The sequence below is a fragment of the Vipera berus genome (assembly GCF_964194415.1).
Source record: "Vipera berus genome assembly, chromosome: 6".
NCBI lineage: Eukaryota > Metazoa > Chordata > Lepidosauria > Squamata > Viperidae > Vipera > Vipera berus.
In genome coordinates, this window is record NC_138208.1 from 63,339,506 (window position 1) to 63,411,594 (window position 72,089).

Below are 72,089 nucleotides of genomic sequence, written 5' to 3' on the forward strand. Positions count from 1 at the left end.
TAGGGAAGTGGGAATTATGACTCTGTTCCCCCATAAAATGCACCCTTTATGTGCAAACAACTCATGCCTCCTGACAAAATAGCTTTGAAGTTCAGAGCCTGGACTTTTTTCTAACCAGCCCGTGTATACCCATGACAACACTCTACTAAGTATTTTATCTGTGGCAGTTTCAGCAGCAATGTCCCCAGCATGGAGGGGAAACTCAGGTATGTCCTGTATGGACAGTATTCTAGCAGCAGGAGTCGGATCTGGATCCATTAGTGGCAGTGGTAGTCTGCTGAGGCCATCAGCATGGCCCATTTCCTTTTCCGGTTTGTGAATTAGTTTAAAATTGTATGCAGACAGGAAAATAGACCATCTCAACATTCTTGGAGATAGTATGTGGGGGGTTTATTTGTCTGTTGTGAACAGTCCCAACAGAGGTTTGTGGTCAGTGTAGACAGTGAAATCCCTGCCATATAAATAATCATGAAATTTTTTATTCCAGCAACTATGGCCAGAGCCTCTTTGTCAATCTGGGCATAGTTGCACTCAGCAGAGGACAATGTCCTTGAGTAAAATGCTATAGGAACCTGTTTCCCATTTTTATCTATGTGGCTTAAGACTGCCCCCACCCCATAGGGAGATGCATCACATGCAAGACATACAGGTTTAGACTCTATGTAATGAGTTACAGTGGACTTTTCTGACAGTATTGCTTTCAAGTCCTGGAAACTTTTTTCGTGTAAGTTAGTCCATTTCCAAGGAACTTTTTTGTCTAGTAGCCTGTGGAGGGGCTCTGCTATTGCTGCCTTATGAGGTAGGAATGTGTGATAAAAATTTAGGAGACCCAATAATGCTTGAAGCTCTCCTTTTGATTTGGGCCTAGGAGCCATTTTAATGGCCTTCACTTTAGAATCAGCGGGGTGAATGCCGTTAGCATCAATGTGGAAACCCAAGAATTCTGTTGATGAAACCCCAATACTACACTTGTTCTTTTTTAATTTGAGGCCTGCTTCGCGAAGCCTCTGCAAAATAGCCCTGAGCCTACTGGCCAACACTTCAGGGGATTCCCCAGCAATAAGAACATCATCAAAATAAGGGCAGACGCCCTGAATACCCTTAAGTTTACGTTCCATAATCCCTTGGAAAATACCTGGTGCAACATTGAATCCAAACTGTAAGCATTTAACCTTGAATGCCCCTCTGTGAGTCACAATCATTTGAGCCGCGGCTGTGGCCTCGTCAACCGGCAATTGCTGATAGGCGTTTGATTACTAAACTGGACAGGTTGCATCCAGACAGAGTGGCAACAGAAGCCTCTCGACCAAAACCCCCGAGGGGGCTGCACATGGGCAATTGGGTTTGGGCCAGGAACTATGGTCAGGGGAATTTGTGGGTTCCTGGTCAAATCACCAAGGCATCCGGACCCCTATCTTATGAAGTGGGGTTGGAGGGAGGGTGAGTTGTCAGAAGACACATTGATCAGCTCAGGAAAAGGTTTCCAGAATGGCCATTAAGCGAGGACTGCATCATAAGTCCCTCCCAAGGTCCTCAAACTTGCGGCCAAGCCACCCCTCACATGGACTGTCAAGACTAAATGTTATTGTCATAGTTTGATCTAAGAGGGAAGGGGTGTTATGTACTGGGCTCTTGTGTTACACCACGTGGGTTGCTGGAGCAGCTAATGGCTCTCCAGCAACCCAAACTAACTGTCTCCTGTCCTGCAATTGGCTAGCCGCAGGCGGCAATGGTTGGTTCAAACCTATTGGCTGCCGCCTAGGGGCTAGACTATATATTGCGGCTGGTTGCAGCCCTTGCTTCAGTACAGTTCCAGCAAGAAATAAAAGTATGAGTTATCCTGTACTCAGCCTCGCGTCGTCATTCCTGCACCCAAGAACCCACTATTTAACAATTATAATTGGCTGCCACCTATTAGGCTGAACTTACCAATATCCACTAGTTTCTGTGGTTTGAATTCTTTCTTGTACTGAAGACGTTTCCTTCTACCTAGCCCAGGGGTCAGCAACCTGAAACAGTGAAAGAGCCACTCGGAACCGGTTCCCTCACAAAAGGAAAAACTGGGAGCCGCAAAAAATGTGTGCGCATGTGCGTACATGCGCGCATGCGCAGAACAGGGTTTGACTGAAGAGTGGAGCCAAGGCGAGATATGCACCTACCCTGCATATTTGAATTGATTGGTTGAACTTTTTTAGTCCCACTTTTTTTTGGGGGGGACTGCACATGGCAGAGGACTGGGAGCCGCAGGAGACGGTTGAAAGAGCCGCATGTGGCTCCGGAGCCGCGGGTTGCAGACCTGTGACCTAGCCCAATCAAAAAGAAAGAAAAATATCTTGGTTATTCCAGCTCAAAATCCAGAAATGCAGAACTAGACAAACTTGGTGTCAATTCTGAAACACAAGTACACCTGTATTGTATGTGGAAAAGACTTTAATGAGAAGCCCCTTTCTTAATGTAGTTAAATCAGTAGGTTAAATACACCTGATGTATTTGGAAAAGGGAATGACCGGAACAAATTAAAAAGTAACAACCATTCTTTTATTTCAAGAATTTGAAATAAGAGCAGTAGAATTGCTACACTATTGTTCAGTTACTTGCTGAAATAAGATCTGAGGTTTCAACACATTTTTTCACACTACAGATGAAAAAAGTGGTTGAAGAGAGATCAACTGTGTCTCTTGCTCAGATGTTGTTAGGCAGGCCTTCCTGCTACTGCTGCTTCCTCTTTGGCTAGTCTCAGTTTATACAAAATGAAATAAACTCATCACCTGTCACATCCGTAATATTGAATGTTATTGGTCCATTGATATTCCATCTCTGATGTTATGGGCTATTAAATCAGAAAATTATCTAGTGGCTGCATCTCCCTTTCTAGTGACCATTATTGGAATGATAAAGGCACCAACTACTCTTCACTGTTTCAACCCTATATTAAAAAGGCATCAGGTCCACATATGAAGGCTCAATTTAACTAATTCATTGCTAAAAACCTAAGCATAGGATTCTTCTCAACTAACAGTCTGATCTTGGTTAGAGTTAGGTAAAGGTCAATGGCAGTCAAAGTGCGAGGTGGACAGTTCTGTCTATTCAGGCCTCTCAGAATGGGGGTTAATTTACAAGATATTTTTAAGAGGCACTGTAGTGCTAAACCAAAAACATGAGGATTGTCATATTATTTAGCCTAATGTGGGAACCCATTTAAGAATACTTACCTTCTACTCCAGGCAAGGATGCCTGTGCCTAAACTCTGCAGCTACTTGGTTTACCAACAGTCTCACTGAAGCTCTTTATTTCTTGCCACTAAATCCTGCACACGACTGAACATTGTTGCCACCACTGACCTTGGGTAAGCAATCATCTCCTCTCCCCTCCCCTCCCCTCCCCTCCCCTCTCTTCTCTTCTCCTCTCCTCTCTCTTCTAGACCCCTTGCCTCAACTTTTCTCCATTTTTAGCTCTTTGACACTTCTTTTTGTGGTGCTATGCCACAGCAGCTGAGCCCATGTTGACAACTCATTGTCCACCACTTGTCTCCATAGAGGACTTCTTGAGGTGGCTGCTGATTACCAGGCAACTCTTCTGACCAGACATGGGGTAGAATTTAAATGACTCTGAGGTAGCGAATAGAATGTACTATGTGAATATAAGACGGTTGAAGGCCGTGACACTCCTGTGCGTGTGTGGCCTGGCTACCTTTGACATAACCAAAAACCTGGTCACCCCTGCTCCGCTCGAGTCAGTCACCTATGTGGATCTGAAGAGCCGAAACTATCCGTAATAGTGTGGAGGCATGCATTTGAGCAGCGGGAGCAACAGCCTGGTGAGTCTGCGACAGCCGCCCTTTGACAGGCATCCCAGCTTTGCAACTTTGCAGACTTAGAGGAAAGACTGAGGGAAGAGACCCTCTCACTACAAGATGCCTTGAAGGAGGTGATGGCCACCGAAGCCGCCGGAGGGGCAGTTAAAGTGTTGCGGACCTCCAAGAGCACACCCAACCCAGAAGCCGTCCACCACAAGGACGCTGAGCATACAGAAGACTGCGAATCGGACTTCAAAATCGATCAGCTGCAAAAGCAACCAGAGAGGGGACAGAGACCAGCTGACAAGACAGTTCCTTTCCCTAGATGCATGGGCTGCAGAGGCTGCCATCAGCGCTCGCAATGCCGGTTCTGAACAGCAACATGCCAGGCATGTGGCAAACCAGGCCACATTGCCACTGTCTCCAGAGGTTGTCAGAGGGACGGTCCACCAGAAAACACATTCAGGAGAGGTACCAGGGCCCCGGGGCAACACCAAGTAGGCTTTTGCTCCAGCCAGAGGATCGTGTTCTGCACTGGTCCCCATCGCCCCCTTAAACAGAAGCTTAGACTCCAGGTCAAGCTTCAGGGACTTCCATGCAACATGGAACTGGACACAGGATCAGCCCTGTCTATAATTTCCCAAGGGACATTCGGGCACATTTGCAATCACAGCAGCAGACGGGCCAAACTCCGGCCATCTACACTATTGCTAACAGACTTCCAAAACTCCCATGTAGTGGTCAAAGGTGAAGCCACACTTCTGGTGCAATTCAAGGGGTTTGAGGGGCCACTAGACATCATAGTAGTGGAAGGCCAATGCACAAGCCTCATCGGCTTTGATTGGTTTGATGCCTTGGGCATCCAAGTAAATGGCATTCACAGGACACAAGTGGCAGACCTGTCTGCAGTCCGCCAAGGGTTTGCTGATGTCTTCAACTCAAGTTTAGGGAAGTACAAGGGTCTTCCTATCACCCTTCACCTTGATCCTACAGTAACCCCGATACAGATCAAGCCTCGCCTTTCACCTTCAAACCCAAAATAGATGCAGAGCTGGACAAGCTCATGCAACAAGGGGTGTTACAACCAGTTGATAGTGGGGTGTGGGAGACCCCCATAGTTATGCCACTTAAGGCCAATGGGGAGGTGCACATATGCACGGACTATAAGTGCACGATTAACCGTGCACTTCAACAACACACATACCCAGCGCCTGTGGTCAGCCACATTCTGGCATCCCTACAGGGTGGTCACATCTTCGCCAATTAGATTTGGTGCAAGCCTACCAGCAGCTGCCCGTGGACAACACCATGGCAGACGCTCAGACAATTGTCACCCACAGGGGGGCCTTCAGGGTTAAGCGCCTCCAGTTTGGGGTCAGCATTGCCCCTGGGCTTCTCCAGTGAGTGATGGAGCGTACGCTCAAGGGAATTCCAGAGTGTGTCCCTACTTCGATGATGTCCTTATCGCCAGGGAGTCAAGGGAAATACTAGCAGAACAGCTCAAGGCTGTCCTTCAGCAGTTCCGCAAAGCAGGGCTGAAATTAAAGGATTGGGGTAAGATTGGGGTAGACTCGACTGAGTTCCTCGGTTACTGCATAGATGCCGCAGGCATTCACCTGGCGGATTCAAAGCTAAAGGCAATCCAGCAAGCTCCCAGCCCTAAGGCTAAGGGGGAGCTTCAGGCCTTCTTGGGACTCCTGAACTTTTATCATGCCTCCCTCCCACACAAGGCCGCAGTGGCAGAGCCGTTACACTGGCTCTTGGACAAGAAGGCCCAGTGTCAGTGGATGAGAAAAGCTTTGCAGCAGTCAAATCACTGCTGTCTTTAAACTCAGTACTCACTCACTTTAATGAAAAGCTGCCTGTCTGCATTGCATGTGGTGCATCGCCATATGGGGTAGGGGCAGTATTGAGCCATTTGAGGCCTGATGGGAAACAGACTCCCATTGTGAACTACTCTAGGACTCTGTCATCAGCGGAGCGCAGTTATGCTCAAATCGACAGAGAGGCCCTGGCCATAGTGGCCAGCATAAAAAAGTTCCATGATTACTTGTATGGCCGCCATTTCATGGTCTTCACAGACCACAAACTAGGGTTGTTCACCACGAACAAGAAGACACCTCAGATTCTGTCCCCATGAATGCTGAGGTGGTCTATCTTTCTTTCAGCTTACAGCTACGAGCTGATTCACAAACCAGGCAAGGAAATGGGCCATGCAGATGGCCTTAGCAGGTTGCCCCTGCCTCACGCAGAGCCAGACCCTGCTCCAGCTGCACGCATCCTGGCTATCCAGTATTTGCCAGACTCTCCCCTTCACAGTGGGGATGTGGCTGCTGAGACAGCCGCTGACAAAATGCTTAGCCGCATGTTAAACCTGGTGCACACAGGATGGCTGGACAAATGTCCAGGGCCAGAATTCCAGAGCTTCTTCATGAGGAGAGATGAGCTCTCAGCTCATAAGGGATGCCTTCTATGGGGGAGTTGGGTCATAGTCCTGAGCTCGTTAAGGCCCAGGGTACTAAAGTCACTGCACGAGGGACATCTGGGAATTGTCCGGATGAAGGCACTCATGAAGAGCTACCTCTGGTGGCCTGGGCTAGATAAAGATATTGAGGCCCAAGTACACAGTTGCTTCACATGCCAGGAATCAAGGCCAGAAATGCCTCAGGCCCATGTCCACCAATGGGAAGCTACACACAAGCCATGGTCAAGAATTCACATTGATTTTGCTGGGCCTTTTCAGGGACAGTTGTTCCTTATTGTGGTAAACAGCCACTCCAAATGGTTAGAGGTTGCACCAGTCCCAACCATGACTACTGCCAGGACCATCCAGGAACTGCGCAGGATCTTTGCAACGCACGAGTTACCAGACATGCTGGTCTCAGACAATGGGGCCCAGTTCACTGCCACAGAATTCCAGTCCTTCCTCAGGGCTAATCTAATAAGGCATGCCACTTCGGCTCCCTTTCACCCGACCTTGAATGCCAAGCGGAACGTATGGCCCGAATGACCAAAGAAGCCCTCAAAAGAATCTTAACTGGCAACTGGCACCATAGGCTGACAGATCTCTTACTCTGCCAACGCACAACTCCCTGCACGTCCATGGGCAGGAGCCCGGCTGAACTCAGATGGGGCTGGTGCTTAATTACAAAGCTGGACTGGCTGCACCCTGACCAAGTTGCCTCGGACACAGCACAGCCAAAACCACAGCGAAGTCTGCAAGCTGGTGACCGAGTTTGGCCAAGAATTACAGTCAAGGGGCTTTGTGGGTGGTAGCTGTGGTTGCTAAGGTGTCAGGGCCACTTTAGTACAAAGTGGCCTTGGAAGATGGTCGAGTAATTCAGCTGTACATCGACCAACTGCGGCGAAGGCTAGCGAACCAGTCACTGGTTCAGGGCTCTTAAGAGGGCCAACCACAAGGACAGTGGGGCAGCGGCCTGATGGCAGAGCCTTTGGTAACTCAACACTCCAAAAGCACTCTCAGCCAAGGAGATGGCAGATCGTCCGTAAGTGAAATCTCTCTGGTCACACGGATTGCATCCACTGAGCAGTACCGGCAAGCGGCTCAAGACACCAGGCTGACAGACTCCGTTCCCCAGATGGACTTTGGCTTGGACCTACCAAACAATCCCCAGCCAAGGGGATTCGAGTCGACCCGATTCCACCGGCTCTCAGAGTCCTGGTCTACCCAGCCTGGCAGGCAAACGTGTAGACCGGGAGTCCCCAGCAACCCCTAGATGTTTGGAATGCTCACAACTACTGCCTAAGTATTTGCAGGACTGTGTCAAGCATTTGAGAGTATGAGCTATCTAGGGGGAAGGGGTGTAATGTATTGGCCTTAATTGCTGCAATCAGTTGCACAATGTATTGACCTTAATTGCTGTACTCAATGTGAATGATTGCTTAACGCTTTTGTTGCTGAAGCCCAGACTGCCTGTCTCCAGGCAGTTAACTATGCTTTTGGCAGGAATTGTTACTTTAAATCTATTGGCTGCTGCCTAGAGGCGAACCGTATATAAACCTGTTCAGCAGCCATTAGGACTGCTTCTATTGTTACTTAATAAACATGCTTGCTGTTTCACCGTTCTGCCTCGTCAATGCCTAACTGAACCAAGAACATAACAGGGTGGCTTTTTAAAACAAAGGTAGCCTTTCTTTTATAATACAGCAACATACTTTTATAATAAAAACAATTTTCCAAAGAATTGGCATCTCTGTGCTCTGCCTCAGTTTGTCACTACTGTCATGAATCCATGACAACATGCTTTGGGGGATATGTCTGTCTGTCGTGTGTGTTTGTGTGTGTATTTTAGTCTACTCTTTCAGCTAGTGGCAATGGTGTAAAATATTACTGTAAAAATCAACTTCAGTTGAACAACATAGTATCATAAATTGCTAAACTTTGAGCAAAATAGACCACCACCTCCACAACACTGAGCATTACATGATAAAATGATGCAGGAACTAGAAAGAGATAGAGAACAGCGACTCAGAAATATGCTGCCAGTATTCAAATAAAATTAAAGGTTGACATGATCCCATGCAAAGAAGATTGGAGCAAGAGACTTACATAAAACTGAATGTTTATATAGTGCTACTTCTGTATGACCAAAACATAGCAACCAAATACAGTAATTCTGTCAACAGTTTCAACCAAATAATTAATCATAATAGTAAATTTGGAAGGGACCTTGGAGGTCATCCAGTCCAACCCCCTGCTCAGGCAGGAAACCCTATACCATTTCAGACAAATGGCTGTCCAGACTCTTCTTAAAAACTTCCAGTGTTGGAGCATTCACCACTTCTGGAGGCAGGTTGTTCCACTGGTTAGTTGTTCTAACTGTCAGGAAGTTTCTCCTTAGTTCTAGGTTGCTTCTCTCCTTGACTACTTTCCATCCGTTGCTTCTTGTCCTGCTTTCAGGTGCTTTGGAGAATAGCTTGACTCCCTCTTCTTTGTGGGCAGCCCCTGAGATATTGGAACACTGCTATCATGTCACCCCTCACCCTTCTCTCCGTTAAACTACACATAACCAATTCCAGCAACCTTTCCCTATATGTTTTAGCCTCTAGTCCCCCACTCATCTTTGTTGCTCTTCTCTGTACTCTTTCTAGAGTCTCAACATCTTTTTTACATTGTGGTGACCAAAACTGGATGCAGTATTCCAGGTGTGGCCTTACCAAGGCATTGTAAAGTGGTATTAATACTTCACGTGATCTTGATTCTATCCCTCTGTTAATGCAGCCTAGCACTGTGTTGGCTTTTTTGGCAGCTGCAGCACACTGTTGGCTCATATTTTAAGTGATTGTCCACTATGACTCCGAGATCCCTCTCACAGTTACTACTATTGAGCAAGGTCCAGATCCTCCTGTATCTTAAGCCTATCTTCTGGAGTACTGGCTATTCCTGCCAGCTTGGTGTCGTATGCAAATTTGATGAGTTCCCCATCTATCCTTTCATCCAAATTGTTGATGAAGATGTTGAAGAGCACTGGGCCCAGAACAGAGCCTGGGGCACCCCACTACACACTTCCTTCCATGTAGATGCAGTTCCATTGAGGACCACACACTCAGTACGGCCTGTCAGCCAGCTACGAATCCATTTGGTGGTGATGCTATCTAACCCACATTTTTCTATCTTATCAAGTAGTAGGTTGTGATCTACTTTATCAAATGCCTTACTGAAGTCCAAGTAAATTATATCTACAGCATTCCTCTGGTCCACTAATTTTGTCACTTGGTCAAAGAATGCAATAAGATTTGTCTGGCATGATCTGTTTTTGACAAACCCATGTTGGCTTTTAGTGATGACTTTGTTTGCCTCTAGGTGTTCGCTGATTTGTTGTTTGATTATCTTTTCCAGAATCTTCCCAGGTATTGAGGTCAGGCTGATAGGTCTGTAGTTTCCTGGATCTATCTTTTTCCCTTTTTTGAAGATAGGAACTACATCAGCTCTTTTCCAATCCTCTGGTAGTTCCCCAGTGTTCCAGGATCTTTGAAAAATATAGTTCAGTGGTTCTTAGATCACATCTGCCAGTTCCTTGAGGACCTTGGGGTGTAATCCATCTGGTCCTGGTGATTTGAACTTGTCTAGGCTGGACAGGTGCTCACTTACTATTTTCTTGCCTATCTTAACTTGTGTTTCTATTTTGTTTTTTATGGCACTGTTTTTTGTAGGTTGGACTGTTTTTTCCCTTTGTGTAAAGACAGATGCAAAAAACGAGTTAAATAGTTCTGCTTTCTCCCTGTTGCTTGTCACCTTCTTGCCACTTTCACCCACTAATGGACCAATCATTTCCTTTACTGTTTTTTTTGTTTTTTGAATTGAATTGAATTGAATTTATTGAATTTATATGCCACCCTTCTCCCTAAGGACTCAGGGCGGCTCATAACAAAAAAATTAAGAAACATGGAATACAAAATTTAAAAAAGAATTAAACAATAAATATAATAGATACATGACAATTTAACTCAATAAAAAACCAAATTTAAAAAACATAGTCAGTCCAGACCCGCTTGTTGGAATAACCAAGTCTTCAGGTCACGACGGAAAGACCAAAGGTCAGGGGCTGTCCGCAGCTCCGGAGGGTCGGCGTGCCCACAGAGAAGGCTCTCCCCCTGGGGGTCACCAGACGGCATTGCCTGGCAAGTTTGGAAAGTTAATAACAATTTTACATTAATTTTTTTTTAATGGCAATAAAATGTCCCATTTTTAACTTAAAAAAAAGATTCCAGCTTCATTATTAGAGGGGGTTAATTAAAATTGCAGGAGAGTGGAGAAGCAAATACTATCGCCATCTTCAAGAAGGAGGAGGACCTGGAACTATAGACCTCTCAGCCTGATGTTTATAGTTGGCAAGGTGCTCAACTGCTAAGCTTGTAAGCCGCCCTGAGTCTTCGGAGAAGGGCGGGATATAAATGGAATTTTAAAAAAAACAGATTGTTAAGCAGTGTGATTGGATAGGCATGCTATAATTAACACTTGTCAGCATGGATTTGTCATATGCAAATTATTGCTAGACTAACCTCTTCTTCTTTGATAATTACTAGCTAGTAGATCAAGAAAGAGGGACATGGTGGCTCAGGGGCTAGGACGCTGATCTTGTCGATCAGAAGGTTGGCAGTAACAGAGTGAGCACCTGTTACTCGTCCCAGCTTCTGCCAACCTAGCAGTTCGAAAGCACGTAAAAATGCAAGTAGAAAAATAGGGACCACTACGGTGGGAAGGTAACGGCGTTCTGTGCACCTTTGGCGTCTAGTCATGCCGGCCACATGACCATGGAGACGTCCTCGGACAAGCGCTGGCTCTTTGGCTTTGAAATGGAGATGAGCACCGGCCCCTAGAGTCGGAAACGACTAGCAAGCATGTGCGGGGGAACCTTTACCTTTACCTTTAGATCAAGAAAAAGCATAGGGCATAGAGATAGGGCAACGGCATCAGTGGTGGGATTCAAATATATGAACAACCAGTTTTCTGTGTGGATGCCGCTTCCGGAAGTCCACTCTGGGCCTGGGCAACAAAAAATAGCTACTAGTTCTGCCAAAGTGGTGACCACTGGCTTGTCCCACCACTGAACAGCATCCTAAACAGCTTATCTCCCATGCTACTCCTTTGGTTTCTTAACCCAACTTCAAAAATTCCAGTTCCGATTGCAGGGAGTTGGCAACTGTGCTGGGCTGGTACTCAGTCTGGACTATGGTCAGTTTTGAATCAAAATTGGAAAATATGGGTGCAGGATGAGAACATCATCCATTCCTGCTCTCTTAAAGGAGAAACTTGCATTAGCAATGTGCTAGGCAGAAAGTGCGGCTCTTGTCTTAATGCATCCGGACCTCAGCAAAATCTTGTGATAATGCACTTCATGATAGTTTCTTTAATAAAATGCTAAATCCATGCCCCTCCCGTGTGAGTAAGGCCACAAATGAACTGACATGTAGGTGATTGCTAGCAATGCTTAAATCATCCTTGAGGGAGGGAATGTTCCAGCTCCACTTAGAGAGGCACTGGTTCGCCCTTTCCTCAAGGAGTCGTTGATGGACCCTGCTGTCTTAGAATTTTTTTCACCCAATCTCTCACCTTCTCTCTTTAAGGAAGGTCTGTGAGAAGATAGTGACATAGGAGCGCCAGAGGATCCTGGATGAAACAGATTATCTGGAGCCCTTCAGTTGGATTTCAGTCCCAAATATGGAATAGAAATGCTTTTGGTTGATGTCTGATAGGAGTGACATGGGGGTAGTGCATCCATCTTGCCTCTTCTTGACCTGTCAGCAGCCTTTGATAGATTGACCAGGGTATCCTTTGGGTCATGTGGCACACAGTTTTGTGCTAGTTCACCTCCTTCTTCCAAGGCTGCTCCCAATTGGTGTTCTTAGGGAGCAAAAGGTCTAGCCTATCCCTTGCTTCATGGTCTGATAGGGCTCAGTGCTCTCTCCACTCCGTTTTAGCATCTACATGTGATTATTGATCAGTACCAGATGAGGTATCATCAGTATATGGATAATATCCAATTGTACATCTCTGTGAAGTAATGCTATGGATGTTTGTTCATGGTGTTTGTTTGTTCATGTTCTGTAGCAGTCTGGATGGGGAACAACAGGCTTCAACTGGGCCCTTTTAAGATGGAGTGATTGTGGTGGGGGTCTCTTCTGTACCTGGAGATTTACCATCTTTGATCTTGGATAGGATTACACTGCCCCAGATGGACCTGGTATGCAATCTGGGGATTTTCCTGACTCTCAACTCCTGCTTAAGGAGCAGATGGCAATTGTGGCTAGGAGGACCTTTCCTCAACTTTGCATTGTGCACCAGTTGTGTCCTTTCCTGGATCAGGGAGCCGCCCTCTCTCACTCATGCCCTGGTCTACATCTGGACTACTGCAATGCGCTCTACATGGGGCTACTTCAAAGAGTATCTGGAAGCTACAGCAGGTGTAGAATGTGATGATGTAGCCAGGTCTGGGAACCCCTACAGCTATGCATACACTTCACCTGCATGAACTCCATTAGATGTCAGTTTGCTTCCAGATCCAATTCAAGTTAACGGAGGCCCAGGTTACCTGAGGAACCATATTGTCTCAATTACATCAGCTTGTCCTGCCTGGTGAGGCAGGAAGGAGATGTTATAGGTCCCGTCAGTTAATGAATTCCAACTGGAGGGGACTAGGAGAGTCTTCTCTGCTTTTGTCCCCACTCGGTGGAAAATCTTGCCCCCTGATGTGAGGTTAACCCCCACTCCTCTGGCTTTCCAAAAAAAGCTCTGTTGACTGGTTTGGGGGATCAAGAGTGGTACACAACACTCTGAGGATGATTGGTGGGACAAGGGGTTCTCTCCATATTTTTGCCTATTTTTTAAGGATTTTATGAATTTATAATGTTTTTTTTATTTGTAAACCACTCACAGCCACTTAGACACTGAGATGGGCAGCTTAGAAATTTGATAGATAAATTGAAAAGTAAATTGGCAATGTGTTAATGAGCTTTTCTTTCCCTCTGGATCTCAAAAAACTCCACTGAGCTCTCAAGGAACCTAGGTCTGGAAAAGAAAAAAAAACTAGGCTACAGGGGCTAATAAATAGCTGAACAATTGTACTAAAAAGTGCTTGTTAACACCTCTACTTTAACCTGAAGACAAGTATTGACTGGAATGCCACAGGGACCTGCATTTGTATCAATGACTTGATAAAGCTGAGGGGATATTTATAAATGTGCAGATGAGACAAAGCTGGAAGGGATGGCATATACTTTAACAAAGAGGTAGAAGAATCAAAAAGATCTAGGAAACTCTGAAAAATGGACTGAAAGGAATAGGGTGGAATTTAACAGGGAGAAATTATTGTTCCATATTGGGTAAGAAAAATGAAAGGCATATATATTGGGAGACCCAGTTTGGTAGCAGTATGTGTAAGTGAAAAGGATCTGGTGTCCAAACTATGAGCCAGTGTATTCAACTTTTGATAAGTTGTCTAAGTCATCCTAGCGAGATTTCTTTTCCAGGCATGCAATGGCATCAAGCCAGCCTCTTGGGGGAAACAAATGATTGCTGTAACTGAGGATTTAAATCTAGCTTCTCTATTGAAGTGAAAAGCTAAACCTGAGCACAGCCTTCTTCGGCTTGGCATTTTCTAACTGTGCTGGTCTAAACCCACAATTCACAGCCAGCATTGTTTGCAAGAGAAATAACATTCATTTGAATACATTTTAATCCTCAGTAGACCCCTTCAGGCATTCAGAAATGAATGTTTGAACAGGCTAAGAATGAGTCCCGTTGTTATAAGCCTTGGTGTTAGAATCCAGTCTTTTCCAAGTTCATTTAATTGACAGAAATGGTTGTGTTCACAGATCATTCTACACCCCTGATATCTTTTGTCTGATTTTGGCTCAGCATGTTGTATGGACCCAGCCCATTTTGATCTATCTCACAAATCATGAGCAATGTCTGCACAGCTGTTATAATCACACAGACTATGAAAAGTCACACCAACGTTCTACACTCACTGAAGTTGCTGCCTCACGGTTAAGCCTGGCAGAACAGAAAAACATAACAACTGCTAGCATGGGAAGTGTTAGAAGCAGCAGCAAAAGGAGAGGCAATACTCAGGGTCTGTATGAAAGAGATTCACTAACCATAGCTACATAATTTCTGATAAAGGATTTTGTGGAGCCCTTCTTTAAGAATACAGACTTCTCTAAACAGATGTGAAAAAGGTTTGCATTTAAAAAGCACACAAATATTCTTAACCTGCTAGGCTTGGTGACATATTTCTCAGGAGAAGCAGGATGATGTGAATCAGATCATCCAGCATGGAAGAGGATCTTGTGTGCATGAGACATGCCTGAGCATGTTTGTAATTATTTTTTCAATTTATCTATAAGTAAATTACATAGCTGGTAGAATATTCCTCAAGTGCACTATCAGAAGTATTCTGGCTGTTTTATTAAAATTTTTAGATATAACATACCTACACCACTAATACATTTTTAAATAGTATTATTGAAAGACTGAGTAGCATATGATTTAAAATGATTATGCAAAACCATTTAAAAGCAGGAAAAGCATGTCAAGAAAACTTTTGGAATAATATTATAGACATTTCTATGTTGCACGACTTCTAGTCCTTCTGGATCAGTTTGAAGAGAATCCCGACAATCGTGAGATGCTGAGAACCTAGTAGTGCATCAGTTAATGTTCTGTTCAACCAAGCAACAACCAATTCACCCAGAACTCCACATCTCATAAGCTAGTGGTGGCCCTGAAGAAAATAAAGTTGTATTATTTACCCCACAAAAAAAGATTAAAAATCTGAGCATTTGTTGTAAGATGCAGCTGCCCAGGTATTAAATCAATATTCATATTGTAATAAAAATATTGTAATAAACATGATTAAGGTAGCGTGAAATTTAGTCACCTCCTCTGCAATTAAATGCTTTTCTCAAAGTCTCTGACCATGGTCACCAACAGTGCCTGAAATAGGGGAAAGGGTTCAAAGATGTAAACAAAAATGTAGGAACTGGAAATCACTGTTAAGCACACTTTCTCACATTCTAATATTTCCATTCTATTGGAGTAAGGAATTTTCAACTCCACATAAAAGGGAAAGAAAATGCCTTTTTAAAAACCCAAGCAGCCTGCCTCCTCTATGCCCATTAATCCCCTTCAAAGTGGTGTAAATTGAGGAAACTCTTGTCAGTTTCCATTACTGCAAAAAGATAACTGGAAGGAAACAAAAACATCAGAACACATCCTCTCCAGTAACTGACACCCAGATAAGCAGGGATTAATACCAGACAAGCAATCAAGTGAAAACAATACCCTAATCTAAGAATTACCATGGAGAAAACCACTTCCACGCTAACACTGGCAGAGCAAACTACTGTGTATTAACAGGAAGCATACCCCACACTCACCAACACTGATAATGTTATCTAGTTAGGTACTGAAATGTCTGCAAACATTTCAAGCTCAGAGAGCACCAAGGACTCCATGTGTATAAGATCATACTGTAAGTGAAAGCTTTTCATTTTTGGAAGCTGAGTAGAGGTGATAACTTCTATGAAATATGAAAAATAACCCACCAGTCTGAACAATAGTATTGAAGAATTCTTAAAGAATGAATATGAATGATGAATATGAATGAATTACTGAAGTACTAAATTTTGTAATATCAAAAATACAACACGAAAGCATCCTCTTTGTTGGAGAACCGGGAAGTAGATAACCTTACCTACAACTTTTAAAAATTTATCCTGTGATATCCTAAGTAATTGTAGACCTATTGTCTAATGTCAATACGTAGAAAAATATCTGAAAGCCAAAATGTTAGGTTATAGTGCAGGAAACTCTTGCTCAGAGGTGGAACGTGGCCTGTGGAGTCTTTGATTCCAGCCTGCAGCATCAGCTCTTCATCTGTGTCACACAAAATTAAGCTTGGGTAGAAAAGAAAAGACATTACTCAAATGAATGGAAGTTTATTCTTAAGCCCAAGTATAGAACTGAGACAAAGAAGATGTTCAAGGGACTCCAGCATATGAGGAGGGGAAAAGGTCCATTTAGATGTAGGGAAAGAGAAAAAGAGGACTATGAGAAGGAATATTTATTTGTTTGTTTGTTTATATTTAAATTTGTTATGGCCACCCTACTCCAATTTATATAGTTTCAGAGGAAACCTGGTAGGCCTAGCCTTTGTGAAAGATTGGAGTATTGATAAATGAAATATTTAATGCTGTATTTCAAAAATGCATGTCAAGTTCTTTCCCAACAATCTTACACTGATGAAAAATTTACCCAGTGGAAGTAGGAGTGGAGGTCTTCAGAGATCTGCACTGAGAATAGCACTGCTTAAGAATGTGGTCATCCTGGATAGTTTTCTTAATAGAAAAGCAGAAGAGATTCATTTTCAGACATTTGCACAGAGGTTGTTCCTTATGTATCTTGTCTATTTCTATAAAACTATTCAAAGCAGCTAAATCTGCTTATGTCCAGAGCAAAACTGAATTTTATTCTAAAAGGTATGAAACACCTCCCCCCCACCACACACACACACACATATTCATAGACATTATTTGTGGATTGTAAATGTTTACCAGAAATAGCAGAAGCAATATCATGTTTGTTGGTATTGAATTTGATTATCTACTAGACCTTAACAGCTTTAATGCCATCTATCTGTTATTCTTCAAATCCTATTTATATAATTTATAACTTGCAAGGTGCTCCTCAAAACTTAATTTTGTTTGTCTTCACAGTAACAGTGACTGTTCTTATTTGATAACAGGATACTAACACTGGAAAATATATTTTATAACAGCTGAATTTGAATGTAAATCAGTCTTTTTATAGGTTTCTGTTTTAATAGAGTACACTATTTTTGCAGATATAAGGTTCATAATATAGTAAATGTGGCAATAAACTGATAAATCACATATACTTGTGGGAGGTGCTACATACCAGCAGTTTGTAAATTATAGATTCCCAAATTGGGGCAACTGAGTATCAGGTAGAGCATTCAGGATATGGACCACCTAAATCAGGGGTAGGCAACCTTGGCTCTTTTATGAGTCGTGGACTTCAACTCCCAGAATTCCTGAGCCAGCCAGGAATTCTGGGAGTTGAAGTCCATGAGTTATAAAAGAGCCAAGATTGCCTACCCCTGACCTAAATGGTGCAACCTTAGATACAATTGTGAAGCCCTTGCTGGGGTGGAAGTTTCAGTGCCCAGCTTGTATCTCCCCATGACAAGAATAATAGATTGTATATAAATACCTGAAGTCTATTTTTTAAAAAAAAAATCTTAATCAAAGAGTAGACGCTCACATTACATAACAATGTGGCAGATTGATTTTGTTATCCTTGTTCAAATTAATTTTTAGTATGTTTTCTTTACATTTTGTGATCAGAATATAATTTAACTAAATCATCTAAGTGTGAGTTCTAGCCTTGAAAGCTAGAAAGCCAGCTGGGTGACTTTGGGCCAGCCTCTCTCACTCTCTCAGCCCTAAGAAGGAGGCTGTAGGAAACGACCAGACTGAGCCCAAGGGAGGAGTCAAACACGTCATCAGTCTTGAGTCTCTTCCACACCCACAAGAGACCTAAATTCAACCCACCTTGAATTCCGCTGACTTTTATCTACTACCAATTTGGTAGTAGATTTGGTTATTAATAGCTCAGATTGTTGTAGAGAGCATTAAAGATAAAGGTAGATTTCTCCCATTCTCCCATGCTATGGGGCAGTGAACATCTCCGTTTCTTAGCTGATGGAGCCACATTGTCCAAAGACACTTCCACGGTCAGGTGGCAAGCATGACTATATGCCAAGGCAAATGGAACCCTGTTACCTTCCCACTAAAGTGATACCTATTTATCTACTCGCATTTGCATGCATTCAAACTGTTAGGTTGGCAGAAACTGGAGGAAGTAATGGGAAGCTCACCCCATCACGCGATGCTTGGGTCCTGAACTGGGTTGTTAGCTTTCCAGCTGACAAAACTCAATGTCTTTAACTGTATATTCATTTCAACTGCCTGGACACCTGATTTCCTGTGCTTGATACAGGCAACGGCAAACTACTTCCAAAAATATCAATGGTCCTGTCCAGGTACTTGCCAGAGTTAAGACATAATTTGAAACCACCACCACGACCCCCAAATCACCTGATAATGATATTACTTAATAATGTGCAAATGTCATTTATGTGCAAGAGTTTTATGCTGAGGACAGAATATACTGGATATGGTGGAGGTACTTATCCTTATATTCAGAGCACTTAAAACTTAATTTCAGTCAGTTGGCAATTGATTCAAAAACTAACTACTGTATATGCAGAAACTGGTCTGTTAATAAGCAGAAGGTCCAATGAAATTGTAAGACTAAGAGCTAATTAAATAGGAGAACTCCAAGGTTGTGACAGCAATCAAAGAAGAGCTGGTTTAGAGGGAAATCTGAATAAAATAGAGTCAAAAGGGAAAGATTTTTTTAAAATGGTGTTTGGATTTTTTAAGGGAAATGTGTGCATTAAGATTACACTAAAGACTACTAGAGCCAGTTTGATTTAGTGTTTAAGGCACCGGGCTAGAAAGTAGGAGACTGTGAGTTCAAGTCCCACCTTAGCCATGAAAGCTGGCCAGGTGACTTTGGGCCAGTCACTCTCTCACAGCCCAGCCAGTGGTGGGATTCAGCTGGTGCACACCACTTTGGCAGAACCAATAGCTAATTTTTTGTTGCCCAGGCCCAGAATGGACTTCCAGAAGTGGCATCCACACAGAGAACCGGTGGTTCGCATATTTGAATCCCACCACTGTCCCTAGAGAAATAATATGCTATATCCAGAACTGAAAATTATCTACCTACACCACTCAGTAACAGCACACACATACTATAATAAGGGAAGGATGGAACTGAGATCCCCATGAGAAGTTATTAAGGACATGACAAAAGATTTGACAGAAAGAGGAAGACGAGAAAGAAAAGGAGCTAAAGTCCCAATTCATATTTGTTAGCCAGTGGAAAAACCAGTGGTTTGGGAAAGGTGCAGCAGTATAAAGCAGGCAACAGTTCTTTTGAGACTAGATTTCTCGGGGGGAAAAAAATCTGCTCTACCAGCAATCCTGCATAAATACAACCTTCACTTACTGCGTGAAATATAAATGGAGTTAGAATCAGTTTAAAAAGATATAACTTGGCTTTAGGGTTGGAATTCAGTAGGAAGTTTCCCAGAAGCTGGGGGACTCCGTTACTGGGGAGGTGCTGGCAAGGCTTTATGATATCACCAATTCCTTCCTCGCTGGTTGGAGAGGAAGCCCACGTCTGTACAGGAACACAGAAACAAAAGGAGAGAAGGGAAGCAAAAAACAAGAACAAAAAAAAAGGACCAGCACTGCTTCAAGCAGAAACACAAAGATTTACACACATACTACACAATTTCCTCTGTGACTTTGATTATCTTCCCTTCTAATAATTACTCAAACTCTGCCATTTAAATCTCTGATCCTTTCCCAGAAGCACCCTCTCCTTGAGCACCCTGAGTGTAAGGCAACTATCCATACAAATGGAGAACTCCAACACTCCTTGAAAGGGAACAAAGATTTTAAACAGGATCAAAGGATCACAAACCACAAGCTTCATAAGTCCTGGAGCAACTGATGCGGGGTGGGGTGGGGGGAGAAGTAAAAACAGAAACATACATCAATGATTCTGACAGAGACAGAATTGGGAAACCTCATAAAACAGGTCAATAGACCTACAACCCTACTCCTAGATAACATGTGAGTGGTCCTCCTAAATGGACTGAATAGAGCACCTTGTGCCTTCTGACAGATGGCGCTATTAGCCTAAGAAAGGTTAAGGTGGGACTTGCTTTGGGATGGCATCTGCCATAGCACCTTCAGAAGGCAGAACAGAAGCATTAGCGACCAACACATGCCATGAAAGTCAATGTGGTGTTAGCAATCCAGGTATTGGGCTGGTACTCCAATCTCAGCCGTGGAAGCTTCAGGAGAGACCTTAGTTACTCTTTCAGTCCAACCTGTCTCACACAAGTTATTGTAGGGAAAGAGGATTGGAATAATATAGATGTTGCTTTGAGCTAGTAAATGAAAAAGCAGGATGTAATTCTAAGAAATAAATCCCCATGGATCTTAACAGTTATTCTGAAGAATGTAAGATGCAGGAATCACATCTGAAGCTAAATTCAGATTTGCTTCAAGGATGTTGTATACATATTATCTTGCCATCACATAATCAGAAGTTAGTTCTGCTATGATGGGTGCTCAGCTGTGGTTGAAAAATTGCTGCTGTGGGATAGACGACATAGTCTGGATGTCATTCTTTCAGGATGCCGCATGATCCAGAGAAGATAGCAAGGCTATTGTCACAGAAATGGATGACCTATTTGAAATTAGAAGTTAGTTAACCCCCCCCCCCACCCTTGATATCAAAATTGGGCTTAAAGTTGTACTTCCATGTTTTGTAGTTTCCTCCCAAGTTTTCCCCCTTTCTTCATCAGATTATGGATAGAAGAATCTCCTCTTGGTAGAGATGATCTATACTTGTAAAAGACTGAGGGGAATAGATGAAGACACTTCTGAAGAACTGAAGATTCCAGCCAATGTCTTTATCATCCAGGTCTCACATGCTCACTTTGACACCAGTTGATGTTACTTTATTAATCAATCAATCAATCAATCAATCAGAATAGAGCTGCAGGTCTTCTAGTCCAGCCCCCTGATCAAGTAGGAGACCCTGTACCATTTCAGACAAGTGACTGTTCAGTCTCTTCTTAAAAACCTCCAGTGATGTAGCACCCACAACTTCTGAAGGCAAGCTGTTCCACTGGTTAATTGTCCTCACTGTTAGGAAATTTCTCCTTAATTCCAGGTTGCTTCTCTCCTTGATTAGCTTCCATCCATTATTTCTTGTCCTACCCTCTGGTGCTTTGGAAAATAAATTGGCCCCTTTCTCTTTGTGGCAGCTTCTCAAATACTGGAATACTGCTATCATGTGCCCCCAGTCCTTTTCTTTAGACTAGCCAAACCCAAATCCTGCAATTATTCTTCATATATTTTAGTCTCCAGGCTTGTTTTAATCATTTTAGCTGCTCTTCTTTGCACTTTTTCCAAAGTCTCAACATCTTTTTTGTAATGTGGTGACCAAAACTGGATGCAGTATTCCAGATGTGGACTTACTAAGGATTTACTTTACTAAAGCTTATTAATACTTCACATGATTTTGATTCCTTGACAAATAGGTAGAGGTTTTCATTGTCTCAAGGGGAAGGGCTAGGGAGGTATGTCTGCACGGCTACTTTTTCCTTCTTTTCTCTTATGGATGAACACTTCTTCTGGGCTCCATTGTTTTCTTTTGTTCAGCGTTGCATGAATGTGTGTTGGAGGGCCATTCTTTGGATACATATGCCTTATTCCCAAGTCCCTTGGTTGGGATTTGGCCTCAAGGGAACCATCTCTTTGGATGAAGACTCTCCTCTCACTTATCTCTTGACATTAGCTTTGTGGTTCAACAGCCTCAAGGTATAAAGATATGCTATAGTGTTTAATGCTCATATTGAGTGGAAGCTTGTATTTCCATCTATCTATCTATCTATCTATCTATCTATCTATCTATCTATCTATCTATCTATCATCTACCTATCTCTGTTTTCAAATATATAAAGTTGGTCCACCATACCTGGATTTCAAAATCTCTGGACAAACATTTGCAGCAGAGATCAGTTTTGAGAAGAGCAAAGGCTTTACATAAATATAGCAAAAGGGTATTGCAATGTGTATCCACGTATTTATGTTTGTGTTTATGCATGACTCTGTGAGACAGAGGGAAAGAAAGAGACAAGGTACCATCCCAATGGGTTCCATATTAACATTTTTTTCCACAAATCCTTTCCTCAGATATTTCTTTGTCTCTGGCTTCAAGAGCATCCCCTAGTGTCGTCTTGCAACAAGATCACCAAGAAATATTTTTCTCATATTATCAAGCAAAAATAGGAATAGTGAATTGTGTGAAAAACTGTAATTTTGTATTCGTTAAACAAAGTTTTTTTTTTCTTCCTTTCCAGTTTGCACTTTTCAATTTGGTTTACTGAGTTTAACCAAGACTCCCTAGATTAGGGATTCCCAAAGAGTTTCATTGTATAGTAATGCTTTCATTATTCATTTTTGTTGATTTTGATGTTTGGATTTTTAAGGAAGGTGTGTACATTAAGATTACACTAAAGGAAAGTGTGAAAACAAAGCGTTTTGGAACCCCTATTCTAGATGAATAATATCCCTAGATTTTTGTCTTTACATACTATATCCAGAACCAAAAATAATCTAACTACACGACTCACCCCTTTATGGAAAGCACAGATATGTAACTTCATTGGCCAACAAGAAAAGTTCCCCCAAACATAAGATGCCTAAATTCTGGAATTTCTCCAAAATGTTACAAAGTAGACAACACATTTTTAGTCCTCCAGGTTGGGTTTGAAGATTACATGAGGCATAATTGGTGACCATTAAAATCTAAAGAAGTTAGATCTAACTTAAGAACACGCTCTATTATCAGATTGCCTGCACCCCATGATCTAATGAGAAGAACGTCTCTCATATTTTTATACCTGATACTTCAATTTGAAATACAAGCTGAAACGGATGTGAAATAATTGCAACTGTGAGATTTAAAAACCCAAATTTTGATACTCACAACTCAAAGACAAGTCTGGTTAACAAAAACAAAGATTTATTGAAAAGAAATTGAAAATAATAAAGAAAATAATAAAGAAAGAAAGCGTTTGCAAACGCGGCCTCTTAGACCCTTCCCAAGTTGGATTGGGTTCAAAGAGCGCGCTGAGCAAGTTTCAAGGTAGGCATTTTATACTTTTTCACCATACATGCCATTCCTAAGAAGCTTAAGTCATTCTTTGAAGTTGTTTCCTATTTCTAAAGGGGTCCTTCTGACCATTTCCATCTATCCATTATGATCTTATCTAGATCTTATCTCGTTTACTTGTAATTTCCACCTTGGTTGTAATTTCCACCTTGGTCCGATGTTCCTGTCTCTCGGAAGCTTTTTAACATTTCAAAAGAATTTGTTGATTACCATTTGTCAGTTCTCTGTCTGAGCAGGAAATAGATAGCCCCACATCTTAAGTGTTACATTTGATACAATTCATTGGTGTTAGATTTTATACAATTTATAAAAGAACAACCTTTATTTATTTTCCTTTACAACTGTTCTTGGACTTTCGCTCCAAGAACAAACTGTTGAAAGATGGAGAGCGAGGAAAAACACGACGCTACATCTTTAAGCGGCCGCGTCCAGCGCGCTGAGGCCCACTGGAGAGTCTCTCTCTCTCCCTCTCTCAGGCGGGTGAGAAAGGGGGAGAAGACGGTACCATCTCCTTAGAGGCCACTGGTTACGTCACCCGCTTGTGGCTCCTCCCTCTCCCCTCGGGTGGGGGAGGGAAGCCGTGAACGAAGAGAAGGGATGCCAGAGCCTTCGCGCCTGCGCAGCACAATTTCGTGCCTTCTGTGCAATTTCTCGTCCGCTCGCCCTCCCCCCTTTTCTTCTTCCAAGCCCTTTAGGGCCGCGGCGGTGAGTCCCGGTGGAGGATTTACAAGTGGCTCCGCGACGGGACGTAGAGCAGCTGCGAAGACACGGAGCTCTACCGGGGAAGCCTCGGCCCGGCCATGGGGTCCTGAGGGCCTTTCTCCCTGCCCGTTCCCTTGAGCCCCGGAGGGTCGGGTCCCTGGCAGAGAAGGGAAGGGGAGCGGCGGCGGCGGCAGCGGCGGCCACTGGTGTTTGCAGTGCCTCGTGGCGGGTGAGGGCGCAGTGGGAAGGTGGATGGATGGGGAGGAGGGATCGGTGCTGAGATGATGGGCATAGCGGCAAAGCCTGAGAGCGGTGGCCTGACTCCCTAGGTGGGGTGGGGAGTTTGTTGCCTGGCACTTGGCGTGGTGTTGACGAGCGTCTGGCCGCGATAATGCTTAGAGCAGGGGTCTTCAAACTTGGCCCTTTTATGACTTGTGGACTTCAACTCCCAGAATTCCTCAGCCAGCAAAGCTGGCTGAGGAATTCTGGGAGTTGAAGTCCACAAGTCATAAAAGGGCCAAGTTTGAAGACCCCTGGCTTAGAGCGAGTGAGAAAGATGGGAAAAGGTGAATGGCAGCAAACTCCTGCTCGGGGTTGATGGCGCAGGAGGATGGGTGGTCCTGGGATGCACGTTGGCATTGCCCACTTGAGTGGAGCGGCAGTAGAAATAGCCGTGGGTGGTGAGCAGCACAGCCTGGGTCTAAGGAGAGCAACGTGGCACCACTGAAAATGGGTTTGGAGTTACCTCTCAGCAGCTTGGTCTGGAGTCTTGGTTGTGATAATAGAGTGTGACTTCTGTAGGAAGCCTTTTACCTATATAAATTGACAGCCCAGCTTATTTTCAGAGTAGTCAAAGCAGCTTAAATATTTATAGTACAGAATGATAGCCCCATGATTTTTCAGTGGTGCAGCGTGGTTCTTAAGGGCATAGTGTGGGGTTAAATATGGGTACTGTGCGCAGTGGAACAAAACTAAATTCTGATGTGAATGGTTGTAGGAGAAATGGCACATTTAGTGCCACATTACTCAATGGCTTGTGTGGATTACCTAACTATGTACACTTCACATAGGAAATACTTTGTTCTTTCCATCTGAGAACTTGCATGCAAATACCAATATTTGAAGGGTCGTCATTTTTTTAAAAAATGGAGAATATTTAAGCATGCTAATTTAGTTGAATCTCCTACCTTTCTCATCCTCTACAGTTTCAATGCTATTGATTATTTCCTTTTGCTTGACAATGGAATCGTGACATACTTTGACTTCACAACCCCATATTTCAAAATACAGAAATGCCTGCTAATACCCTTAATAAATAGAAAACTATTGTGTATGTAAAGTATTGTGTATACAGTGTATTTCACAGCTCAGCGGCATATCTTCAGTTTTTTCTAATTTTCATTATCAGCTAAATGTAAGCTAGTCTTCTGAAAAGAGTAAATAGACACTACTGTATATTACTGCATATAGTGATCAATTACTTTTTATATCTTACAAATAACTCTAATGGTCAATAGCAACAGCTCTTTGAAATTTCTGCCAGTGGTATCATAGGATGCCAAGGAGAAAGAACAATAACGAACTATTGAGGGAAGATAGGATTTAAGTATGCATTAACTTATTTTTAATAATTACTTACGCTTTCCTGTTTTGTTCTTCCATAGAATTACACTCAGATTTCTGTCAAGACATTTAATCCTGTTTCACCCTATGGGAGTCTTTAAAAACTAATCTAAAACACAATGATTAAAAAAACAAAGCAACTTTTAAGATAGGATGGATCTTGAAAATAACAGTTTTCAATACATGGCAGATTTTTTTCTGAAAGAATAGCACTTTGCATTTATATTGTCAACTTATCAAAGCTGTATTGTATGTTTTAATTAGAATATTAGTGTGTGATGTAATGTGACAAGTTTTTCTGACTTGGAGTTTCATTTTTTTTAAAAGACAAACTAACAACAGCAAAAGTATTCACTGCAGGTTAGTTTTGTTTGTCACTGCAAATGCTGAATGAGAAGGCAACAAATTAGCTTGTGTTCAGGGAGTAAGAACATGACGATTTGAACATGTAATGCAGCATGGTGATCATTTTAATCACCCCTGTGGGATGCAATTTACTGGAAACAAATAGGGGAGGGGTGAATTAAAAACCAAATTCTATCTGCTATATAATATTTTCTTAAAAGATGTATATTAACTTGTTGCTCATGTTATACAGTAATATTTAGCCTTGGTCATATATTGCAGATTAAGAGCATTTATGATAGAAACTATTATATATGAAACTATGTTATGGAAATAGAAGAAGTTGTCCACGTAGTCCTCAGTTGGGACCTGAACATCAGTCACTAAATGATGCAGTTGTCAAACAAGACATCATGTGATTGGACCTGAATTTATGACCATTTTTACTGTAGCAAATCTGGCTTCCTCAGTTGACTTGTTGGAAGCCAACTGGGAAGGTTGTAAATTGTGATCACATGACCACAAGATGCTGCAACTGAGGTAAATACTAGCAGGTAGTGTGACGATCATACAAGTGCACATCAACTACCGGTTGTCACTTTTTCTGAAGCCATCAAAACTTCAAACCGCTATTAAATGAACAGTCATAAGTTGAGACTACCTGAAATACTATAATGCATGTTTCCAGCTATTATGTTCTGCAGCAGTTCATATATTCAGTTTCTTCCATGGAAAGCTCACTTTCTATATAAAGATTTTTAATTAAGTACTGTACATATTGAAAATTTAAAGCATGTAACATTTCTCAACTTATATTTGCTCACATACACACCTGTCTAACTTTCTTTTATTTGGAGTAACCCCTTCCACCCATATTAGGTATTTTTTTTTGTCTAACATTCTTGCAATGTTCCATATGCAAGCAATCAAGTTATTTTACATCTTCCTTCTAATGTTAAGTCAGTTATACAGTGAAAGCCTTTTACCGTGAAATTCATTTTCAAGGTAGTTTTTCTCCTCTATTAACTTATATTTTTCTTTAATGCACATGTGTGGGGGTGGGTTTGTAAAATGAATGTATGTGATAGGACATTCTTTTTTGGAAAGAGACAGGAAATAAGTCAAAAGGGAGTAGTCTAGTTACTTTTCCTTTGAATATATCAGACCAAGGCTACTGTAGGGTGTGCCTGTTTCCTAACATCATTATTTCCTAACCCTAACATCATTATGACAATCAATATTCAGAATATTAAGAAGAAACGAAACAAGAAACTGATCCTGCAAGTAGAGATTCATTTTCATAAATTGATAAATGGGCATAGTTTCCTCCCCCTAATCCTTCAAAATAATACCTGTTATTTTTGGGGTGCATCAAGTAAATAGATTTGAGTCTGAGGTTATTTTGAATAATTAATTAAATTCTCTAGTTTTAGTTACATAGATTATTTATTAACAGTAAAGCATGTTGTAGTAATTAGTTTGTGGGAAATGAATTACAAGCTTAAAACATTTGTTATTATGTACTTAGTTATAGGCAAGCAAGAATTCAAAAATAGAAGTTTTAAACCTCCTACCTGTCCAGATGGAAAAGAAAAGTCAATTCTATTTGCTATTCAGCACTACTACATAGATAGATGCTCCACTCACTCAAGAACAACTACTACATCTATATCAATCCAATGTCTGTAGTCCTCCACTTACAACCATTCTTTAGTGACTCTTTGAAGTTACAATGGCACTGAAAAAAGTGACTTATGGCTATTTTTCACACAACTGTTGCACCATCCCCATGGTCACATGATCAAAATTTGGAAGCTTGGCAACTGTCATATTTATATAGATGCCGTGTCCAAGGGTCATGTGATCCCATTTGGCAACCTTCTGAAAACCAAAGTCAATGGGGAAGCCAGATTCACTTAACCATGTTACTAATTTGACAACTGCAGTGATTCACTCAACAACTGGACAAGGAAGGTCACAAAAATGGGGCAAAACTCAATAATGTCTCACTTAGCAACATAAAATTTGGGCTCAATTGTAGCCATAAGTAGGGGACTACCTGTAATGCTTATTTGAACCAGGTAACAAAGGAAAAATACTCTGGTTTTGCTGATTTCTGTTATTAAACACTGGAGGCTCAAAAAAAAGTAACTGCACTGTTCCATTCAGGTTTATCTTTGACATACTCAGGATCAATTAAGCCCAGATACAACTTTGGGACAAAGTGCAGAACATTATTTAGGAAAATAAGTGGGAAGATTCCCAATTCAGCAAGACTGTTTTTTTTTTGCTTTTACGTGAAAGTAAAATATACTTTGCAAAGAAGATACCCTCCAATATCTGGTTCTAAAATAATTAACATTATTCATACATTTGCCTTTTATTGACTGATTTACAACCATCACAGTGTCCTGCAATTGTGTGATCAAAATTTCAGCACTTGGCAACTGATACGCATTTGCAATAGTTGCAGGATCCCTTTGCAGACTTCCCAGGGGGCTTCCCACAAGCAAACTCAGTGGGGGAAGTCAGATTTGCTTAACTGCTGTTTGATATGACTATGGCAAAAAAAAGGTTGTAAAATGGAGCAAGTTTCACTTAATGATTGCATTACTTAGTTATGAAGTTCTGGTCCCAGTTGTAATCATAAGGAGACAGGTAGTCCCTGACACCATTTGTTTAATGAGAGTTTAAAGATATGACAGTGATGAAAAAAAGTTATTTCCAAGCACTGCTCTCACTGTTGCAGCATCCCTGCGGTCACGGGATTGAGGCACTTGGCACACAGCATGTGTTTACAATGGTTGGAGCATCCTGGGGTCAAATCATTATCATTTGTGACCTTCCCAACTTAGCTTCTGATGCACAAGTAAATGGGAGAAGCAAGATTCTCTTAATGATTTGTTTAATGGCTATGAAAAAAAGGTTGTAAAATTGGGTATGGTTCACTTAACAACCACATAACTTAGTGTCAGAAGTTCCATGCCCAGTTATGATTGTAAGTCAAGAACTATCAGTATTGTAGAGTATAATTTCAGATTTTTAAAACTAAATGGATTTGCTGGATTTTGACGACATTATTTTGTCCAGAATAAAAGTCAACAGGCTAATGTTGTCAAAGAAAATACAATAACTACCTGAAGGATATTTTAATAGCATGTTTGCTGATTACATACATACTTGTCTTGTAAGGCTGATCTCTAGCAAGGTCTGTCAAGTATCAGAACTTTATATCATTTTTAAAAAATGAACTGACTACGTAGATTACTACATACTGTAGGTGTAAAAACATCTAGTTTCTCTTTAGTATCACATCATAATCTCATATGTTCTGTTTTGAATTGCTGCTGTTTCTTTTTTGGAGCAAAGGTTGTATCAATTTTGGAAATGGATTTATGTATTTATTTAATTATTTACTGGGCTTATAGGCCACATAAATTGAAGCCAGTTCTGAGCAGTGCACATCTCAATCTTTTATAGATTGAGTTAAAAACAAACAATGCACATTACATTTCTACAGATTAGTTTCTTCTATCCTTCTGTGTTTTTTTAACTCAAGGATAACCGTGCTGTGTGTATTATAAATACATAAATAAGTTGTATCAATTATTTCCTCCATATGTTTAGCACTGATGGCAATTTTTTTCCAAAATTCATGTAGTTTTGTCTTAGCATTTTTGGATTATGTCTACATTATTTCAAGTCATTCTGCTGATTTTTTTCCCCTCCTCTTTCAATTTTCCTGTAGGTTTGAACAACAAAAAATAATGATGATTGTAGTAACTGGAGCCATGTCAGTGCCTGAGTCAGCTTTCCCAGCCAGCACCCCTGCTACAGCCCCTAATTTATCCAGGATGCCTGAGGATGGCAGCCTCACTGCAGTGGAGCAGCCAATATTCCTAATGACAACTGCTGCCCAGGCCATCTCAGGTTTCTTTGTGTGGACAGCTGTGCTGATCACCTGCCACCAGGTAAAACAAACAATTTAACATTTTAAATTGCTCTCCATTAACTTTATTATCTAGTAAAGAAAGAGCTTGTTTTCCTAAATGTTGTTATCCCATTAACATAACCTAGTCTCCTTTTAACTATAAGCACTGCTGTTTTGCATGTTGTAATGACCTGCAGCATGTATGAGGGCAATTGGGAAATAAACCTCCATTTGGTTATCAATGACAGACACTCACAGTTACAGAACTTTTATTAGACACATTAGAACACGGCTTTTCAACCAGTGGTACGGGTAACACCTGTAATACATTGGCACCTGGCAAGTGGTACGTGACCATCCTAGAAAAGTAGCGGGGGAAGGGAATGAGTTGAACCGGTGGCAGCACAGCACAAGTCTAAGCGAGAGATGGCTGGAGCTAGGCGATTGGTGGTACTCGGATGTTGCCATATCCTAAAAATGGTACAATTGGTGAAAAGGTTGAAAAGCCCTGCGTTAGAAAACTACAACATTACATTACTTTTCAACATAATTGCCATTCAAATCGAGGCACTTGTCATAAAATCTTAGAAGGTTTGAAATTCCTTAGTAGTAGTCACTTGGTGCCAAATCTGTGCTATAGTGATCAAAAACATCCCAACGGAACAGCTTCAAAAGTTCTTGGGTGCGTCTGGCGGTGTGTGGGCGAGCATTATCATGAACCAACATCACACCGGAAGTCAGCATGCCCCGACGCTTGTTATGGATGGGTCGTCTTGAGTTTTCATAACGTTTCACAGTAGACTTCTGAACTGATAGTCAAACCACACTCCATGAACTTCACTAACAGTACTCCTTTGGCATCTTCGCATTTGGCAGGATTTTCTATGGCACCACTTCTGGTGTGGTGTTGGTTCAGTATGGATTTAGGGCAGGCATGTCTACCTAGGGATTAGCACAGTTCTGTGTTAGCAAATTGTTACGTTGGGATGAGGGGATTTTTAAAGGACCATGTCCACCCGTTGGATAATAGGTTCCATTTTAGCAAGCAAGTAGATGAAGCTGATAGATCAGCCTTTTAAGCAGGATTTTACTGCATAGTGACTGGTTCTATTCTACTCACAGATATCTTATCAGAACAAAGGGCTACAAAACATGCTGTTTCTCTTTCCTCCTCTTCCTCCATTGTGGTTTTGTTTTGCATTCTTTCCCAAGCTGTTCTATCTGGATTTTAAAGCAAAAAATTGCTTCATAAATATGTTTTATATGATATGGATTTTGAATTATATTTTGGTTGAACAGTTTTCCTGACGGTATGGAAGGGTTACTGCTTTTATGTTGTTCCAAATCCTCTGCACTTTTAAGAGAAAGTAGGTCATTGTAATTCAGAGTGATATAACTTGACTTTGAGCACAGATAGACTCATGGCAATAATTGTAGGAAATTTTTTTTTAAAAAATAAATAGTTTGCCAATGGAAGTATGATTCTTTAAAGAAGAATTTGAATGTTTTAAAATGAAAATGGTTTATATTTTGATTTTATATCTAGGAGATTTTTTGAGATATATCTTTAATTTTTAGTTCAAGTTTTGTGAGTATTCTGTTGACTGAATGCATAATTTGAATACATAATGCTTTATTATATAGTAACCATTAAATTTATAGTTTAGAGGTGGGGAGGCTGCAAATCTGGCATACATTGAGTCTCCAAATTCTTTTAAACTGGTCCTGTTTCCAGTATTATCTCCCTTAACATACAGGTGTGATAATTCTTTAATACCTTATTTTGGGAGGAACCAAAAAAATTATTTAAAAAAAGCACAGGACTTTTTTTCTTCTAGTTGCAATACAAATGGTTACTGATAATTTCTTAAAAACAAGGTTACTGAAAATTTCAGTATAATATAAAGCAATGGTGTATAAGATAAATAAGGCTCAAAAGGAAGCTATGTGTATTTTTTTTCAACTTGCCCACTTCTTTACAAATTGAATCTAGACAGTAATTTATAGGGGAAAGTGGAGGCGTATGAAATTTACAGAAAATCAAATGTCACTTTTAGCTTTTAAAATGATGAGGCAAATAGTCATTTCAGGCTGGAGACATTTAGATAAGGTAAGGTAAGGTAGGATAGGATAAGATAAGATAAGATAACCTTTATTGTCACTTTTTTCTGCAAACACACTGGCACACAGACGTGTGTGTGTGTGTGTGTGTGTATCCATACATATATGTATATACATATTCTGCCTCATGTCTCTCTCTCTCTCTCTCTCTCTCTCTCTCTCTCTCTCTCTCTCTCTCCCTTGATTCTATTTTAGAATTCTTCATAATTTTTGTATATAAGGAATGCACTTCATTGATAATAATATATTTGGCTAATTTAGGAATATTATACATTTAATTATATAGGGATAGGTGGGAGGATGATGATGAAAAGTTGTGATTCATAATGTTTAGTAACCCTTTGGCATCATCTTCCCGCTTTGTACCTCTGTTTAGTCTTAGTACATGGAATAAATAGCACTGTTTGATTCTTTCTCCCCATTCTAACTGTCATCATTGTTATGACTAGTTTCACTGCAGTGAGAAGAAGAGATATATCCACTTTTCTCCCACCATAGCCTTTTTACCAGAAAGTCTAGCTGCTGACTTTTAACAGATAAATGTAATTTTCTCTTGTGCAACGTTCCTACTATTATACTTACATAGCTAGACCGCCATATATCAGTGACACTTTTTAATTATTAGATAATATCAATTGTAGAACATCACGATATTGAATCAACTGGTAGATTAGGATTCAGAAGTGGATTACTTTCAGACCCAAAACCAAGACTGGCTCATGATAATTCTTCCAAGATGAGTTATTTATTGTTTCACACCTATAGGCAAAATCTTGCTAGACTGACTACTATCTACATTTACAATATACTCTGTGAATTATTAGGGAGGAGCTCTTACGCATGACATCTCAACTGAGTTGCCATTTACTCCTCTGGAATGTACCTCTTCCCTTCTGGGGATTCATCTTCTCGCTAAATTCCATCACATCTATTTATTAATAATAAGAAGCTGTCATTTATCTACCATTTATTGAGGCAGAAGTAATTCATCTTGTTAATTCTACTTCAAAATTTGACCTGGTTTTTGGATTAGGTATACGTGACTCTTAATGGAATTCTAGAGTACAGGAAGGGGGAATTCCTGTTCCATTATCTGTTATAGAATTGCTACAAAAGATTGTCATGGACACTGATTAATAGTTTTTAAAGACATTCATGGATCTATCTATAGATTACAGATGTGATCTTATAGTTAAATAAGTCTATAAAATTATGTACTTTCTGATAGCCAGATGCTAGGAATAAGCAAAAATACCTATTTGCTTCCAGTTTGTAAGTTTTCCAAAGTATTTTGTTGGCTGCCCATGGAAGCAAGATGAAACTTTTAATCAAGCAAAACAACATTTCTGTGCAATTATCTTGCATGGTAGTGTTATATTAATTACATTCTAATTAAAGGGTTGTACCAAAGTTTTGATTTGAACTGTATGAGGCAATAATTGAATATTTCATCTTGAAAATCTATTTTCGATATGAAACACAACATGTTCACAATGACCAATTTCACCATCAAACCTAGTTTTGTACTTTTAATGGAAAGTAACATGAAGTTTCACAGAATGGTTCAGATCAACTTGGTATTTTGCTATCTAGAAAAACATTCAGCCCAGGAAAAGCCTATTTCAGAATTATAATTAATAATCAACATTTTTCAACAAGTCCAAATATTAACTTGCAGTGGAAACATGCTGTTAAGTTTAACACAGAACTTTAGACATAGTTTTTAAATTATTTTAAAAGTTTAATTTTTTTGGCGTTTGAAAGCATGATGTGCATTGAAAGCATGATTGATGTGCCTATTGCAAATTTAGATGTGTGTTATAACATTTCCTGTTTGGTTTTCAAAAAACACAATAGGATATTATTATAGTAATCACATGATACAAAGCATTGCCACAACACAAAGGTGGGAATAATCTGCTGTATGCAATGTGCATTTGTGTGTTGGTACTATATTGAAACTATGCACTGTATAGTGATTGATCAGGTTGTAAGCTGTATCTAAATAGTCTGATAGTGAAGCTGTTTGACTTTAGTATACTTATCTTGTATTAGAAGTCAGAATTTTGTGACTAATCATAGATTGCATCCTATTAGATTAGAATACATCCACAAGAGGGTATACTTTGAAATTAAAATTAACCCCATTGGAAAAGAATCTCATTAAAATTCCCAATTTTTTTTGTAACATTGAATTGGCAAAATTCCTGTTTTGTGGCATCACTGGAATTTCACTGAAAATAAAATTTACATCTTCATGTTATATGAACTGCAAGACTATTGTTTTTTTAAAATTAGGTAAAAGGTGTTATGGAGAATATAATTGAAATAATTTTGAAGTATGTTGTATATTTACTAATTAGTTTTGTAAGTCAATCTCACAGGTTATTTTCTAGAACAACATTAGAAGGATAAAATGATGTATGTCAACTTCAGTTCCTGGAGAAAAAGCAGAATCTAACTATAATCAATGAAGACACAACTTCCAGTGACCACATCTGATTAAATTATTATATTTCAATATAAGAAAGCTAGGGGAAAATACTCTTGTTTGGGGTGTCCTTTGAGTTTGATTTTCTTTACTCCATGATTGAATTCTGATCACAGCCTCCATTTTCTCTTATTTAGATCTACATGCACCTTCGCTGCTACAGTTGCCCCAATGAGCAACGCTATATTGTCAGGATCCTTTTCATTGTTCCCATTTACGCTGTTGACTCATGGCTCAGTCTTCTTTTCTTCACCAATGACCAGTACTATGTTTACTTTGGGACAATACGGGATTGTTATGAAGGTAAGGTGGTTTGTAAGCATGGGAAGTGGGGAAAAGGAAGGGATGGTAACCATATTGAAAATGATATGATGTTGTTTCTCTTACATTTGATTCTGTGAAAGTACATGCAGTTTCTGACCATGATAATAAGATACCCATAAGTCCTTCCTGAGTGCATCACATATTGCCAATAAATTTCTGGATTCCAGAGTTGAAGTTCTCTGAAGTAGCCAGTTGGAATATTGGAAGAAAAGTCCTTCTTTACAGATGAAATTTATGCTATTCTACAGTAGAGAAAGATATTGCTCATTATGTAGAAAAGGAAGCTGGATATAAACTGACAGGTATTCTAGTTTCTCTGGGTGCAGGACAGAACCCCACTGTACATGTAGTTGAAAAGTTTCTGGAGGCTGGCTGCAAACACCCCATACTGCAAACATTCCATGCCAAAATCCTGCTTGGATTTCAGGATGAACTTTTTCAGCTAGCCCACAGAAACTAGAAAGAGTCCTGTTGTCTCTGCGGTTCGGCTGCAAATACCCCATGCTACAAACAGTTTGTGCTAAAATTCTGCTTGGTTTTCAACATAGAGCTTTTTCAACCAGCCCTCAGAAATCAGAAGGAGCTCTCTCAGTAGGCGGTAGCAACTTGGGAGTTCCCTGCTAGCTTCCCCATTGACTTTCTGGGAAAGCCATCAGGTAAGATTTCAAATGGCAATCACATGATCGCGGGGTACTTGGTAACCCATTGTAAATGCAAATCGGTTGCCAAGTGTTTCGATCACAATCACATAACTGCGAGGACACTGCAAAGGCTGTAACTTTGGGTACGGGTCAGCGCCATTGTAACTTTGAACAATCACTGAATGAATGGTCTTTAAGTGAGGACTATCTGTTCTTGTATGTAACATTCTTTTGAGTATTTAAGGACGCTGTCATATTCCTTTAATCATCTTTTCTTGAGACTAAACATATCCAACTCTTTTCGTTTCTCTTTGTGGATCCTAGCTCTAGTCCCCAGTCATTCCTTCTGTCTTTCGGAGAATTTGTTCCAAAGACTCTGAATCCTTCTTAAAACTATGTGCCAAAATAGAGCAGAATAAAGGGGAACAATTCTTTCCTAATTTAGAAATATATTGATACAGTGTAAAAGTGATTCCCCCCCCCCTTTCTTTGCAATCTTAGCACATTGTTGGCTTGTATTCCAAGATCTTTTTCATAAGTACCATTAGAGAAAGATTGCAATTATTTATATACGTTTTAAGGATGGATTTTTTTTTCTAAGTTCAGTATTGGGCCAAAAAAAAAACATTCTAGAACACATTGAACCAGGGCATCAGCTAGTTTTTTTTCAGTATTTCAGGAATCCAGTATAACTGGAAATTTTAAGTAATTGAAAATAAATAAGCATTCCCTGACCGTGTTTGTATTAACTCAAGCTTCAGTTCTGCCCTTTTTTCCTGTTGTAATATCATAGTGGATCATGTGTGATTTGTTTGTATAAGATTGAATTAAATAGCAACCAAAAACTACCTTTTCTTTGTTTCTTTAACCTTTTGCTACTATCATCATTGAGCATCTAATATATTAATTTATTCTTGTTTTATGTTGAACATAACTACAAATGTTCATCTTTTTATATTCACTGCCTCCTTTGCTAAGCTGAGCTCATTATGAGCTTTCTTTTTCCAACTCTACAATTCTAGGCTTCCTATCTTCCTTTATGACCAAAAAAATGTCATCCTCTCTCCAGTCCTTATTTGTTTCTTGCTTTCAAGTCTGCCATAAGCTTTTTGTGTAGCTGCTCTAGCTTCTTTATGTTCTCTTCTGTTATTCAAGTTATTTATAATAATGCCTCTTTCTTTAGGAACCTCTACCCATTGTAGGACTCCTTTTCCCACCAGCTTCTCCTATCATAGGTTCCTACTTATCGTTTGTCTGAATTAAGTAAAATTCACTTTTTGGAAGTCCATAATGCATATTAGATGGTGGTCAGTTTTAGTTTCCCTTAAAGTCAAAATCTTCCTTGAATGTACTTAACTCAGGTTTCCTTAACTAGCTCTTCCTTAATGATTAGTTTTAGACCAAGAATCCTGTTGGGCCTTTCTCTAAACTCTGGAGCAGTAAATTGACATAGGAAACCATCAGTCTAAAAATAATGTATTTGTGTTCATTATCTTCCTCAGAAAAAAAACCATCACTTGATCACAAAACTCAGGAGAACGGATACTCTCATTTCCAGAACATGATGATCTTAAAAACATTTTGGCATGACAACTTTTTTGTTCTGAGACAAACTCTTTAAAGGAATTATGTCATACACTCCTTAGGTGACTCATCCTAAGAGAAAGAGGATGATTAGAAAGTGGCTAAACCAAGACAGTTACAGAGCTAGGCCCAAACATAAGGACTTGCAAAGAATCAATCCCCAGTAAATTGTGAGGTTTATTTCCTACAACACTAGTGCAGATTCTCTAGCATATCCTCTAGCTCCAAGAGAACCCCAAGCAGAGTACAGTCAAATATCAAAGAACTGGAATGTACAGAAATGCATGACTGTAGGAAAGAACTCTGTGAGAATGATTACTTTTGTTTTCTGAGCAAAACAGCTGTGCACCAGCTGTGGTGAAGATCTGAGAACACCAGTATAAAACATTCTCCCTTGAAATCTGCTGACTGTTGGAGATACTGTTTTTGTAGCCTGGCTCTAATCCTCCAGGACTTGAAGCCAATTCATTCATCTGAACTTCTGAAGTGTGGCTTGAGCCTTTAGAGTTTGCCTATCTTGTATAGTTTTCTCCTTTCTGTAATTATGCCATATTCCTTTATTTTAAGGTTTAGGGATATGCTTTTTTGCTTGGGCCACTTGGGATGAGATAAAACAATCTTGGTTTCACAAGAGACTATGAAGGATCCCAAATTCTTTATTTTTGAGAAATATAGAGTCCTTCATACTAGTAACAATTCACTGGAATATGATACCTAATGGCAGAAATATATACTCAGCCTGGGAAACTCAACAGGTAAATTTGAGCCAGTGACATATTCTTTGTCCAACTACTTCACAGAGTTATGTTGTTCAAATAAAATGAATACAGTTTCTTTGTAAGTTTTCCTAAGTCTCCTGCAAAAAGGCAGGATTTAAATCGAGTGCACAATCAGAAATTATTTTTGTTTAGTTGGGTATTCCCATACCTATCCATTACTGTATGTATAAATACAAAGTCATAGGAAGAAGCCTGTTGTTCTGTAGATCTCGTCTCTTAGCAACAGCTATTATTCCCTTTGCTTCGCTTAGGGAGATTGCAAACATCATAACATCTGCTTGGAGGGTCAGTTTTCATTCTAAAATTTGCCACTTTGTCCAGTTCAATATCCTGTGTGTTAATGGTGTTTTATTTCCCCTCCCTTTCTGTGTTTTCCGCTCATGAACTGTTCAGAACTATTACTAGAAAAAGCAAGAACAGACGACAAGAATCTGTCTTCATTTCAAAGGAGATTTTTTTTATTTTGCCATGGAAAGACTTCCCTTATACAAATGTTAATGAACATATTTAGTACTTGATAGTTATAATATTTACACAAACCAAATGTATTCTGTTCTTCATACCACCTTCCTCCCCATCGCTTTTTTTGTTTTTTTTTTCTTAATTTGGTTAACATGGTCTGATGATAGCGATTTGATGACAAATATTATTCTAGAATTTGTAAATAATAAGCATATTCGATAATAAAAATATTGCGGCCAAGCCACTTGCAGACATTTCCATGCAATCCTATATATATCTTCTTGGAAGTTAATTCCTTTCTGGGTAAAATAGACATACAATTGTTGTATCCTGTTGTAAACACCTTGTGATGGACTACTGCTTTTATATTGTTTGTTATTTATAAATAAATACATTATTGTAAGTAATTTCTACTTTATAGGAGGATAATGGAGATAGGCCCCTGGACAGCATGATTTCTTGATATCTGTAGATGAATTTTCTAGGTTGAACCAAAGTTTTGGTCACAATTAGAAGGCATTTACAATCCATTAAATCATACAGAATTCTCCAACAAAGAATTGAGGAGATTGCTCAGAATAAACATTAATATTATTTGGATTAGTGTAACTTGAAACTTAGAAGAATATATCTTTATGGCAGTAACAGGCATTGAATGTTGAATTTTTAAAAAGTGCCGTGCTTTATTCTTCATTTATTGTACAACAATACAACAATTATATTAGGTGGGTTCTCTGAGCCAAACGTCCAGGCATACAAGGCTTAAATCTTTTATCGTGCTCTCCAAGAAAATAATTTTCTCCTTGCTATTACTAGTTTGAGGAAAGAATATCTCTTCTGCTATCTTAATAAAAATCACCTATATGCCTGCCCCTATGCTTCTATTAGGGACGCGGTGTCTCAGTGGGTTAGGACGCAGAACTCGTCGATCAGAAGGTCGGCAGTTTGGCGGGTCGAATCAGTGCCGCGTAACAGAGTGAGCGCCTGTTACTCGTCCCAGCTTCTGCCAACCTAGCAGTTCAAAAGCACGTAAAAATGCAAGTAGAAAAATAGGGACCACTACGGTGGGAAGGTAACAGCGTTCCGTGCGCCTTTGGCGTCTAGTGATGCCGGCCACATGACCATGGAGACGTCCTCGGACAAGCGCTGACTCTTCGGCTATGAAACAGAGATGAGCACCGGCCCCTAGAGTTGGAAACGACTAGCACGCATGTGCGGGGGAACCTTTACCTTTACCTTTATGCTTCTATTATTAATTTTTTTGAAGAAAAAAATGAGATGTTATCACTGCAAATATTGTGAGCATGACACATAAACCTCTTAAAGAACATTTTTAGACATAGATATAGAATCATAAGGCTGGAAGGCACCTTGAAGTTCTTCTAGTCCAATCCCCTGCAGGAGGCAGGAGAGCTTATTGCACACTGGAAAAGTGGTTGTCCAGTCTTTTCTTGAAAATCTCCAGGGATGGAAGACCCACAACTCTGGATGAAAACCTATTCATTAATTGTTCTTGCTGTCAGGGAATTTCTCCTTAGTTCCAGATTGGATCTTTCTTTAACCATTGCTTCTTCTCCTGCCCTCAGGTGTTTTGGAGAATAAGTTGACCACCTCGTGACAGTCCCTCAAATACTGGAAGACAGTCATCATGTCACTCTTAATTCCTGTTTTCATTAGGCTAGACATACTTAGTTCTCTTTACTGTTCATCATATAATTTAGCTTCTAGACCCTTTATCATCTTTGTTGCTCTTCTCTTCACTCTTTCTAGGGTCTCAGCACCTTTTTGTATTGTGGCAAGTAGAATTGGATGCAGTATTCCAAGTGTGGCCTCACTAATGTACTATAGAGTGGTACTATCACTTCACATTATCTTGTTGCTATTCCTCCATTAATGCAACCTAGAACTGTATTGGCTTTTTTGGCAACTGCAGCATACTGCTGGCTCATACCTAAGTGATAGATGACTAGGACACCAAGATTCCTGTCTATGATGTCTCCCTTGGACATTTTCTCTGACTCTTCCTCAGAGGCCGGCTCAAGGGTGGAAGAGCTCATTCCTGGCACCTCAGGGACTGGGTTAATTAATGACCCTGAACGCCAGCCGAAAGAGATTTACAGGAGATTTCAGCTGAGGACGGCTTTCAGGGGTGAGTGGTCAGTGAAGAGGAGGAGGAGCCGCCTTCCATGGTAGATCCGAGAGCATGTAGAGCAAAGACAGGAGCAGCGGAGATCTGCCAGATTACTCAGGAGAAGACCTCGCCCATCTTGATGGGCTGCACTGGAAAGCTATTTATCACGGCAGGCACAGGGAGGCGTTGCTGGGAACATGTTTGGTTTATGGTTGTGTGTTCCTTGTGCTTCCAGCTTGACTTTGTGCCTTGGAGACTCTGAACTTCTCTTGCCAAGTGAGCTCTTGTGGGTGTATTTCAGTTCGGCCTGGTGGAGTTTTGTTGGTGGACTTATTTGTTGGAGCAACATTCCATTTGTTTTGTGGACTATTGGCCATTGCTGGTGGATTAACCTTGGCCTGGATTTATTGGGGATAGTTCTGAGGCTGGGTGAAGGGAATTGCTGGGGAACAGTAATAAATTCTCCAAAACCACACTTTGTGCGTGTGTGAGTGAGTGGGGCAGCACACTGTCACAATTACTATAGTTAAGCCAGATGCCGCCCATTCTATGCCTGTTCATTTGGTTTTTCCTACCTAAGTGCAGAACCTTGTTTTTCTCATCACTGAACTGCATCTTGTTGGATAGAGCCCAGTGCTCAAGATCCTTCTGAATTTTGAGTCTACTACTAAAGTATTGGCAATTCCCCCCCAGTTTGGTGTCATCTGCAAATTTGATGAGTTCCCCTTCTCTACCCTCATCTAGATCATTTATAAAGATGTTCTTCAACACTGGGCCCAACACAGTGCCTTGAGGTACTCTACTGCAGGATTCCCTCCATGTAGATGTAATTCCATTAAGGACTACATGCTGAGAGTGCTTGGTCAGCCAAGTGTGAATCCATCTGGTGATGGTATTATGTATCCCATATTGTTCTATCTTACCAAGAGGTAGGCTGTGGTCTACTTTGTTGAATCCCTCACTGAAGTCTTAGTAAACTATATCCACAGCATTTCCCTAATTTAGTCTAATTTAGTCACTTTATCAAAGAAGGCAATAAGGTTTTTCTGGCATGATCTGTTTTATCTGCAATTCTGTATGCTATATGATAGTTGAAATATTCAGTAATAGTCTGTTGGCAAACAGTAAATTGGCCAAAAACATTGGGAAAATTACCATCGCTTAAATACTGGACAAATAAAATAGATTCCAAAAAAGGAATGATTCAATCTTTGTTTTGGATTATTTGAGAAGGTATCTTGTGTTAAATTAGCATATGTTGTTAGAAGTTAATTATTTCATAATAATAAACTAAGTCTAAAACAAATTATACTGTTGATAGCACTATGTGACATTTCAGATGCTGAAAGGCCTCATTATGTATTCTCAATAATATTGAAAATAGACATGTAAGCTGTTATAATGAGTAAGTGGTGGCATCTACTCCCTTTGGATGAGAAACAGATTTGAATTAGGAACTCACCAAATTATATTATGAGTAGTGTGAAGCTACTATTGTTCTAGGAAAGCAGAAACTTGTTCTGTTCTCTTTATAAGAATTTTTAAATGCTGTATTAGCATTCTGTGTTCTTTGGAATGTGATAATTGGGCTAAAATATGCTATTTTATCCTAAAGGCAGATTTTTATTATTTTTATGAGCAAGCTTACCAATGTAATAGCTGCTGAGTATTTGGATAAGAAACCTTGTTAAGTCACTTCTTCATTGAACATACTAACAATTTCACAGACACTAGGGAGCACTATGATTCTAAAAATATGTTTAGATTGCAATGAAAAAGACATCTGAAGATTTGACTTGTTAAATGCTGCAGTTTTTCTTTTGGTTATAGAGAACTTTCTAAAAGAACAAATCAATGCTCAGAATTCATAACTAATTTCAAAATGGATGGTTTAACAGTGTAACACTCAGTGGATCATGAGTGTAATATATATCCTTGCTTGAATACTTAAGTACCAGTTATCTAAAATGCTGATCTGGATTTCTTTTTAGAGAACATAGAGATCACTGTCTGTAGAATCTGGCTTGGATGCTGAAGGTGCTTCAGTCAGAATAACTTTGAGATAAATTTTGTCTAATGGAAGAATTAATTGTTTTCTAATTTCATTTAATGATCATTACATACATGGATATAAATATTATGAAATGCTGTATTGGTTTCCTTACTGCTTTTTTCCCACCATTTCTGTTTACTCTGCTAGCTCTGGCAACAAGCAAATAATTTTGTCTTGAACAATTTATTTGCTGTAGCTGCCAATAATGACTTTTCTGTTTTTAGCAGCATCCATCATATCTCTAAATCATTTTTAATGAACCATTTAAAAAAGCACATCTCATTATTGAAAAAGCAGATTTTTAAAAATCACAAGCACAATGCAAAAATCATCAAGGGCATTTTTCAAACACTCATTCTTACAGTGACCTCTTCTTACAATGACATTTTGCTTATACTGAGCAATATTTTACTAGCTTAATATGTGCCTTTCTTTCTTCCTTCCTTCCTTCCTTCCTTCCTTCCTTCCTTCCTTCCTTCCTTCCTTCCTTCCTTCCTTCCTTCCTTCCTTCCTTCCTTCCTTCCTTTCTTTCTTTCTTTCTTTTTCTTTCTCTCTCTCCTTCCTTCCTTCCTTCCTTCTCTCTCTCTTTTTTTTGCAGCTTTTGTCATCTATAACTTCCTTAGCCTTTGCTATGAATACCTAGGTGGAGAGAGTTCCATCATGTCTGAAATTAGAGGAAAGCCTATAGAGTGAGTATTTGGTGTTTATATACATATACGTACTTTATGTTTTAGGACAGCAGAAGGTTTGAAAGAGGTGCTTTGTGCCATATGGCAGGGCTTTTCAACCTTTTCACCCATTGTACCACTTTTAGGATATGGCAACATCAGAGTACCCTAGCAAGGTGTCAAAAACTTGATGACCAAAAAAAAAAAAGGAAAAAAGTGATGAAGTACAGGTAGTCCTCAACTTACAACAGTTCGCTTAGTGACTGTTCGAAGTTACAATGGCACTGAAGAAAGTGCCCCCCAAGGCACAGCCGAGCAAGACACCTGCCTGCCCGCTTGGCGGTGCTCTTCCTCCTCTCCAAGGTTTTCATTGTTGTGAGCATTTCTGTTGAGGATTGGCGGTGGGGGGGTATTTGGTTTTTATTCCCCCTCTCTCTGCTGGGTGGTGGCAGCAGGTTTTGGTCACTTCACATGACCCTGGGACACTGACCGTCATAAATATGAATCAGTTGCCAAGCATCTGAATGTAAATCACAAGACCCTGGAAATGCTGCAACATTCCAGCTGATTGGCGCTTCTTCTGGGCTCAGAAGCGCCAGGATCAGTGCCGAGCTCCAGCTGGAGCCTGGCACTGATCCTGGCACTTCCGCTGAGCCCTGACAGCCCTGCAGCTCCAGCTGTTTCTCGCTCAGGCTTGTGCAGTGCTGCCACTGGTTCAGCTCATTCCCCTCCCCCGCTACCATTTTTCTAGGATGGTCACGTATCACCAACCTGGTGCCAATGTACCACAGGTGGTACCCATACCACTGGTTGAAAAGCCCTGCCATATGGATTGTGAATGAAGCACTCACTTTGAATGGTTCAAGAACATTTGTCTTTTGCAAGGCTTGTACAACTGAAAATTGTTCCACCTCTTGCAAAGGAGGTAGTTGCTTTAATGATTTGAAGAGAGATGCTTCATTTATATTCCCATGTTTCCTAAAGCACTTCTTTCAGATGCTTTGCAATATAATCATTCTCTATTTGGTGGGAGAAAGACTAGACAGATATCAATTATAGCATTTTTCTATCTCTTCTACAAGAAGCACTCTACAAGAAGACGGTGATTTATATTTATAATTGCAACTCTTGTGATATATAGATAGCATAAAATATATAAGAAATCCAAAATGAAAAGAAACTAATAATAAAAACTAACCCTGATATCGAATAAGATAGTGTTCACCATATCAATATTTTGCATTCAGCTGGTTGATTAATTGGATTGAATTGTAATATTAGTAGCCTTTTAGCCTGTCCAGAATTTAATTTTAAGCATTCAGTATCCAACATCATTTCTGTCTCTGTCTCTGTTTCTATTTCAAATTAACATTGAAATTAACAGGTTCCACACTGAGAACTTGTGGAATTAGCAGTACTCCAGAAATACAAACAATGTAGTGTAGCTCTGTTGAAATTAGTGAGAATTTTGTCTTACAGCAGTGAAAGGAGTATTGAATCTTCCAGATTTAATTTGGCATGAAAAGCATGGTGAAAGAAATGTTTGTGTCCCTGTTTTATTTGCTTCTTTGATAGATTTTACTTAAAAGGGGCACCATATTGTCATTCCCTTGTTATATGCATAAACGTATATTTATTTTATTAAGCCAAATTCCACATAAAATTTTACTTTGTTCTAATTTGACATACTGCTTTGTTGCTTTTAGGTCCAACTGCATGTATGGGACTTGTTGCTTATGGGGAAAGACATACTCGATTGGCTTTCTGAGATTTTGTAAACAGGTATGGATTGACAATATCAGACTGAAAAACTGAGTACTATCACAGTGATTTTCTTTTCCCCTCCATGGCATATTTCAAAGGGTGATCTCTTGAGATTATTTAAGATTTATCTCATTGCAAGAGGTTTGACATCAGTGTTGATGAGTGGATGTATCCAGGAAATTCTTTTCTTGTTCTCTCATAACATTTTAATTTCAAATCTTACAAATAGTTATGGGAATTAGTCCTCCATTTGTGACAACTTTAAAAATTAGAACTGGGAAAAAACAAAATTATTTAGTTCCCTTTTAAACCATGAGTTTGTGGCAATGAAGGGTGAGTTATGGAACAGGAAATTATGAATTGAAATTTCACTAGCTTCACTGATGTAAGTCGTCACTTCAATTTTCAGCCAAGAGCCTTGCAATTGAAGAAGCTTTTTTGGTATATAAACTAAACTTAAAAGAAAATAAAAAGTTCAAGGAAAAAGAAAAAAGAAGAAAGAGAAAAGTAAGAATATAATAAAGAATGAGAATATATGTATAAAGAAGTGACTTCCAATAACAATAAATGCATAACAAATTTAGTAACTTAATAACTTTTCACCTTCTCTAAAGTTATAAACATTTATCATCTTCAATACTGGTATCAGCAGAAAGTCCAAAAAAGTAGCTGAAGTAGTAGTAGTAGTAGTAGTAATAGTAATAGTAATAATAATAATAATAATAATAATAATAATAATAATAATAATAATAATAATGCCATGTTTCCCCAAAAGTAAGGCCTACCCCAAAAATAAGCCCTAGTTTTGGGACACCTAAAAATCAAACTAAGGTGGGGGTACGGTGTGGATCTGCCTCACAGACAGGCCTCTCCTTGCCGGCCCACTTCTTCTGCAGCCAGGTCTGCATTTCTCAGTCACAGGCCTTTCCAGAAGGCCTGTGCAGCCAAGAACCAAGCTATGAATTCAATCCATAGCTCGGTTCTGCAAGACCTCTGCAGCCGAGGACCGAGCTATAGATTGAATCCATAGTTTGGTACTCGGCTGCATAGGCCTTCCAGAAAGGCCTGACTGTAAAATGCAGGCTGGAATGCAGCTGCAGAAAGCTGCTCCTTCAGCCCCAGAAAAAGTGGACCGGCTGGGCGGGGCTGTTGGTGCCAGAAGTGAGCAAGACATCCCTGGTGCCTCTTTTGGAGGCAAAAAAAGACCTGGTCTTATTTTTGGGAAAACACAGTAATAATAATAGAGTTGGAAGGGACCTTGGGGGCCAGGTAGGAAACCCTATACCATTTCAGACAAATGGTTGTCCAGTCTCTTCTTAAAAACTTCCAGTGTTGGAACATTCATAACTTCTGGAGGCAGGTTGTTCCACTGATTAATTGTTCTAACTGTCAGGAAATTTATAACAACAACAACAACAATATAATGCCTGCAGTGCCTGGAGACAGCAGAATAGAAGAGAAAGAACTGGAGAAGATAACAAAATACAATGACCTACAAATAGAAATAGAATGACTGTGGCAAAGGCAAGGTAGGGTAGTACCAATAGTAATAAACACCTTGGGTGCAATCCCAAAGCAACTGGAGGGCCACTTGAACACCATTGGCATTGACAAATTCACCATCAGTCAATTGCAAAAGGCGGCCTTACTAAGAACAGCTTCCATCCTGCAACGATATCTGTAATACCATCAGTTCAAACATCCACATCTGCTTATCCTAAGTCCTTGGTAAGGACTCGATAGGTAGACAAAAATGCCAAATCCAGTCTGAACATCTGGCTGACTGTGCAATGATCAGTAGTAGTAGTAATAGTAGTAGTAGTAGTAGTAGTAGTAGAGTTCAAAAGGACCTTTGAGGTCTTCTAATCCAAGCAGCAGACCCTATACCAGACATGTCAAACTCGCGACGTCACGTGACATCGCGCAACGTATTGGAGCTTTTTCCCCATTGCCAGCAATGAGGTGGGCGTGGCTTTGTCATGACGTGTCCGGCCTGTGGGACGGCAGTTTGACACCACTTCCCTATACCATTTCAAACAAATGGCTGTCCAATCTCTTCTTAAATCCTCCAATGATGGAGCACCCACAACTTCTGGAAGCAGGTTGTTCCACTGATTATCGTTCTAACTGTCAGGAAATTTCTCCTTAGTTCTAGGTTGCTTCTCTCTTTGGTTAGTTTCCATCCGTTGCTTCTTGTCCTGCCTTCAGGTGCTTTGGAGAATAGCTTGACTCCCTCTTCTTTGTGGCAACCCCTGAGATAGTGGAACACTGCAATGTTTCTATATACAATATAGAAACAATGTATGATTTAGCCATGCATAACTTTTAGTGCTGTAATTATTTTGAGTTCGCTCTTCTTCCACATCTAGCTACTGACAAATTTCTGAAGAGTTTAATAGTTAAGTAGTAATTTGTAAATACTAAAATGAATATGTTTAATGTTTATGTATGCTGAACAGTGTGTGCTTAAAAAGACAGATCATAACAAAAAGGTTGTGATCCTTTAATTTTTGCTTACAACTCAAAAGTTTGGCATGAAGAAATGTATGTACATTGCTTACATGGATAACAAAGGGTTTCTTTGACAACGTTGAAACAACAGGTTTGACTGGATTATCAATCCATTCATTTCTAGGAAGAAGGAACTGCTGTGTGCTTGCTTCTGGCATTCTGTTTGCCTAGGGCAAAAATGGCATTCTTCGATCTCAGAAAGTGATAGGTGATGAGATTCTGAAGAGCCATCATAGGCTTTGATTTGTCTCTTTCTCAGACATCTGCCTGATGACTGGGTAGTTGTGTAGGTCATTTGCTCCCACTTGTTCTTCCAGTATGTCTTAATACTTTTTTTCACGAGGAAGTGTTTAAAAATAAACACTTGTGGGATTGGGCTACAGGAAAATGATTAAACAGTCCCCAGACTGAAGAAGAAGAAGCTCAAATGAACAGTTTAACAATTAGCTTGACATTTTCCAGTTCACAAGTTGGTTATGACTCACTGTTTGGACTGTGCTTGGATTTTAATCTCTTTTGAGTCTTATGATCATCCCTCAAGAATGATCAGAAACAAACTTTTCCTTTTCTTTGACTTTCTTTTCTGTCTGACTGAATGGGCAGCTTCCAGTGGGTATATTATAAAAATATTTCTTTTGAAACTATCTTGGTTTCACTAGGGCCATTATATCTGGGCTGCGAAACATTGGGATGATAACAAAATGGTGACAAATAAGTAAACTTTTCTATATTTCTGAAATACTATCCAGAGGTTAACTGGGTTTTGCAGCCTAGATATGGTAGTCCTGCTCATCCTTATATTGTTCTGTGATTATTAGGCCTAGTTTACATTCAGCTGCATCCAAGACATATAGCTAACATTTCCTGTACTTGAATCATTTCACAGGCTTCCCAAAGGTCTAGTACCCTAGTCTAAGATAGCATATTACATAGCTAAAACATTTCTAAAGTGCTATGTAGGCAGTCACTTAGGCCACCATTAGCTAGTATTGTTCCCTGCCTTCCAACAGTAAACAGAACCACTGCTTTATACTTCATAAGCAGTAGCAAACAAATTTAATAAATAAAGGGCTGGAACATCCTTGGCAATGATGATTATTAGCAGTTTAAAGAATTAGAAATAATTTTTAAAAACTGTAACAAAAGAAGCTAGTGTACAAGAAATCCAATAAAAACTATATAGTACATGATCCTGCCTATTGCTATGTTTATGCATCTGAGAATAAATAGGACAGGAGTATGAAGTTATGTATGAATCTGGCAAGGTTTTTTTCTTGGATCTGTTTATGAATTTCAGGCTGCTGTTTTTTTAAGTACTGTATTGCATCTATGTAAAAGAATGATTTCAGAGTCTAGGTTGCTGTGAAGTATATATATATTTTTTATCTATAGTCAAGGGTTTTTTGAATTCAAGGAAGTTTTTTATGTACTTTATTCACAAAATTTGACTTTGAATTGAACTCAGCTCCTAATAACTTACATGAATATATGATACAGAAATGGTTTCTGAGACATTTCTTGAACTGCCTAATAGCCTGTAGTTCTGCTCCTCCAAGGTGGGCCCTTTTCCACCTTGGGGATCAAACGTGGAGCGAAGCCTGATTGTCTCTTCTAGAACTCAAGTCAGAGAAGTCAAATAAATCATATTTTTACCTTAAGTACAGTTAATTAGTATTCAGACCATATGCTCAAACAGAAGAATGAAAGAAAGTAGATGATCAGAGCTGGTTAAAGAACCCAGGTTGTGCCATTGAGATGTCTTGGGACCACAGCTTTCAGAATTCCCAATCCTGAAAAGATTTAGGAAGTCAACATCTGTATATTTTTTCTTATTCTCATTTTGTCTGCCTTTCTGTTTTCCTTTCCTCCAGGCCACACTGCAATTCTGTGTGGTGAAACCCCTCATGGCAATTATTACAGTTGTTCTTCAGGCATTTGGAAAGTACCAGGATGGAGACTTCGAGTAAGTAAATAGTTTAATTGTAAAGACATTCTTTGTTAAATAATGCATACCTGACATGCAGAAACAAGTCAAGTCTTTATTTCAATCACTGACCAGCAAAATAAAGCTTTGAATGGGAACTAGTTTTTGTAAAAATGAATGCTTGCCGTAAGAACTGGGAGAACAAAAGAGGACTATATGCATAAAAGAGAAGAGCATAATAATAATAGTATTAGATGTAGAAGTGGAAGATCAAACCCAAATAATTCTTTTGGCATTATATTTTAAATGATTGGAGACTGGATGGACACAAGATAAGGGAAAAAACAGTATATTGGTTCTGTACATGGTCAAGCATGCATGTTTTTCTCCCTGTAATTAGTATTTCTTCAGATACTTCTAGGCCCTATTTTTACTGTATTTCCCCAAAAATAAAACCCAGTCTTATATTTTTTTTTGCCTCCAAAAGAGGTACTAGGTCTGTTTTCGGGGAGTGTCTTACCCACTTACCTCAGGACTGCTGCAGACAAGCCTTCCATGCCCTGACACCTGTTTTTTTCGGCCACTCGTGGCAGGATGCCACATGACACGTTGTGCTGGTGCCCCTCACAGCAGGACACAATGTGCCTTGCGCCAGTGCTACCACTTGCGACAGGACACCACATGGTACGTTATGCCGTGGCACGCACAAGTGGCAGCATCGGTGCAACGTACATGTGGTGTCCTGACATGAGAGGTGGCACCGGTGTGACACATCACATGGCCTCCTGCCGTGAGTGGCAGCACCGGCACAACTCACCACATGGCGTCCTGTGAGCAGCAGCACCAGCACGATATGCCATGTTGCCTCTTGCAATAAGCGGCCGCCAGTAACTAGAAGAAGTGGGCCAGCGGCCATGCAGGTTCCTGCTGGATGGGGCTGCTGTTGCTGGTGCCACCGCCACAAGGCAAGGCAGGTGTCGAGCCATGGTTAGGTCTGGCTGTGGGGGCCCTGAGGTAAGCGGGTGTGGGGCTTACCTCACCTCACCCCATTTTGTACAACCAGATGGTGGGACGGAGTGGGCGGGGTCTTAACTAGGGCTTATTTGGGAGATAGGGCTTATAGTAAGTACACATGTAAAAATCAAGCTAGGGCTTATTTTCAGGATAGATATTTTCAGGAAAACAGGTGTGTGTGTGTGTGTGTGTATGTTTGCGAATAAGTGCCTTATATTAGAAGTCTCCAGACAGAATAAAACAAAAGATAATAAGCCAGAATATAGATGGAGCTGATCTTAAATTCAAAACCTTAGATGAGTATCATATGATCTTCATTTGACTTCAGAACAAAAGAAGTGTTGGTAGTGACTTAAATTCTGGAAAGGGAATTACATTACAGAAATAGGATGCCAGAATCAGAAACTTCACACATTGTACTGCACACAGTGATGATATACAGAGCAAAACCATAGCAGAGTCTAAGTCAGATATCGAGGCCTTATAGCATTGCAGATTTGAGCATTATCACCAACATCTTGATTTTGGGTTGGATATATGATGCCTATCAATATTACTACTTTAAAACCAGTATAATGTAATTCCTAAATCATATTTCTTCCAATAGCCTAGCTGTCCATTCTGTGATAACTCTGTAGACTTCTTGTTGTCTCCAGACACTGTCCCAGCATCTGCACAATTCCACCTGATTTTGGCATCAGGGAGAAATAACAGTTAAACATTATTAGCATCCTGATGTCATCCAAATCCTAAGGCATGATGGAATCACCCAGTTCATACAGATGTAACTAATGAGTAGGGCCAAAAAAGAACCTTTTGGCATAACCTAGTAGCCATTGAATTGAATGTAGCTGCCGTAATACAACCTCTAGGAATATTGTAGTTATATGCAGATTCAGTCATAAGGCCATTTCCCTAATTTTCATTTTCATTGTAAAAACACCACTTTACTCTGTTTAGGACAATTCAAAATTGTTTTTAACTGGACTTACTATAATATTATAGAAATAATATGTGTGTGTCTCTCTGCAATGCCCATTGTTTAATGACTGGAGGATATACTTGGGTCAGAGAAAGTCTATGCTGTAAATTTTCTTAAGATAAACAATACTAAAAACATATGACATCTTTTTTTTTTCTTTTCCAGTGTCACAAATGGATATCTCTATGTGACAATTATTTACAATATTTCAGTCAGCTTGGCCTTGTATGCCCTCTTCCTCTTCTATTTCGCCACCCGTGAACTTCTCAGTCCTTACAGTCCTGTCCTAAAATTTTTCATGGTCAAGTCTGTTATTTTCCTGTCCTTCTGGCAAGGTGAGGTGTTGATGCACATGTTTACAACTCGCAAGCACAAATAACTGAGAACATTTAGCAGCTCATTATAATTGAATGATGTTACGTTTGATTTTTTTTTTTAATTTCCGATGCCATTTTGTATGTATGTTGGTTCCACTTTGGTGTAATAAGGCAATTCATTCAGTCAAGTGCCAGGCAGTTTGAGAATCAGATTATTTCCAATTGTCATAAATAAAGGTAAAGGTAAAGGTTCCCCCGCACATGCGTGCTAGTCGTTTCTGACTCTAGGGGCCGGTGCTCATCTCCGTTTCAAAGCCGAAGAGCCAGCGCTTGTCCGAGGACGTCTCCGTGGTCATGTGGCCGGCATGACTACACGCCAAAGGCGCACGGAACGCTGTTCCCTTCCCACCGTAGTGGTCCCTATTTTTCTACTTGCATTTTTACGTGCTTTCAAACTGCTAGGTTGGCAGAAGCTGGGACGAGTAACAGGCGCTCACTCTGTTACGCGGCACAGAAGGTGTTAAATAAACAAATCAATCCAGCAGTTTCTAGGATTATATACTTGAATTTATTCATTATAGTTTATGCAATAAATCCCCCATTTGAATTTAGTATCCCTTCTGGATCAGTACACTATATATAATCAACCACTGGTTAGTATATCTGTGCTTTATGTTCAAAAACATAAGAAATGAAAGCCTGGATTGGCTAGGGAAAACTTGACATCATGTCTTGTATAATATAAATAATTACTTTTCTGAGTCTGATTAGTCATCATTCCAAACTTTGGCTAGTGTAAACAGGCATAAAAGGGTTTTTTAAACTTTTTAAAGATATACAATCAGCAGTGTCTTTTCTGAACAGATTCTGATATGAACTGAATTTTTTTTAGTTTACTGTTTTAGACCATCAGACATGGACTAAGGGAGGTTTTCTTGCAGTGGTTCAGATCCTTAATGTTATCTGAAGTATAGAAGGCGGTTCTAGAGAACTATAGTTCAATAAAATAGGGCATGGATTCTGTCTTATTTCCTATGCTACATGAAATTACTGGAAGAGGTCATTTGGCTCTTTGGAATAGGATGCTATTCAGCTCAACTGGTCTCTAAGAAGAAATGATTACCTTTCAATACAGACTAAATTTCTATAATGAGCTGTATGTGGAAAAAAATTCCGGTATTAAACCCAGAGAAAACAGAGGTGCTCTTGGTAAGAAGAAAGTTGGACTCTGGGATTGAAATTATCTCTGGATTGGGTTGAGAATGAGTAGGTTTACAGTTTGGGGGTTCTCCATGACCCCCAACTATCACTGATTTTGCAACTGAAGTGAGGAGCACTTTTGCACAATTCTGGCTAATGTGTCAACTGCAACTTTCTTTTAGCTGATTGTATGCAGTGACTGCCCTAAGGAGCTGCATTTGGCTTCCATCATTTAGGAAGAAGTAAAAATAGACCTCCTTCACCAAATACTTAACAGTTAACTAGTTAATTTATTTTCATTTTTGATGTTTACTAATTGTACTCAGAAGTTAAAAACAAAGTTGAACACTAAGTATATTTTACACTATTTTATATTGTTATATTCTATTTTGAGATTTGGAATAAACTGTATTAGAATAAAAACACAGAGACATTTAAATCACAGAGTCCAATTCCTTGCTCCATGCAGTAATCCAAATTAAATCATCTACATAAGGTAGTTGTCCATGGTTTTCTTGAGAACCTCAAATGAAGAGTAACTTTCTAGATAATTGGCTTCATTGTTAAAGTATTCTTACCTTTTGTTTTTCAGTGAGAATCTGTTTTTCTATCATTTAAAACCACTACTCCATGTCTTCAAGATGAAAGAAACGACATGGCCTTCCAAAAGGGAGAGAGAGAGAGAATAAGCAATTAAGCAAATTAAGCAAAAAGGCTTAACAAAATGAATGGAAATACGAACCAAAATCAGTAATAATCTTAGTGAGAAATGTTTGCACTAAGATATAAACAATTCATAATAATCCACAGTAAAACAGGTAAAAATGAACACGTGGGGAAAGGAGTCTGAGAATATTTCTTTCATTTCAGGGATGCTATTGGCCATTTTGGAGAAGTGTGGTGCAATTCCTAAGATCCGCTCAGCCAATGTATCTGTGGGGACTGTAGCAGCTGGCTATCAGGATTTCATCATCTGTGTGGAAATGTTCTTTGCAGCTATTGCTCTGCAGCATGCATTCACTTACAGGGTCTATGCAGACAAGCACCTTGATGCGCAAGGTATGGAGGTCATTACTGAATCTGCAATAAAAAGCTGACTTAATTCACTCTCTGAATACTTCATTTGAAAAGTAGAATGCATTTTCCTTTGGTCGTATTTGTACATAGATTAGTACCAGATCTGGTTTTCTTTTTTCTGAACATGGCTATATAGAGTTGAAAGACAATGTTATATAGGTCACCATCCTATGAACTCCACCAGCAATTTTCTAGATTTATAAGGACTCTCCTGCATAGATTATGAAATAAGCAAAAGGCAACTAGAAGGCATATCCCTGTTGAATTGTGCATCTGTGTAAAATAAGAGAAGCAGTTTTGGAATAACAGTCTTAAAATGAAGAGAGTAGAAATATTGAAGGCACAGGAAAGCCAAGTAGTATTTTGACCACTAGAATTCACCTCCAAGGATGCAAATACAGTCATCATTACAAGTCTTGTGTTCACGTACTTTTTTAATATTAAAAGAGGGCTGAGTGCTTTTATTTCTATTATAAAAGGTCCTTGATGTTCTCTTTGCTTGGTTGTTTGCTTGCAACAGTTTAATTACCCAAAGTAGGTAACATCATCAGTGCTAGTAGGGAGTGGGGTTTGTTCTCAATTTACATTGTCCTGTCAGTGTTGATGGGAATGGTCTTGGTGGTTCTTTAATTGGCCTATTTGCTGTTAGTATGTTTGTCAGTTTCTTGATTGCAGTATTGTTTACTTCTTGATTGTTAGTCTGATATTAATCTTGGTGTCAAAGAAGTAAACAGTACCCCTATCAAGGCACTGCCAAACAAGCTAATAGTAAACAGGCTAATCAAAGAATAACCAAGACCACTCCCGTCAGCATTGACAGGGCAATCCACTACAATATAAATTGACAGCAAACCCCATTCCTCACTAGCATTGATGATGTTACCTAGTTTAGGGAATGAAACATCCGCAAGAAAACAACCAAGCTCAAGAGAGCACCAAGGACCCCCCCCCTCATTTCAACCTTGAGCTACAAATATTCTCTTTTATTGGTATTTCTATTGTGTTGTTCAGAACTGATTGTATAGATATTTTTTTTCTGCATTGCTTGAGTAAGAGTTCTGGGTCAAGAGCATTGGTGAAATTGGGTGGCGGGTAAGAGTAAAGAATTCAACTTGCTATACTACCTGAGAATTGCTTGCCATTTCAGACTGTTGTTTCCCATATTTTCCTCTCTTTTTTTTCTCCTCCTTTTCTCTTTCCCTTGCTTTGGGCTCTGGTATCTGGCGCAGCTGTTCCATCATATGGTCCATATGGTAGGTGCCAAGCTCTCTCTGCACTTGTTTGTTTCTTCGTTGTTGAGGCACTTCAGCTTCCTGCACTATTTCTCCTAAGTCATATGTTAGAAACAGCAAATATTTGTACTTTGGGGAAATCATCAATAAAGTGGGAGGCCTCATTAAACGTATTTCCTGAACACTACAAAAGTTCTGCCTAATAGGAACAGCTGTAATGAAAACTTTAAAAAACTCCACAGCTGCAGTTCAGTGTCTCTAATGGGTTTGTACACAATATGACTCAGTGCCTTCAGTAACGAAGTATTAGTATATAAGATGATATGAAACTCTATTGCTTTTGCTGCAGTAGATTACAGGTAGTCCTCGCTTACTAACTGCCTCATTTAGTGACCATTAAATTTATGCTGGTATAAAAATTGCAATCGATTTATGATCATCATAGTATCCCGCAGTCACTTGATTGCCATTTGTGTACTTCCCGTGGATTAAGGGAGAACATTGAAATAAAATCATTAAGTTGTCATTTGCTGTTTCACTTATAAACAGACTTGATGGTCTCAATTATGGGTGCTAAGCAAGGACCACTTGTAATATGCCCACACCTCTGGAAATTATCTATACTATAGGTTATAACTGCTTTTGTTTCTTTAATTGATACAGTGTACTGTCCAAAATATTCTGATGATCTTTTTAATATTTTAGTTCAATCATAATAGGCATATTGTGAATAAAAGTAGCAAAGGCATTGTTATTTTTTTCTGTAACTGTATGTGATCTACATTAGCGGTCCCTAATCTTTTTGGGCACCGGCAACTGGCTCCGTGGAAAAAGATTTTTCCGTGGACTGGGGGGGAGGGGTGGGGGGACATGGTTTCGCACTCTGCCTACCTCCCCCATGTCTGCAGATGGGGGCTTTGCTGGTTTGCGTGGCCTGGTTTCCAGTGCACTGCAGACCAGTGCTGATGCACCGCTTCGGGGTTGGGGACCCCTGAACTACACCATTGGTAGGCAAATACAGATTTTCTAATTTCTGATTCACAATTTACAGACTCCTCTTTTTTTAAAACAGCAACAGCAAAATGACTCACTGACTTCAAGTTATATGCTAAATAAATAAGATTTTACAGTTTTATGTATTTTAAGAAAATTCTGGTCAGCTTACAAAGATAAGATTTAGAGTTGGAGTTGATATTTTTATGAAAGAACTGAAAAGAACAAAATATACTTAAAATACATTCACTCCTAATTTGAGGTAGTATCCAAATTTCTTTACTTGTCAAAATTAATTCCTGCCTAATTCATGCCCTTGTTAATATATGGGCACCAGGAGAAACGACTGTAGGTAGCTTTTGATCAGGTTTTTGGGATAACTAGAGAAAAGCTTCCATTTTTCATATACTGTATCTCTTTCTAGGACGGTGCGCCCCAATGAAGAGCATCTCTAGCAGCCTTAAGGAGACCATGAACCCCCATGACATTGTCCAGGATGCTATCCATAATTTCTCCCCAGCCTACCAGCAATACACACAGCAGTCCACCCTGGAACATGGACCAATGTGGCGGAATGGCAGTCATATAATTTCACGTTCTCATAGCACCTCTGGTGTCCGTGACAATGAGAAGACCCTGCTTTTGAGCTCGGATGATGAGTTTTAAGGGGTTGGTGGATCATGCCATAGTCTGGAACTTTCCTTTATTTATTGAACCAGAAAACAGGTTATATTCCTTTTTTTACATGGTGCTCAAGTCAGGATTGGGCACCTTCTGATGCCAATTGTAAGCAAGGACCGTCATGGCTAATGCGGGTGGTATGGACTTCCTTTTCTAAAAGCTTAACTAGTGCACATTTCACTTAATAAAGAAAAAAAATTAAAAAAACAGTAAATTGTAGCCTAAAACAGAGGTGTAAGATGAGTAAAACATATTTTGTTTTCATAGTTTTTAGGTGATTTGTAAGGTAAAGGGCTGGTAATACAAAAATCAGACAAATGATTTCCAAGAAATGAGGCTGTATGTTTATTCACTTGTTAAATTATTTGAAATGAAACTAGCAGAAAAATTCATTTTTTCAATTTTTCAATTCTGATTATTTGAGGATAGAATCTCATCCTTAGCTATTGCCCTGTTAATTTGTTCTATTAAGTTTTCAATGGTGACCAGGATTTATTTTAATTAATATTCCATAGTATATGTGCAATTAGCCTTTGCAAAGGATCCAAAGTGTGAATGGGAGAAGACAAGAAATTCTGGATTGAAACAATCCATAGCATCTTTTTCCTGATGTAGAAGTGAAATATAGCATTTGTGGGTATTTTTTGCAAAACAAAACAAGATTTTTCCCATCTGTAGAGAAAGACATCTAAGAACCTAAGTGTCAGAGAAAGCTGCCCAAGATACAAATGTATCTATCCGGATGCATATTCCCAGGAAAGTTGCTCAATAAATAGAAGCATGTATCCCACATATATTTTTCATTATGGGTGAGGGTCATGTTGAATTATTTTTCTTCAGGCCTCATCTGATCTTCCTACATACCAGATCCAAATGTGCAAGCCTGCTTCCCTCCATTGATTTAATTAGTTACTGTATGCACTGTTAGAATCCTGTTGCCCCTTTGTCATTCGTGGTTTTTTTTCTGGAGGAGCAATTGTACAAGCAGTGATACATACATCTCCTTTGCCTTGTCTGTTTTTGAGCTGTGCATCTCCTGGACTTTAAATTCTATAATACATTTATGGCAAAGTTACCATTTGTCCCTTCTGCTGTAAATATTTTACCTATGTTAATAGTTAATTTAAGTGCAGTGGAATGGAATTTGCCTAAGATGGAGAACATTCCAGCTTCCCTTCCCTTAGTCTTGTTCTGCTCCATTCTGGCCAAGAGATTTAAACATATCTATGTGGTGTGTAGGTATTATCTTCGCCATTATTTTCTACAACCCATAAGATTAAAACATGTTGATCTCATTAGGCATGTTGTATCTTTTATCTAAGAATCACAGGCTCCCTTTGCAAGGAGTAAAATCTGCTGCCACTGGTTTTGCCAGACACGTTTTAAAGTTGAGAAGGGCAATCAGATTAATTGCAATATGTTGCACGTCTTTGTTGTTGTTGTGGTTGTGGTAACTGTGCCTGTTTAACACATTGCTGCATAAAAGGGGGATAACATTAGGCCCCTCCTGAGTCTCCTGCATGCTGGTTCTGTTCTAAGCCACGATCTCCCACAGCATGTGGTGGTTATTTGGCACTTTTTCTTATGGTGCTTTTTAATCCTTTCACTGGAGAGTCTATATGAGGATCTCAGGGGAGTTGACTGTATTGCTCCTTTTCTCTGTGCCTTAATATTCTCACCTCACACACACACACACACACACACCACATTATAGCAAAGACAGATTTCTACAGCAATTATTAGTATTCTTTAGCAAAGCTGTACTTATTTGGGCAAGCATCCTTTGTCCAAATTGTATTTGTTTGGGCAAAATGTATTTGTGTGGAGCTTGGGAAGTTTGCTGAAATTTGTGTAATTTTTCCTGGAGAGATAGAGAGTCTGTGGCTGCTGTCATCATGATTTGCACTTCCCTTTTTCCAGAAGACATTGGAGAGAATTTGGATGATGGAGGACAAAAGCTCCCTTTGCATTTTCTGCTTGAAATAGCTAGAGAACTTGAGATATGAAGAAATGAAGACAGAACAAGAACATGTTTCTGTATGCACACAATCATCAGCCTTGCTTCATATGACTTGTACAATATACATATATACATACATATATATGTATATATATATTCATATGCACTAAATTTTAAAATCCTTTTAACCAATTAAAATAACAGACCAGTGGCAGCAGAACTCTGATGCTAAGTTCTTTGCAACTCTTAGTAAAGGATGGTTGAACACTATTCTTGCATAAATTATGGAGTTCAGCTCCCTGCAACTGGGGAGTAAGGTCAGTTCAATTATCCTTTAGTGCCAGCAGTAGGGAATTTTTATTGAATAAGATGACATAGGACATCAATATTTCAAAGAGACGTTGAAATTAGCATTTTTCTGCTGTTTATTAAAGAAGCTGGACCTTTTTCTAGCGTTTACCTTGGGTAGGAGCCAGGAACAGTGCTGCTGCTGCTGCTTTAAGGAATGCACCCACTGAAGTTAAGGTGACTTTTACAAAGTAGCAACATCATTTTTTCAGGCCTCTCATGCACTTCCAAATAATGTTTGAAACATGCACAGTCTTTCTATTTATTTCAGCGCTACTTTGCTTCCAAATAATTTTCCTAACTCTAATTCTCAGTATACCTTGCTAATACTTGCACGTGTGAAAAGTTTTCAGCATTAGCCTCCTTTTTAATAGAATGGGTGAATAATGTGACTGACTTGCAGATATTTCAGTGTTGGGGAGAGCTCTATTTTTTATTTGTATTAATGTATACCATATATATGTATACTATGCGTACAGACTGATTACATTGAAGCAACCTATATGAAGTTTTAAGTAATTTGATGCCTACAAAGCAAGTACTTTGGGTCCAATAATAGTGTGACTGATTAAAAATTAGAGCCATATGAAAGCACCAGTGCTGTGTGATGGGAAGAGTTTATTGTATATCCATACAGGAAAGAGATGAAAGGGATTGCTCAATGATTGTCCATCCCAGTTAAGGTTCTTGGGAGACTGACCATTTAATACATGTGATTATACATGAGTCCCATCAAAATAATATTGGCACTGCCTGGTTCCTGTTCAACTTCTCTCTCTCTCTCTCTCTCTCTCTCCCTCCCTCCCTCCCTCCCTCCCTCCCTCTCTCTCTCTCTCTCTCTCTCTCTCTCTCTCTCTCTCTCTCTCTCTCTCTCCCTCCCTCCCTCCCTCCCTCCCTCCCTCTCTCTCCTTGTTGATTTTTTTGCCATGTACCATAACTGCAAGCTCTTTTTTTACTATTTTTCCATATAGTTCAGTTATTTGTATATAAATGGGGGGAAAAACTATATAATAAGACAGAGTTACCTAGTTTTGTATCTACCATGTAATAACTGATGTGAGTTCAGAGACCAGCTGTTGTCTCTATTTTGTTATTTGTGATGTTATACTGCTTTGGGGAAACATGCAAATATGACAAATAAAGATATAGAGATAATATAGATTGTATTTAATGTGTTTCTGCTGTTTTTGTTCGTTTCCTTTCGCATTTTTTTTCTGGAATTACTTTTTGAAAGGTATCGATTTTTATTCTACACCTTGCAAAGGATGCAGAGAATTATTTTAAGACAAAGGGTTACATGACACATGGGGAAGACTGTTGAAAAAGGCAGGTACCTCCAGCCAACGAATTTTTCCACTTGATACAGAAGTACTATACACAGAATTATTCTAACATAATTGATTCAATGTGAAGGATTCAAAATCCAGTAAAGATCATTTTCTGTGCCTGAAATAATACTTGGTTCAAATTTGGGGAATTATCTTGCAAATGTCTTCTGTTGGAACTAAAATATTGACATAAGAAATACAAGCATTCTTTTCAGGTAATGGCTTATTAACAGCAAAAAGCTAAGCAGAGAGATTTGAATTAGAGACTCAGAACAGGAAAGGGCAGTAAAGGAGTAACCTGGTAACCTCTCATAGCTTGGTTGTGTAACTTTACTGATCCGAAGAATCTTATTTCCTGCTTCCTTGCCCTCCTCCCACACACAGACATTTTGTTTATCTAGGTCAGAAGGCAGATAAACAACATCTTTTTCTAGAACTAGCAGTGGCAATCTAGTGATGGGCATGGTTACATACAGCTAATTAGTCAGATGGATAGACTTGGTTCAAATGATAAATGTTTTGATCTGGAAAGTGCTGATTTGCCAACTATTTTGTCAGAGCTGGGGTATCAATTTTAACCTTTGCATGTCTCCATTTGAATTACAGTTTTGTACGCTTAGACTTGTTTCATGTAAGTCATGAAAGTATTCAATAAGCCTTATAAACATGAGGAAGTGTGCCTGTTCAATCCAGTCATGTCCAACATGAAAAGAGAGAGGAAGAAAGTAAGTACTGGTGGAAAATAACATGTATCAACCACTGGTAGACCTTTACATTCCCCATATGCCTTAAGAGAAGATTGTTTATCATGCATATTCTTGTTTCAGTGCCTCCATGACTCCAACCAGGACAACCATTCTTTCCCATCCTCCTCTATTTCCTCACCATCAGAAGCAAAATGTCAAGGTTTTTCCGTTTCTTGTTCTATATCCATCATTTTAAGACACATTCTCCTAGCAGTTTTTCACTTTTATTTCCACCCCTTTAACAACTGTCTTAGAATGTCGTTAAACCAAAACCAAACCCACTTGGTTCCAATCTGTCCAAAAGCGAAAAAGAATTTGCTATTTGAGAGGAGCAATGAGGCAAGCATTCAAAGCTGGTTATATAAACAAAAGAAATCAGATTTTTTTAACAGATTGTGTAATTGACTAGACTAGAGGCTTCAGAACTAGGATTCTTTGCATCTTAACAGCCGCTGGATTTTTTTTCAAGCAGATGAAGCATGGACAGGATATGAATGAAACGTATAGAAGGAGTAGCAGTACCTCTTTGGCTAATAGTGTCAACTTTAAACATGGTGTTGAATTATGTTCTATGCATCCTCCTGATCAGCCACAGGGTCCACTAACTGAGTTATGCTGCTCTCTGGCTACTCTGTTTTAAGGCCAGCAGAAGTAAAAATGATTTGGAGTTGACTTCAACTACTTCAGAGAGTGGAAATTAGAGTAATATTGTGGAAGTTCCCCTTATCTATATTTCTTTAACAAGAACAATACGTCCGGCACTGCCGTATGTGTGCCATGGCGAAACCTCGTACAGGAAAACCATTGGGTTTACATCTCATGACCTCAGTATGTTTGGCTTAATCCCAACCCTTTCTCCATGCAATAATGATAATGATATAAATATATGTAAACTTCCCCAGGTCCCTAGAAGGCCTATGACTATTTCTGGCGACTGACACCTAATGATGAGACTACACTTTCACTTCCCCAAAACTTGGTGTCAACGGCTGACTTGTGGTATACTGCTGGAGGTGGTATTTGTCACATTGTTGACAAACATGAAATATATTGTCAGTGATCCTTTCAACCAAGAAACTAAATTCGCTATCATTTAATGTAATTAAAATTTAAGTAATTCAATATATATTTCAATGCTAATGTTATTAAAAGTTTTAAGAACAGTAATATGAACTATAACAAACTAAATTAGAGCAGAAAAAATGAAAAATAAAGCTAAAAGTGCGATAAGAAGATAGATGTAAATAGAAAAAAATAACCAACAAGAAATATTACATTTTTTAAAACCTTTATTGTCATTTTTTTTACTCTGGACACACTGGCACACATTAAAAATGAAATTCTGTTTCCTGCTCTCAAAAGTGTACACATACATAACACACATTGTACATATATATAACACACGTTACAATCTCAAAGATACGTTTTATAAAAAGATGTATCATAGAACATAGAATAACAAGAGTTGGAAGGGACTGTGGAGATCTTCTAGTCCAGCCCCCTGCTTGAACAGAAGACGCTATACCAGGGGTGTCAAACTGCCAGCCCATGGGCCGGATGCGTCATGCCAAAACCACGCCCACCCCATTGCCGGTAATGGAAAAAAAGTTGTGATACATTGCGATGCGTCACGTGACATTGTGAGTTTAACACCCCTGCCCTATACCATTCCAAACAAATGGCTGCCCAATCTCTTCTTGAGAACTCCAGTGATTGAGCACCCATAACTTTTGGAGGCAAGCTGTTCAATTGTTCTCACTATCAGGAAATTTCTCCTTAGTTCTACTTTGGATCTCTCTTTAATGATCTTCCACCTGTCAGCTGCTTTGGAGGCTAGATTGACCCCCCCACTTCTCTGTGACAGCACCTCAAGTACATATTATCATATCACCCCTAATCCTCTTCGATAAACTAGACATTCCTAATTCCTGCAACAAATCATCCCTTGTTTAGCCACCAGACCCCTTAACATCTTCACTGCACTTCTCTGCACTATTTCTAGGTCCTTTTTAGTGTCTTTTTTTGTATCGTGGTGACCAGACTTGGATATAGTATTCCAGTTATGGTCTTACTAATGCGCTATAAAGCAATAATAATAATAATAATAATAATAATAATAATAATAATAATAATAATAATAATAATAATAATAATAATAATAATAATAATAATAATAATAATAATAATGAGGAGGAGGAGGAGGAGGAGGAGGAGAAGAAGAAGAAGAAGAAGAAGAAGAAGAAGAAGAAGAAGAAGAAGAAGAAGAAGAAGAAGAAGAAGAAGAAGAAGAAGAAGAAGAAGAAGAAGAAGAAGAAGAAGAAGAAGAAGAAGAAGAAGAAGAAGAAGAAGAAGAAGAAGAAGAAGAAGAAGAAGAAGAAGAAGAAGAAGAAGAAGTTGGAAGGGACCTTGGAGGTCATCTAGTCCAACCCCCTGCTCAGGCAGGAAACCTTATACCATTTTGGACAAATGGCTGTCTAGTCTCTTCTTAAAAACTTCCACTGTTGGAGCATTCACGGCTTCTGGAGGCAGGTTGTTCCACTGGTTAATTGTTCTAACTGTCAGGAAGTTTCTCCTTAGTTCTAGGTTGCTTCTCTCCTTGACTGGTTTCCATCCGTTGCTTCTTGTCCTGCTTTCAGGTGCTTTGGAGAATAGCTTGGCTTCCTCTTCTTTGTGGCAGCCCCTGAGATATTGGAACACTGCTATCATGTCACCCCTCACCCTTCTCTTCATTAAACTACACATAACCAATTCCAGCAACCGTTTCCTATATTTTAGCCTCCAGCCCCCCACTCATCTTTGTTGCTCTTCTCTGTACTCTTTCTAGAGTCTCAACATCTTTTTTACATCGTGGTAACCAAAACTGGATGCAGTATTCCAGGTATGGCCTTACCAAGGCATTGTAAAGTGGTATTAATACTTCACGTGATCTTGATTCTATCCCTCTGTTAATGCAGCCTAGCACTGTGTTGGCTTTTTTGGCAGCTGCAGCACACTGTTGGCTCATATTTTAAGTGATTGTCCACTACGACTCCGAGATCCCTCTCACAGTTACTACTATTGAGCAAGGTACCACCTATACAGTACTATACCTGTGCATTTGATTTTCCTGCCTAAATGTAGAACTTTATTTTTTTCACCATTGAATTTCATTTTGTTAGATAGAGCCCAGTGTTCGAGTTTGTCCAGATCCTCCTGTATCTTAAGCCTATCTTCTGGAGTATTGGCTATTCCTGCCAGCTTGGTGTCGTATGCAAATTTGATGAGTTCCCCATCTATCCCCTCATCCAAATCGTTGATGAAGATGTTGAAGAGCACTGGGCTCAGAACAGAGCCCTGGGGCACCCCACTACACACTTCCTTCCATGTAGATGCAGTTCCATTGAGGACCACACACTGAGTACGGCCTGTCAGCCAGCTACGAATCCATTTGGTGGTGATGCTATCTAACCCACATTTTTCTATCTTATCAAGTAGTCGGTTGTGATCTACTTTATCAAATGCCTTACTGAAGTCCAAGTAAATTATATCTACAGCATTCCTCTGGTCCACTAATTTTGTCACTTGGTCAAAGAATGCAATAAGATTTGTCTGGCATGATCTGTTTTTGAAAAACCCATGTTGGCTTTTAGTGATGACTTTGTTTGCCTCTAGGTGTTCGCTGATTTGTTGTTTGATTATCTTTTCCAGAATCTTCCCAGGTATTGAGGTCAGGCTGATAGGTCTGTAATTTCCTGGATCTATCTTTTTCCCTTTTTTGAAGATAGGAACTACATCAGCTCTTTTCCAATCCTCTGGTAGTTCCCCAGTGTTCCAGGATCTTTGAAAAATATAGTTCAGTGGTTCTTAGATCACATCTGCCAGTTCCTTGAGGACCTTGGGGTGTAATCCATCTGGTCCTGGTGATTTGAACTTGGCTAGGCTGGATAGGTGCTCACTTACTATTTTCTTGCCTATCTTAACTTGTGTTTCTATTCTGTTTTTTATGGCACTGTTTTTTGTAGGTTGGACTGTTTTTTCCCTTTGTGTAAAGACATGCAAAAAACGAGTTAAATAGTTCTGCTTTCTCCCTGTTGCTTTCACCTTCTTGCCACTTTCCCCCACTAATGGACCAATCATTTCCTTAACTTTTTCTTGTTTTTTATATGTTGAAAGAAGCTTTTTTTGTTATTTTTCTTTGATCGCAAGCCTTAGTTCATTTTGAGCCTTAGCTTCCCTCACTTCATCTTTGCAGGCACGGGCTATTTGCTGATATTCTGCCTTAGTTATGTTCCCCTCTTTCCACTTCTTATACTTGTCCTTTTTATCTTTCAATTTATCAGAGAGTTCTTTATGCAGCCATGCTGGTTTCTTCTGAGAGCTGTTATTTTTCTTCTTTGTTGGTATTGTGCTAGACTGGGCTTTTATTATCTCACTTTTCAAAATTTCCCAAGCTTCTTGAGTTGTTTCTCCCTTTAGGATTCTCATCCATGGAATTCTTCCCAAGGTCTCTCTAAGTTTATTGAAATTAGCTCTTTTAAAGTCCAAGACTCTAGTTTGACTGTGTTCTATTGCCTGTGCTTCCAGAATGTTGAATTCCAATATTGTATGATCACTTCCCCCCAAGGTTCCTGTGGCTTCGACACCTTCTATCATTTCATCTATGTTAGTGAGAATTAAATCCAATATAGCTAATCCCCTAGTTCCCTTCTCTACTTTTTGGGAGAGAAAGCTGTCTGCTAAGTTTGTCAGGAATCTGTTTGATCTTCCACTTGGTGCAGAGTTTGTCTCCCAGTTGATATCAGGGTAATTAAAGACCCCCATTACTATTGTGATGTGCTTCCTACATACTTTACTTAGCTGACTAGCAAAAAGTTCATCTATTTCCTCTGCTTGGTTGGGCGGCCTATAGTATGCACCTATGGCAATGTCATTTTTCCCCCTTTTATATTGACCCAAATGCATTCAAGTTTACAGTTTTCATCATTGTTGTGCTCTATTTCTGTAGAGATAAGGTTATTTCTTATATAGAGAGCAACTCCACCTCCTCTTTTGTTTGGTCTGTTTCTTTTAAATAATTTAAATCCCTCTAGCTGTGTGTTCCATTTGTGGGTTTCGTCCCACAATGTTTCCATAATGGCAACAATATCATATCCACCCTCATTTACCTGAATTTCTAGTTCACCCTGCTTACTGTTCATACTCTGTGCACTGGTGTATAGACATTTGAGTCCTTTATGACTGACCCTGTGTTTACTTGCTACATAACTTGTGTGGTGCCTGAGTTCCCATATTTTCTTAGATTGCCAGGGACAGTGATGTTCTGTATCAATTAACTCACTGTCCCCGTTGTTTAGTTTAAATATTCCTCCAGAAAAGCTGTGAATTTATTGCCAAGTAACTCAGTCCCTTTCTTGGATGGATGCAGACCATCTCTTTTGTACATTTTTTCATTGGACCAGCTACAGACATCGTGACTAATATAACCACAGCCTTCTCCTTTACACCACTCCTTTAGCCACATATTAAATTCTGCTATACGCTGGCCTTTTCCATTTTGCTCCTTATACACTGGTAACACCTCTGAAAAAGTGAGCCTACAGCCTATTCTGCTGAGTTCCTGCCCCAAGCTCTGGAAATCACTCTGCACACAGAGTACATCCTTTTGGGACAGATTGTTAGTGCCAAGATGTACAATAGCATCCACATCACAGTCATTTCTGGCATTGTTAACTATTTTGAAAATATGCTTCTTGTCCCTACTGGCAGTAGCACCTGGAAGACACCTGACCTCTTTTGAAACCTCTGTACCTTTCCTAAATTTACATCCCTTATAACTGAATCACCAACCAGAAGGTGGCTTCTCTTTTTGGGTACTTTCTTTTCTTGCATGACTGATGTGTAATACCTCATTCGCACTTCTCCCTGTCAAAAACAAGTTCATCTCGGACCATGGTCCCCTGCTTATTTGAGTTATCATCACAACTACCTTGACCTTTTCCCTTAATGTCCCTATTAAGGTCAACAAGGGCACTGTATCTGTTATGCAGGGACACAGAGAAAGCTTTGGGTTTATGGTTCACAGCTCTCACCCTGCCAGATCCCATGGTTGTCCACACTGCCCTTCTCTTGCAGGATCTTTGCAGTAGAGGCGGCTGATAGCGCGGAGGCTCAGTAGAGTAGGAGGGCTGAACTGAACACCTAATTTCTGCCTGAAGAGCACAGATTACAGACCCTAGATAAATAATCTGTCCTTGTAGACTAGTGAAATGAGTGCTGCAAAAGACAGCTGTAAAACAAGTGTTGCACTGAACTAAGCCAGACATGCTGAGATGAAAGGAATCTCAGATGCACTTGCCCTGAATGTACCACCACTATTTTTGATTTTTAGATATATCAAAACTAAAAATACTTTGCCCCTCCACTATCGCATAATTCTGTTGCTATCCCTAGGATTGCGGTGGAGGGAGGGTTGGCAGCTGTAACACACAGCTGGCTCATACTTAAGTGATTATCTACTAGGACACTTAGATCTCTCACAGTCATTACTGTTGAGCCGGATAAAGCCTATTCTATACTATACTACTATATTATACTACATTTCTTCCCTAAGTGTAAGATTTTACTTTTATCACACTGAATTGTATTTTGTTGGAGAGGGCCCAATGTTCAAGTCTATCAAGAGCCTTCTGTATCTTGAATCTTTCTTCTAAAGTGTTGGCTATTTCTCCATCTTGGTGTTGTCTGCAAATTTGATTAGATCCCTTTCTATTCCTTTGTCTATATCATTTATGAAGATGTTAAAAAGAACTGGGCCTAAGACAGAACCTTGAGGTACTCCACAGCATGCTTTCCTCCATTTAGATGTAGATCCACTGAGGATGACACACTGAGTGTGGTTGGTCAGCCAGTTACAAATCCATCTGGTGATGATCCTGTCTATCCCACAGTTTTCTATCTTACCAAGAAGTGGACTGTGGTCTACTCTGTCAAATGCCTTAATGAAGTCAAAGTGAACTACGTCTACAACATTTCCCTAATCCACTAATTTAGTCACCTTGTAAAATAAGGCAATAAGGTTTGTGTGGCATGATCTGTTTTTAACAAACCTACGTTGGCTTCTAGTTATTGCTTTGCTTGTTTCTAGATGCTTGCAAATCCACTACTTGATTATCTTGTGTATATTATACATGAAACCAGAGAAACTTACCTAGATCAGGGGTGTCAAACTGCTGGCCTGTGGGCCAGATGCATCATAGTGAAACCGCGCCCACCCCATTGCTAGCAATGGCAAAAAAGTTGTGATATGTCACAACACGTCACATGACATTGTGAGTTTGACATCTGTGACCTAGATGTATAAAGGCACTTCAAATATATGCTGAAAATGTAAACAATTAGCTTGGTAGAAAAGTCAAAAAGTTAAAGTGTGGTCCAAATAAACTTAGTGGATTTTAAAGCTCAATATTCAAAAGAAGCCAGAATTTTTTTTAGGATTAATAAATAAACAGGAAAGACCATGGAAGATTATTTCAATATATGATACTGTGTCAAGAATACTATAAGCACAGAAATGTAAAGATTCAGCTGTGGAGAAATGATTATTGAAAGTGACAGAATTTACTGAAATAGATAATTTCTTCAGTTAGAGAAAAGACATTATCTACATTTATTGGTGATTGGAAGCCTCTTAAGGAAAATAAACTTCTTGTTTAAAAGTTTTGTTCTTTTTCTTCTTTATATAATTTTTATTAAAACTTTATATAATTTTTATTAAAACAAGAAGAGATTCATATTCTTCACAGCAATTATAATACAATTATATTTTAACCTCTCTCTCTCTCTCTCTCTCTCTCTCTCTCTCTATCTATCTATCTATCTATCTATCTCTCTGTCAGGTGTAAAAAAACAGGTCCACATGTGAAGGTTCAGTTAAATTGATTTATTGCTAAAGCCTATGCACAGGATTCAATTAACAGTTACCACCTGGTTAGAATTAGAAAACAGGCAATGGAACTCAAGGGCTGTTGGACTTAATTCATTTGTGGCTCTGTAACAATTCTAGGCTGATCCCCCATTTCACTCTGTCCCTAAGTTCTGCAAATCCTATATCCTCTAAATTTACATCATGATCGTCTTCTTTCCAAAGTGTATCCTGTCCGTGTGAAATTTTTACTCACCAATAAATGCAGATATTGTCTTTTTTCTAATCAAAGAGGTTAGTTTATCCATCTGAGTAAGATCTGTCAATTTCACCAACCATTCCTCTATTGTGGACAATATTGGATATTTCCATCTTACAAGTAGTTCTTGAGTTACAAGCACAATTAGGACCAGAATTTTGGTCATAAGTTGTGATTGTAAGTTGAGGCACTACCTGACTTGAACAATTGCTTTTACAAAGGTTGTTAAGTAAGTCACCTCATCATTAAACTAACAAACTGGTCATTAGGTGAACTAGATGATCATGAGTGTAGACCCATTTTATCCAATTGTATTTTTAACAGAATAACAGAGCTGGACAGGATCTTGGAGGTCTTCTAGTCCAACCCTCTGCTCAAGCAGGAGACCCTATACCATTTCAAACAAATGGCTGCCCAATCCCTTCTTAAAACCTCCAGTGATGGAGCATCCATAGCTTCTGAAGGCAAACCGTTCCATTGATTAACTGTTCTGTCAGAAAATTTATCCTTAGTTCTATGTTGGTTTCCATCCATTGCTTCTTGTTCTGCTTTCAGGTGCTTTGGAGAACAAATTCTTTGTGGCAGATCCTTAGATACTGGAACACTGCTATCATGTCACCCCTAGGCCTTCTTTTCATTAAACTAGACATACCCAATTCCTTCAACTGTTCTCTATATGTTTTAGCCTCCAGCCCCCTAATCATCTTTGTTGCTCTTCTCTGCACTCTTTCTAGAGTCTCAATTTTTATATATATATTGTAACAACCAAAACTGAATGCAATTCTCCCAGTATGGTCTTATTAAGGCATTATAAAGTTGTACTAACACTTCGCATGATCTTGATTCTATTTCTCTGTTAATGCAACCTAGGATTGTGTTAGCTTTTTGGTGATTGCAGCGCACTGCTGGCTCATATTTAAGTGATTGTCCACTAGGACTCCCAGATTCCTCTCACAGTTCCTAGTGTTGAGCCAGGTATCACCTATTTTATATCTGTGCATTTGGGTTGTTGTTGTTGTTAACCTTACTTTTCTCACCACTGAATTTCATTTTGTTAGCTAGGGCCCAGTGTTCAAATATGTCAAGATTCTTCTGTATCTTGAGCCTATCTTCTGGAGTATTCATTATTCCTGCCAGCTTGATGTTGTCTGCAAATTTCATGAATTCCCCTTCTATTACACCTAATGGTAAGAAATGTAATCACGTGACACTGCAAACAGTGATTGGATTCAGATATGTGAACAACCAGTTCTCTGTATGGATGCCGCTTCCGGAAGTCATCTAGGTTGGAAGGAGGAGTCAAGCAGGGACCCAACTTGGAATTGTTGCACAACTGCAAAAGGCATAAGCTTGACCTCCCCCAGGATCCCTGAAGTCTTATCTGGTTGTTCCCAGGGAAAGGAAAGGAAATATAATAATAATAAACCTTTATTGTCAAAGTACAACATGTGTACATTGAGATTAGCTGAGCCTCCCCCCCGTGCTCTCTCCCCCCAACACACAGTGACAACAAACCCTCCATCCCACCACACTATGTTAACCAACTACACCACACACCGGCCTCCCAAGTCAATTCTGCATAAGATTATGTCCCATTTAAAAGCCTAACAGCCCACGGATAAAAGCTATTTTTCAGCCTGTTGGTACGGCTGGCTATATTCCTATATCTCCTACCGGATGGTAGGAGAGTAAAGAGATACCGTCCAGGGTGTGAGTCATCCCTGAGAATCTTCCTCACTCTTCCAAGGCAACGAGCCCTGGCGATGTCATCCAGTGGTGTCAGGGAACAGCCCACAATGTCTTGTGCTGTGCTCACTACCCTTTGTAATACTTTCCTATCCGCGGCTGTCAGACCAGCATACCAAACCACAATACCATATGAGAGGACGCTCTATAGTAGACCGGTAAAAGAGGGTCATTAGCTATTGTTCTACCCTGTTCTTCCGCAAGACCCTAAGAAAGTGAAGCCTCTGTTGGGCCTTTCTAGCCACCTGAGTTGTGTTAACTTTCCAGGTCAGATCTTCACAGAGGTAGACTCCCAGAAATTTAAAGGAGGAAACTCTCTCTACACAGTTCTCTCCGATGTGAAGTGGGGCAGGTTCCTCCTTTTTTCTCCGGAAGTCTAACACCATCTCTTTCGTCTTGCCGATGTTTAGGTGCAAGTTGTTGTTACTACACCATATGGATAGTTTTTGTACCTCCGCCCTATATGCTGTCTCATCCCCACCTGTAATAAGACCCACCACAGTTGTATCATCTGCGAACTTGATTATCGCAGTGGATGGGTCAGATGATACACAATCATAAGTGTATAAAGAGTACAGGTAGGGGCTAAGCACACAGCCCTGTGGCGTGCCGGTGCAAAGCTTCAGGGGGGTGGACAAAGCAGACCCGACCCTCACTGTTTGTAACCGATCCCTAAGAAAGTCTTGAATCCAATCGCAGATGGCGTGGGAGAATTTCAAGTCAGTCAGCTTCTTGATGAGAATGCTCGGCAAAATGGTGTTGAAAGCTGAGCTGTAGTCAACAAAAAGCATCCCGACGTAACTTCCAGGCTTCTCGAGATGACTTGCTACAGAGTGTAAAGCAGTAGCTATGGCATCGTCTGTCGACCTATTTCCCCTGTAGGCAAATTGATGTTTATCAAAGTCCAGTGGGAGGCATGTCCTAAGTGGTTGGAGAACCAATCTTTCGAAGCATTTCATGACTACAGACGTTAATGCAATAGGTCTGTAGTCATTCAGGCACTCAACTGCAGTTTTCTTGGGGACTGGGACAATGGTAGCTGCTTTCAAGCACGATGGTACACATGCCGTTTGCAAGGAGATGT

General features: G+C 39.7%; 1 protein-coding gene across 2 annotated transcripts; it reads left to right on the forward strand.

Moving 5' to 3' along the window:
• The first annotated feature begins 23,716 nt into the window (after positions 1-23,716).
• Positions 23,717-60,192, forward strand: TMEM184B (transmembrane protein 184B). Of its 2 annotated transcripts, none has more exons than XM_081330888.1 (9): positions 23,717-24,099; positions 29,587-29,809; positions 34,519-34,684; positions 42,954-43,044; positions 44,730-44,805; positions 49,170-49,261; positions 51,384-51,553; positions 53,606-53,794; positions 56,462-60,192. In XM_081330888.1, the coding sequence occupies exons 2-9, from the start codon at positions 29,606-29,608 to the stop codon at positions 56,701-56,703; spliced, it is 1,230 nt and encodes a 409-aa protein (XP_081187014.1). In that variant the 5' UTR covers positions 23,717-24,099; positions 29,587-29,605; the 3' UTR covers positions 56,704-60,192. The 2 variants fall into 2 exon arrangements, with proteins under 2 accessions (XP_081187014.1, XP_081187015.1); XM_081330889.1 differs by having other exon boundaries at positions 23,717-23,873.
• Positions 60,193-72,089: the final 11,897 nt, after the last annotated feature.

Coding starts and splice junctions, on each gene's coding strand:
- TMEM184B (XM_081330888.1), top strand. CDS start 29,606: ATGATGATTGTAGTAACTGGAGCCATGTCAGTGCCTGAGTCAGCTTTC. Junction 43,045..44,729: donor ATTAGAGGAAAGCCTATAGA/GTGAGTATTTGG, acceptor TGTTGCTTTTAG/GTCCAACTGCATGTATGGGA. Junction 44,806..49,169: donor TTCTGAGATTTTGTAAACAG/GTATGGATTGAC, acceptor CCTTTCCTCCAG/GCCACACTGCAATTCTGTGT.